The following is a 72,089-nucleotide window of genomic DNA, read 5'->3' on the forward strand; positions in this document are numbered from 1 at the left end:
TAATCAATAGAAAAAAAGTCATTTTGGGGGTGAACTACTCCTTTAAAAGAACTATGACAGAACAAATGTCTGAACTGTACAATTTACAATTTAGGCATTTAGCAGACAGTATATGTGCTTTACACGGGATCTCACACATGACATGATCCTTTGATTCTGGGTTGATTTTAATTATATTCCGTGTGGAATGACTATGAATATTGCTGATTAGAATGCATTGGCTGATGTCATAATAACCAATAGAAAAGTTGATTTGTATTATAAGTAAAAATATTGCCAAAATCTTAAGAAAAATGTCTACCGGTATTCAATCATTTGGAAATGTTTTGTGGGTGTATTTCTTGATTGCCCGAGGCGGGACCAGTTTTACAGAGGGCTGCATAGTGACTTTTCTTGTGGCATTTCCTGCACTTTGCGTCCTTTACAGCTCAGTTGAGTTGTTCAGGGAATGTGGCCATGCTACATCGTCCACTCTCAATCTCTGTTTGACCTTTGCCACTTTTACCCTGTCTCAGTCTGCGTTTGTCTTTGAAATGTCTTGAATGTCACCATATCCACATTTGCTTCCCTCTGCTCTGGGCTACATTTGTGTCACGTGGCAGCTGCTGTTCCTTAACCTCTTTGAGTGAGGCCTCTTATATGTCTGTGTGTGTAAATATATCTATCTATCAGTATCAATCTTAGATAGATATAACTCTGTTAGATATAACTGTTTTTCCTCTATATGACCTCCGTCACAGTCTGTCTCTCCACCTGTGTGTTTCTCTCTGTCTGTGTCTCTCCTGATCATTTTTATCTGCTTTTTTAGTTTTTTAGTTGGTTGAATCCCATCAAGGAACTTGTATTGTGCAGAGTAATTGTTTATGCACACATTATCAAATGTTTCCAACCTCAAAAGTAGTGCCAGAATAATATAATTGCGACCGCAGTTTACCATGAGAAATGTCACAGCTTGTCTGCGTGTAGACGTGAAGCCATGTGTGTACACATTTTTACAGTCTATGGGTTGGTTCCCTTGACACACCACTGTGACATCACAGGTGATATCACAGTTGACATCACCTATGTAAAAGTCCATATATGGGTATTCCCCAGAATCCCTTTTATGCCTATATGAAGATCCCTGATGTCATCGATATATATCATTGGCCAGATGGCCAAGACATCGCCCATATCTGTGTGGCTGGTTCAGATGGGGATCTCCATGTTTGGGAAAAAAATATATTTTTACTGTATATGGATGTTGTGATGTCATGGGAACCACTCTAACATAATCCCTTTTATGCCCATATATGGAGATCCCTGATGTCATCAATATTAAGCCCATATCTAACAGGACTTCATATGAGAATGCCCATACTGTATATGGAGGAAGACAGTCCATAGCTGTGCCACTGGTTCAGACAGGGATCTCCATGTATGGGCATAAAAGAGATGTACTTTATACAGTACATGGATCTCCATATATGGGTAACTGGTGCGATATACATCACTGGCCAGATGGCCAAGAATTGGCGCCCTGAGGCATCTTACTAGTATAGATATAATTTCACTAACGATTATCACAAACCTGGCAACCTGATGCAAATATTGTAAGCCAATCAAAGCTTGTGTACGTTACTGTCGGTCAATAACATTACATAAAGAAAAAATCAGGAAGTGCCCATCTTCTGATTGACGCGCGCTTCCAAATTGCACCGCATGTGATCTTCCCTGCGCAGCGTCCTCAGTGTTTGCAATGAGAACATAGGCTAATTATTTATATTAGCCTACATAAATGCCAGGTTGGCTGCCATTTAGTTCTTTAAAGGGGAAGACCACCCATTTTCAATATTGAACTATGTCATTAAGATACCTTAGAGGAGTTGTGTGGAAATAGAAAAAAAGTTCCCCCCCTTCTGTGTTGCCTAGAACTGGAGGATTGATTTTGGGGTTTGTATTGTAAATTACAACTTGATGACATCACACATTGTAATTTACAATACAACATCAATACAACCCCAACATCAATCCTCCAGTTCTAGGAAACACAGAAGGGGGGGAACTTTTTTTCTATTTCCACACAACTCCTCTAAGGTATGTTATTGACATATTTCAATATTGACAATGGGTGGTCTTCCCCTTTAAGATTAGTCTCTTAAAACACCCTTGCTATGAGAAGTTGAGGCTAGTTGACAGTTATAATATCAAGGCGATGACGTGCAGCTCAGTTATTATATTTATACTTCAGTTCGTATACTTAGTTCTTTTAGATAGCCTTTTATACCACCCTCGAGTGCGGTGCAATTTGGAAGCACCCTTGACTGACTGGTGTAAACACTCCTGACGACGGTAAGGTTTTGTGATGATTGTTTGAAATATTCTCATGAACGTCTGATTCAGTGGATGTAGACTATAGGGCATAGCTGTGGGTGTGGTTTACGGACATAGGGACACACAAAGCTACAACCATACGAGCCCAGCAGGACCCTAAGGTCAGCTGACCAGGGTCTATTGGTCATTCTTCGTAAAAGGTTTGGGGCGGAATTAGTTGAATGTTTGGTGGGAAGCCCTAAGGTTCAATGTGGCTCTGAGCAAGATTCTCAACCCCTAACTGCTCCCAAAAACAATGGAATGCCCCTCGACAGGTCTTTTAGAGCTGCAGCCTCTCTCTGGACGTTTTCATGAAACCACTTAAAAACACTACTGGTTAAACAAGTATTTGTGCAATGTTGTATATTTTGTTGTCTAAAGCCTAAGGTTCGAAGTGTCCCTCAGCTAAATATTTAACCTCTGACTGCTCCGACAAACAACGAGGTATGGAATCATTTGTGGAATGTATTAGATTTTTTTTTTTAACCATTTGAATGCTTCATTCCATGTCTTTATTTCTGTTGTGTGTAAAGCACTTTGCGAGTTCTCTCTGTTGTGAGAAGGGTGCCATACAAATACGTTCTTAGGCCTACTTACTTCACCTCTCTGCACGTTCATAAGAGTTGTTGAACAAGCGTAGGCGCAGCACTTTCCCTAGCCTTGACAACCTTGCAGGCTTAGGCAAAAGCTAAATAAAATGTAACTTAGATAGCATGTTACATTATGTAGACTGATGCCAGGTTCATTAGTAGACCTGGCATCCTACTCAATACACAATATAGTATAGTGTCTATAGTTTCAACCATGGGTCTTCAACAGGGGGTCCGGGACCCCTAGCGGGTCCTCAGAGTTACTACAGGCGGTCCTCCATATCCTGACAACTTTAGCCAAAAATAGAAGATCTACAAGCTCACAACGCCTCGCAGCGCAAGGCGTTGTGAGCTTGTAGATCGGCTATTTTTGGCAAAGACGTTTCGGGCATAGAGGGGAAAAAGAGCAGAGTGAAATGTCAAGTTAAGTATTGACGGTTCAAGTGGTTAAATAAATACGTATCTGAAAACAAATTGACATGAATCCAAAATACACTGATGATTGTGCTGCCAAACGATGAAACTATATGGAATATATGAAAAGGTTGTGGGGGTCCCTGCTTCATCTCTATCTCAGCTAAGGGGTCCTTGGCCTGAAAACGTTGAAGACCCCTGGTTTAAACATACATAGACCTTTTTTTATAATGTACTGTTTAAGATGATTATATGTTCTTGGTTTACGTAAGATATAGTAATCTAGGTAAATAGTAATCATAGAGAAAGAATAACACACATTGTAAGGAACATCAGAATCTTTCAAGTGAAATATAATACCATAACTGAAAGGGTTAGACGGTCATATAAGTGTAATAATGCCATGCATTATTACACTTTATGCATTATTACACTTTATTATTACACTTGTTTTTTTTTTTTTCGCACTGATTTTTGACATTGCACTATTAGGTTATGTTGGTAGTTTCTGAGTATTTTGCTTTGTTTAACAATGACAGTGAGATACTTGTTGCACTAACTAGCATTACTGCTATGGTCACTTTTTGTAAGACACTATATGTATACTTATATATTATTCGCCCCCTCTATTGATGCACCTTCTCTTTATTGGTACTGTACTGCTCTTGTTTTTTCCTCTTATCTATTTTTTTCTTACTTCTCTAACTTTGTAAATAACTGTATACTGCTGTGCTACAACTGGACAACTGAATTTCCCCCTTGGGATAATAAAGGTATCTATCTATCTATGCATGAATGTAATCTTTCATCTACACCGGCAGGCACAGTTTGACAGACATGAGTCTTCCTTGTCTTTCCTTTCCTCATACCAGGTCAATATCATCACAAATTCAAATATTGAAAATGTGCAGCCAGCAGGTCTATCTCAAATCGATCTATAAATTAGAAATGCAGTTCCTAGAGAAACTGTGTGGGGACAATGTGTAAAGCTGAACAAGTTGAAGTTTGAACGAAGTTTGTTGCTCAAATGTGTGCACTATTTTAGGGGCCACACTTTTTTGGATGACGGTAATATAAATGGTAAGACAAGATTCATTTCCCAAAGGAATTCACTGGGTTTTTTCAAAACTCTATTTATCAAAAAGTATACAAAAAAATTTAACGAAAAAGACTGTGTAAAGCTGAACAAAGTGAAGTTTGAACGAAAGTAGTAGATTAAAAAAAGGACTAGTTGTAGACCCACAATTAGCCTGTGTGTGTGTGTGTGTGTGTGTGTGTGTGTGTGTGTGTGTGTGTGTGTGTGTGTGTGTGTGTGTGTGTGTGTGTGTGTGTTTATGCCCATAGCCATTCAGAGAGGGGCAACGGCTGGTGTCTCCATGATTGGGCAAGCCTCCCGTGACATCACATGATAATGATGCATCTAATATTTCGGTAAGGATTTGAGTACAATTTATTTCCCTCAAAACCATCAACATGAAATGCTGCCTTTTAAGTTGTAGATTTTGGGGGGGTAATTCTTGTTTTTCTTTGAGGAGTTTGAAGGCAGTGTTGCATTGCTGATTCAATGTTTGGGGGTATACGATTTTGACGTCGCGCGCACGTCGCTTAACACTATCTCACCTCAGACAATGGTGTATTGTTACGCATACAGGCTCGTCCCTTTGTTAAATCACCCTGCTGTGATACTAAAGTGTTTGTAAACGAGGTGTGAACTTGGGGGTTGTTTTTGCACCAATGCAAGGATTCACAATGTTTCTATTATTTCAATAGCATAATATTGAATGCAAAATACCATGGTATGTTTATACACATGAAACACAATTTTATACATAGATATACATTATGTTGTGGCCCCACCCCCACCCTACGAGGTAGGGGGTCCCCGCTCCATCTCCCCATCAGTTTTGGGGGTCCCTGGCCTGAAAACGTTGAAGACCACTGGTGTAGACGATTGAGACAAGGTGGAGTTGGGGACGGAGGTGGGCTGTTGCACACTGAAATGACAAAACAAACAAACAAACAAAACTAAAAACAGGTAAAATCCTGCCTAAGGCACGAAATTCCTGCACTGGCTGTGAGTGTATAAAAGCTTGCTATGCAGAGTTGACGTTCCCTCAGTAAACCATGAGTGTGTCTTCAGTAGCAGTGGTGTTGCTGTTGCTCTGTGGAGCCCAGCATGCAGGAGCCTCGCATTTTCATGGAACTCTCATGACTTTTGAGCCAAAGGACACACACACAGATGGATCTATGACGGTAGGTACAGGACAAGATTATTATAGTTAATTCTAACTAAATAATTAAAACAAAACAAAAAAGCAACAATTTCACTATATTATATAGCAAAAATATAACTATATTGATAAAACTAATACAGTCATAGAGAACATGTCCTTACTTGAAGACTACTTATTTCAAACATAATTTTGTTGCCAATTTTAGGTTTAATTTTAGCAAAGTGACCGGCATACAGAGACATAGTGTGGTATGCTATGTATTCCCGTAGGATTTTTTTGCCAAAATTGTTATGTACGGATATGTTTTCCCAATTTCCCATAGGATCTTTTTTTTTTTTTTGCAAAAATGTATTTGTTTGCTTTTTTGGCTTCTATAGGGACCAAACTATCAGAAAATAATGGGGTTCAAATTTTCAGACCCCTCCCTCATTTCCTGGGGGCGGGTCACTTCAGTTTTGGCCCTATTCGGTTATGTTTTCCCAATTTCCCATAGGATTGTTTTGCTTATAGGTTTTTTTTGCTCTTTTGGCTTCTATAGACCAACACAGAGCTAGAAAGGAACGCCCATAAACGTCACATCCGCTTTTAGCGTTGGGGTAAACACAGCACTTTTCTCCATTGAGTTAGAACAGCGTACGTTGTAAACTATCTTTTAAATCACGTTCAGAGCGCTTTTCTTGGGAGATAGAAACATTGTAAGCCAAGAATAATCCACCAGAAGGACATCTGAAACGCAATCATTCACTCGCCGTCGTAAAGTTCACTTATTATTAAGATAACAAGCCTATTTATGTTTATGTTTATGAATGGCTGGCTAACACTGCAGTGCTGCACGGAGCTACCTCGCCACCTCAACTACTACTCCTATCCTGCCTCTTCAAAACCTCTGGAATAAAACGGGACCCGTCACCCAACTTTGCACTTTACTTTGACCACATATTCAGGGGACCGTACCTATGTTCCCCAGGTTCTGTGTTCCCCACTTCCCCCCAAAAAAGGTTCTATGTTCCCCAGGTTCTATGTTCCCCACCCCGCTCCTCAAAAAAAGGTTCTATGTTCCCCACTAAACCAAATAAAGGTTCTATGTTCCCCGCTCACAAAAAATGCAGGAAGCGCGCAAACCAAAAATGCAGGTAATGGTGGGCCCTGGGCAATTAGCCTTCGGTGTATCCTTTTCAATAGAGGCATGATCAACATTAGCCATCATCTGCAGTTTCCAGGTGCTTTATTTTTTTTAAGTAAATAGGCCTACAATTACAAGCTGAAAGGACAACTTCACCCATTTTCAACTATCATCATATAATTGGTCTTCACTAATGCTATTGCTTATTATAATTGTACCTTTGACAATGGTTGGGGGTTTAAATAACATTGGGTTAAATATCACTTACCAACAACAAAGCAGTGTTAAGTTAAAAAACACGAATCCTAAAGGCCTGTCCATACTTTGACCGAAACCGCCGTTTTCGGTCAAAAGGTCCTTTTCAACTATAAAATGTAATTCCTCGAAAGTTCTGGAATGCTTTTTCTCCGAACAATAGTTCTAAAATTTGCACAACGAGATGTTGTCACTCGCCGAAATCAGGTTCGGTGAAACGGCAAACGTGATTGGTCGGTTGGACCCCCCCCCACCCCCATCTACTGTACACTGGAAAGCCTGGTGACGCGAGGCTACTGTACATTGCTTTTGTTTTTGCTTTGCGACCCGTGAAAACTACTATAACTGTGTGTCGGTGCATGCTCAATGACGCAGAAGGTCGTCAAAACGACTGGCAGACATTCTCATTATTTCAAAATGTTTCTCCTCGTCCATGCCCCTCATCCCCTGAACGAGAGTCTGATACAGGCCATCCCGGGGCCTTGGCCCTTGTCGTATTTAGCGGGCGGACATACCACCGACGGCTAGATGTGCTTGCCTCCTCCTCAGCCGCACAAAGCAGGGCAAAATCCTCCTCCTCCTCTGCCTCCTCTAACATTTCCTCCTCGTCTTCCCCCTCCTCCATAACCTCCACAATACGTGCCACCGCTTCCAACTTCCAACGTGCCAACCCTCCAAACAGGAGCGAAGTATGAACATCCGACGCTTTTTTTCCGGAAAAGATAAAAAATAAAAAAGTTTATTTTTCAACCGAAAAGTTCGGTTCTGTCGAAGTATGGAGAGGCCTTGATTCAGGTGCCCAGTTGTCCAGGTGCCCACATGTCCCTATAATGAACAGATGTCTCCACCCCTAAGTGCCCACTCGACTAGGTGCCCACTTGTCCAAATGCCCAGTCATCCCAAAAATATGGTGCCAAGATTTCCCTAGTGCCCCCCGTCCCACTATATAGTACTTGTAATTGTTTCTTGCATTTTTGTATGAGCGGGGAACATAGAACCTTTTTTTAGGTAAACGGGGAACATAGAACCTTTTCTTTGTGAAAGTAGGGTGGGGAACATAGAACCTGGGGAACATAGAACCTTTTTTATAGGGGAAAATGGGGAACATAGAACCTGGGGAACATAGGTTGGTCCTATAATTATTATAGGACCAACCTATAGTTGGTTATAGTGTAAGATGGTCTTTGATGATGCGACCAGTCCTTAATAATAAGACAATATTTAATCCCAATGCTGTTTAATTTTAAATGCATCATTTTTTGTTCATTGGCAACCAAGGAATCAATGTAAGACATTGCAATTAATTAAAACATCGCTATACAATTAAAAAATCAGATTTGAAAAACACGGAAATACCCATTCTACTAATGGGAGTAGGTGTTCTGTTTTCCCCCACGCTTGACTCCGCCCCCAGATATGACGCGCTGATGACAGAACGCCATGTTGGTGTATAGGGACCACCAAACTATCAGAAAATCATGGGGTTCAACTTTTCAGACCCCTCCCTCATTTCCTGGGGGCGGGTCACTTCAGTTTTGGCCCTATTCGGCTATGTTTTCCCAATTTCCCATAGGATTTATTTGCTTAATTTAATTAAATTTTTTGTTTGTATTTATGTTTATTGATTTTTTTCCACACATAACACAATACATACACTCACAACCATTCACTCACCCCCACACACACAGCCTACCCCCTGCACATGCCCATTAAAATTCACCTTGTTTACAAAAAATAAAAATAAAATGAAATACCAAAAAATAAAAATAAAAAACTATTCAGATGACATTGTTCACATAATTTTTTTTTTTTTTTTTTTTCTTTTTTTTTCCTCTTCTCTTTAACCATTGTGAATATGCACATTATTTTCAAGGATTTGTCTCCACACAGCACCCATATATATTAGGGATGTCACAGAATAATCGATTTTCGAATATTCGTTCGATTAATCAATATTCGATTTTAATATTTCATAATCGAAAAATTATTAATATATATATATTTTTTTAATACTATTTTTTGGCTTAGTTAGTTAGTTTCAACCAATATATAGAATATAGGCTAACAATAGTATTAATGATAATAGTAAATGGCCATTGATTTATTATTCACACCAGCACCAACTGTAAACTGTGTAGACAGAGTGAAGGAGCACAGCAGAGTGGCAGCTGCCTGCTACACACTCCCCTCCCCCCCTGTCTCAGACACAGGTGTGATTGATTCAGGCTTGATTGTTTGGTACTTGGTGGCCATCATCAAAGAAAAGGGAAAACAGCGTCCTCTGTATTGTAAAGCATCACAGAATCTGTTCTTGAGAGATTAGGTGAACAGTACACTGGCACACTAAAAAGAAAGATGAAGAGTAGTAGTTAGGCTACCAATTACCTGAAGAGCCATGTTGTACATATGTAAATGTGCATTGAAATCCAGTAAAAAAAAAAGAAAAACAAGAAGATTTTTTTTTTTTTTTTTTAATAATAAAAAAATAATAATAATTAATTATCGATTTTCGAATAATATTCGATTATTGCCAGACCCATGAAATGGGTAGGCCTACATAAGCAAATGTCGGTCTGTCCCTTTTCTATATAAAGGGTATATATGATGATGACATGATGATGACATGCCTACAAAAGGCATGATGTCATAAATGATGATGACAGACAGGGTCTGGCACAACCAGGTTGACCTGGTCTAGTTGCTATAGAATAATCGATTTTGATAAAGGTCCATTTTTGACACCCCTAATATATATACCTCCCAAAGCTGTTCGAAGTCGCTCTGTCTACCCCCGATTATATAAGTCAGTCTCTCCAGCCCAATATAGTTCATGAGTAGTCGATGCCACATTCTCAACGTGCGGGCATCAACGTTTTTCCAGCATAATGCCACCACCCTTCTAGCTTGGAGAAGACCAAAATCTAAGATTTTTGTTAGTTTTGCTGGCTGTATAAAGTTATTCGGATAGATTCCAAGTATACAGAGTTTAGCACTTAGTGGAACTGTGGTTTTAAAGTTTCCTGACAGACACTTCATGACTTCATTCCAGAAAAATTGCATCTTAGAACACTCCCACATAAAGTGAAATAAAGTACCTTTCTCAGTTGAACACTTAGTACAGACATCTGTGATATTTGCGGACATTATGATGTAATTTGACAGGAGTTATGTACATTCTCATTAACCATTTAGATTGGAGTAATTTAAACCTTGTATTAATTGTCTGTTTTTGTGCTTTTACACATGCCTGTTTCCACTCTGCGTCATCAATAACTTCCTGAATGTCCAATTTCCATGCGTTTAATGTATCTGTTGCAGAATCAGTACTATATTCAACTAACATAACCAGTAAGACTCCCTAATCGGGAGATAAGCGACCGTAGGTCGCTTACCTCCACAAATAGGGCAAAAATTAGTTTTTCCAAAATCTTCCTGATCCATGTTGATGACATGAGTGTAGACATACTGTGTAGTGATTTTCGTGATTTTAGGGCAAAATCTGTAGGAGCAGTGTCCAAAAATGTGTTTTTAAAAATCGGCCTGAAGGTGGCGCTATATGGGACAGATGCATGTTGATGGGATGAGTGTAGACATACTGTAGCGATTTGCGTGATTTTAGGGCCAAAACTGTAGGAGCAGTGTCCAAAAATGTGTTTTAAAAATCGGCCTGAAGGTGGCGCTAGAAGAGGGCAATGTGAGAAATGAGGGGTGGGGTCTTCGCGTTGCCTTGGCGGACGAATAGGTACCGGCCCCGGCTCTCCCGGACACTCCTAGCCCGAGTTACAGCATTTTTTTTTTTTTCTAAATTTTTATCCCACGATTTTTGTAACCCATTTTTTCACCCGGTGCCAATTGCCTAAGCTGTAATCCTGGGCTCTGCTCTCCCTCTGCCAACCTGGGGAGGGCCCCGAACTGAGCTCATGCTTCCTTCAATGCATGAGGAGTCAGCAGGCCGCTTCTTATCACCTGACAGGGGGAGCTTCCCCGGTTGGACGTAGCGCGTGGAAGGAACACGTTATTCCAACCAGTTCCATTCCCCTCCATCAGGCGCCCCGGCTGGCCAGGGGGAGGCATTATAGAGACCAGGATTACAGCATTTTATTTGATTACAGCATTTTATGTGAGCTGCAGTGGAGGGGGTCCTCCACTGGGGGCGCCACCACTTTTGCATCCGTTCTGGACCACCAGGAGTGGGTGGTCCCCAGGAATTCCCCGTGAGCAGCCCCGTTGGGGTGGTCATTTGGTCATTTTTGCACATTTGGTCATTTTTTACACCTGGGGGTCCCCCAGGGACCTGGGGGTCCCTGGAGCTCCGGGGGTCCTTGGAGGTTGTAGTTTGGCAGGTAAGGAGTATGTGTGCAAAATGTGGCATGGATGGGGGCAACGGTTGTGGAGATATGAGCAGGGCAAAAGTGTGACGTGTGAGTCACGGACGGACATTTCTTTACACCTGGGGGTCCCCCAGGGACCTGGGGGTCCCTGGAGCTCCGGGGGTCCTTGGAGGTTGTAGTTTGGCAGGTAAGGAGTGTGTGTGCAAAATTTGGCATGGATGGGGGCAACGGTTGTGGAGATATGAGCAGGGCAAAAGTGTGACGTGTGACGTGTGACTCACTGACTGACGGACAGACAGCCGGTGGAGGTTTTGGTAGTAAATGCGACCTACGGTCGCAATTATAATATACAGATATGGAACCACTCCCTTCTGTACTTAAAGGACCACTTCACCTCTGGGACAACCCGATCTTATTGTATTGTCGTTTGGGACACGATCAACATAATCCTGAGTTATTTTTTGTGTTCAATCTGATTTTGAGATATGAGATATTTTAGTATTTCAGCATGTACTAGTGATGCATGTACTAGTGATGATGCAAAACGCATCACTGATGATGCAAAACGCATCACTGATGATGCAAAATGCATCACTAGTCATGCTGAAATACTAAAATATCTAAAAACACAGATTGAACACAAAAAATAACTCAAGATCTTGTTGATCGTGTCCCAAACAACAATAAAACCAGCATCATTATCGTTATGATGCGTTTACTGAAGATCTGACAGCTTCAGCATGCTCGGTGTCTTCTTCATGTTCTGAAGCACACCCATGGCATCAACTATAAGAACTTTGACAGAATAATCGTCCTCCATCAGATCATGCTATGGGACACCTGGGGGATCTTCCTACAGGGGCTCTGCCCTGGCATTTTCAATTACATGCAAAATCTGAACCCCCTCATTTTCTGACAGTTTGGTCGCTAAAGAAGCCAAAACAGAAAAGAAGAAAATAAATCTATGGGAATACAGAGCCGAATAGGGCCTAAACTGAAGTGAGTTGGAAGCTAAGGTTCTCGACGAGGAGACCAGATCGAGGAGATGTAATTTGAAATTAGCAAACGCTTGTGAAAGGGCTATACCTGATGACCAGCTCTGAGCTTTTTTGGAGGACTAGATTCCCAAAACTTTGAAAGTTAACTTGACCGCAAAGGCCTTCCTGGGACGGGTTCACAGACTCGGCCGAGGGGGGGGATAGAAATGGACGCCCTAGAACCATCATCATGCAATTTCTGAACGATAGAGACATGACAGCAGTTTGGAACGCAGCCAAAGCTAAAATTATTATTATTTTACTTGTATTTATTTTATATATATATATATATATATATATATATATATATATATATATATATACTTTTTTGAAGCGGTGAAAACCGCTTCCTATGAGTGGCTTTGTCTGTATCACGCCCATATATGGTCATTTTAGTCCAGAATGAACAGGCTTTTTCAAAAACAGAATGTCCGTTTAATTACCATATATGGTGATCTCAGTCCAGAATGAACAAGGTTTTTCAAAAACACAATGTATGTCACCTCATGTCCATATATGGTCACTCCAGGCCAGAATTAACAGGTTTTTCCTGTCCTGTACGTGCAAAATATCAGTCCAGAATGAATAGGCTTTTTCAAAAAGCAAAATGTGTGTCCCATGTCCATATATGGTCATTTCAGTTCAGAATGAATAGGCTTTATCTGTCCTGTACGTCCAGAATATGTGTGCGGTGTCCCTCCCGGTCAGATGAATGGATACTTTGAGGATTGGTCAAGCTTCACATGATAATTTGGCCTTCAGGTTTTATCTGTCTTGTACATGCAATAGGTCTCACCTATTGCAGCAATGACAAATAGCCGCATAAGAGCAAAAGCAAAGGCACAATAAGAATATACAGATGCTAACAGAATGGTAAAAAGGAGCATTAAGGCAGACAAGAGTAAATACATTGAAAATCTAGCAGAAGTTGAAAAATTTAGTAGGCCACAAAGATAACAGAAACTGAAATAATTATAGAAGGATGCAGTTGACAAACAACTAAGAGACCAGCAAGCAGGACTTTTTATATATATTTTTTTAAACCTATTATACCGGCTGTCATACCGGCTCTCCAGACAATTCTATACTAAGATTCACCGCTTCACTTCGAACCGAGGTTTGATTTTTTTACATTGAGCACCCACTTGTTTGTTTGCTCACAGTAATGGGAAATAGCTTCTTGTAATTAGTTTTATGTACCACTTTATTGGGGTCCAGGGCAACTATTACTGGGGTTCTCTCTTTCTGTCTCTCTCTTCTCTCTTCTCTCTCTATCTCTTTTCTCTCCCCTTTTTATATATATAATATATATGCTAGGAAATCTTATGTTATGCTCTTGATACCTCCCTCCTCTTAGCTCTTACCTTCTGAACGCTTATTCTTTTATTTGCTTGTAGAAATAAGACATGTGTTTTAATATTTGTTTTATTTACCAAATTTTAGGTTAGATAGCGACCGGAGCAGGTACTTTTGGTGTATTTAGTAGAAAGGGAGGGGGGTTATCTTTCTTTTATGTGTGGTAATTATATTTCATGCTCGTAATGTTACCCTCCTCCTACAGTATGTTTTTCTTGTACTAATAAATATGCCGGTCATGGTTTTGAGACGCGCATGCCGGGTCCCGGGGCCATAGACACCGCAGCGGATTGTGGGTTATAAAAGTGCATATTTTATACTACATAACGTTAGGTTGATAGCGGGTCTACTTAAGTTTGATAAAGCAGTCATTCGGGGGCTATTGTACAGAGTTACCGCAATCTGCACTTTTTTTCTCTTTTGTTTCTTTTTACTTACTTATATATGGTTTCACCAATGTACAGTTCTGGTTTAAGGTCGATCTATACTTCCTCATTTTGGTTATAGGAGGAGAGGTTTATTGTATTATGTAGTTAATATGTTATGTGGAAGGTAAAGTGCTATTTGTGCTTTTGCGATCCTGGAACTACAAAGTTAGCTATAGGGTGTGTGTGTTGCTATTGGAACTCATTATCTCATGAAACACTGCGCGTCTTCACTTGTTATGCTTCAGCTCGTCTACGTCTGTATAGGATCAAAGTCATGGACAATGTCTAACTTTTATGACATTATCTCACAATTACAGGTGGTTCTGCGCTATAAGACAACCTGGACATCCTGCACAGGTTCATCAGACACATGGGTGTGTGCTAGTGGGTTTAACTGTGGCAGTGAGACCCTACTGGAGGTGAACACGGTGCAGAACACAGCAGAGTGGTGTCAACGAGAAGGAATCATGACTCGACTGGTTCCCAGCAACGATTACTTCGAAATACAGTGAGTGAAGAGAGATTCACTATAACACAACAAAAACAATGAGACTTTAAATAGCATGTTCATGTTTTACACACATTTGTTTTTATTTATTTGTATATATATATATATATATATATATATATATATATATATATATATATATATATATATATATATATATTATAATCACATAGCCCAAAATAGGGATAGTTAATTGATTATTTTAATGAAATAACAATGCATCTAGTTTATTTCATAATCAATATACCGGTAGTTTGATTAACTGTTGCACCCTATGTATTTTTCCATTTACAATTTTCTTCTATTTTTGTTTCTCAATTGCTTCATCTGACACAATGTCAGAACAATTATGACAGAAATCCCAAACCACTTTAATAATAATAAGGGTAATAAGGGTAATAATAATAATAAGGGTAATAAGGGTAATAATAATAATCTCATCTCCCACAGGTTAACAGGTAGTAGCTGGATAAGTAACAGAAACAGTGTTGGGAATTGGGATGCTCAAACAATTGTGGACCTCCGGACCAGATCAGACACTGGGAAAGCCAACAGGTCTCCTCAGACCACCATCATACCTTCACTACGGTAACATAATACACTACTACATACTTCTACTATAAGAACAAGTGGAAGATAAACTAATTATATAATCTCACTCTGTCTCTTATATATTTTTTTCTGTTTCTGTCTCTCAGAGTTCCTTCTAACTGTGTGAGAAACTACAACCTGTTAGCATTTGACCCAGATGGAGACCAGGTTAAATGCGGGAATACTGCTGCTCTTCCTTCTGTTCTCCATATATCATCAACCGTGAGTTGAATGCTTTTATTTTGTAAATAAGAACATAGATCACATCATAGTGATACAAATAGTTGTTGACTATATTCATGATCACTGTTATAATTAGTCTCTTTCTCTAGGTCTACTATTTGACCCATTATTTCTTCTGGTTTGTTTTTTTACTCTTCCTGTCCTGTGTTCCTTCTCTCTTCTTTCAGGATTGTACTTTGTCATTTGCTGCCACCAGCAGCAGTAATGGGAATCCCTATGTTGTCCAGTTGTATATGTATGACCATCCCGACCAGTCCATCACCATGACAAACACTGGAGGATCTCAGACCATTAAAACTACCAGCGGCTATCTCAGCCATATACCTCTACAGTTTGTTGTCAAAGGTACACAGCAAAACCCTCCGTTCATCTAGAAATCGATCGTTTATTTAAATCAATAATCTAACGTAAAGCCAGGATGCCAATGACGTCTGATGACGTTTTCTTTTGCATAGGTCCAGTGTGCCAATGACGTCTTTTTGGGCCACGATAATACATACATACATAAATAAATAAATAAATAAAAATCACTCCATACATACACTCCATTGTAAACAATGCTGGAGCAGGTTTTTTTTTTTATTATTTTTTTTATTCTCCTGCTGCTTTGGAACCGTTTGTCCGATTAACACAATTATTCTTTCCACTGAATCACAAAGACTGTGTCTGTTTGTGTAATCTATCAGTGGGCCCCCCAACAAATATATATATTTTTCATGAAAAGGTAAGAAGAATAAACAAAATGGCCGGCACCTGGGACTCTGGGCCTATGTTTAATATGGCATCCAATGAGTTAAAATGTTTAATATTTCCCCTTAGTGGATGGAGCAGTATCCAGCTGTACAGAGGGACAGTATCTACCCAGGTTCCTGCCTCCCACCCCGGCTAACAGAGCACAGCTCTACACCCCTGTTGGTCACACACTGGAAATCACCATCAACACAGAGGCAACACACTCCACGTGAGTAAAAGACAACAAGACTGAGGACCTCCAGTACACTAAACTGGAGCATTGTGTGTGTGTGTGTGTGTGTGTGTGTGTGTGTGTGTGTGTGTGTGTGTGTGTGTGTGTGTGTGTGTGTGTGTGTGTGTGTGTGTGTGTGTGCTTTAGTCTATAGCTTGGCCCTGTTATCGTCCCGTTATCGCCGTTATATAATGTTGGTAATTTTGAAAATCAATTGTGACAAAGTCGAAAAACGTTTATTTTTGTTTTGTTTTGATATGATTTAACATTTTCTCTATTTTCATTTTAGGTTTAAAAGTAAAGCCCATGTTCTTGTTTTCCTCACTTTTAATTTGGAGAGAAATCTAATTATACGTTTGTAACGGTCAGGGTACTAATGTATATTTAGTTGTTCTCTCCAAATTAGAGAAAATTGAGAAAAGAGGGCCATTGTCCATGTTTTAGTTTTAAACCTAAAATGAAAATATTGAAAACAGGCCCATTTTCTCTAAATGTCTATAAACATTGAAAAGTTACAAAAAAGAAAAATTTTGGTGTAGCCTCAGGATCCAGGTATTGCATTCAAGAAAGAAAAGTTTGGTGTGATTTGAAAATGTCTCTATTTTAATTTTAGGTTCAAAAGTAAACCCAATTCTCTTGTTTTTCTCACTTTTAATTTAGAGAGAAAAAAGTATTATCGGTTAGTACCCTGGCGCAGGTCAGGATATCGTCTTGTCCTTTGCTGTAGATGTCTAAATGTTTCTGCAAATGAAGTCGTTTAGTTCTTCTGAAGGTCTGGACATAAATGTTTATAAAGATAACACTTTTGAACCATGTTCTCTTCTCTGGTGGTGTTGTAGGGTCTCTGAGCTGTTGTTCAGTGGACCCCACAACATGATCCTGACTGGATCAGCACAGGGACAGTTCATCCTGAGATGGACGCCATCACAGTCAGAGGATGGAGAATATCACCCTGTCTGCTTTGTTGCTCAGACCAACAGGTCAGCATCCATTTATGTTATATGTCTGTCTTTCTCTCCATATAATTGTATTAGAGCATTGTATCAGAGAGCACATTACTTGAGAATGGGTCAGAATGTCAGAAATCGATCAGTTTTGTTAATCTATGGTCTAAATCTCAATCTATGATTGTGATTTAAAAAAAATCATTTTGTATTTACATTGCTTTCAACTGATGCAACCTCAAATATAACCCCATTATTAACATTAAGATAACTATATATTTTTTTATGTTTTATCAGTCCGTCCACATATCAGTCGGAGCTTCGCTGTGTCATTATCAGTGTCTCAAATGGTGGGTGAAACTACACCTGTTTACTAATGCACCATATTTCACATTCCATCAGTGATGATGTGGTTTGACAAATTAAATGTGTCATATGTTCTCCACCTGCAGGCTTTCAAGGAACTGTCATGACCTCTGAGCCAAAGGACACGTACGCAAATGGGTCTATGACGGTAGGTACAGGACAAGATTATTATAGTTAATTCTAACTAAATAATTTAAACAAAACAAGAAAAGTAACAATTTCACTTTACAAAAAAAGTAGGTCGGGAGTGGCTTTTACAAAAAATATAACTATATCGATAAAATTAATAAAGTCATAGAGAACATGTCCTTACTTGTAGACTACTTATTTCAAACATAATGTCTCTGTCAATTTTAGGTGTTAGTTTTAACAAAATTACCATACAGAGACAGGATCAAAGTCAAGTAAAATGTCTAACTTTTATATCATTATCTCATAATTACAGGTGGTTCTGCGCTATAAGACAGCCTGGACATCCTGCACAGGTTCAGACACATGGGAGTGTGTTAGTGGGAATGACTGTGGCAGTGAGACCCTACTGGAGGTGAACACGGTGCAGAGCACAGCAGAGTGGTGTCAACGAGAAGGAATCATGACTCGACTGGTTCCCGACAACGGTCACTTCACTATGAAGTGAGTGAAGAGAGATTCACTATAACAAAAACAATGAGACTTTAAATAGCATGTTCATGTTTTACACATTTTATATATATATGTAATCACATAGGAATAGTTAATTGATTATTTGAATGAAATAACAATGCATCTAGTTTATTTCATAACCAATATAGTTTGATTAACTGTTGCACTTCAATTTTCTTCAATTTCTGTTTCTCAATTGCTTCATCTGAAACAATGTCAGAACAATTATGACAGAAATCCCAAACCACTTTAATAATAATTGCGACCGAAGGTCGCATATACTCTGAAGAATCGTGTCGCTTGAGTGTCCGAAGCCTCGTGACCGTCCTTCCGAAGCCTCTGTGATGTCAGTGTGATGTCAGCGAGTTGTGACATCACTTCCTGTACAGGGCAGCTACACGAAATGTGGATAACACTATATATGGAGATAGTCCAGTCCATCATGTCATATGGGACTACCGTCATAGAAAGTAGCCATTGTTAGGCCGGAGTCAATGGCTGTCTGTCTGACTGCCAAGTCTGCCATTGACTTGCAGCGCATGAACGCCGCACTGGAGCGTGAAAACCAACAGGCCTGATGGAAAATGATACATGGCCGCAGGCTTTGTGACGTCCCACATCTTATGTGCTGGGCATACTACTAACCGACGCCAAGGACCTCCAGAGGCCATACAAAGAGTATCTAACCCGAGGCCCCTTACTAAGTAGCATACATTTACAACATACCTTCTCCAAAAACATCAATATTGAACTCCATATGTATATGGATACATACATGTATTTTTATTAATAAAGGATAAAATAAAATAAAAATGCCATAGATGGGCATTCCCAAAAGCAAAATCCCTTTATGCCCATATATGGGGATTTCTGATGTCATCAATCTCTGGCCCTAACTAGCTCAAAAGCCTGCTTTACTCTGATTTACACCCTACCTTTCCAGATGATGACCTATTGGGTACACACTTATGTCCAAATATAGAAATCCCAAGGCATCAAACCTAAGCTTGGCTTTACTAATTAACATATGTGTCATGCCCATATATGGAGATCCCTGTCCCAATGTTATCAATATTAAAGACATATCTGGAAATGCCCATATTTGGTAATGTCCACATATGGGCATGTTTTGACATAACATAGTCAGGGAACTCCATGTATGGGCATAACATTGATTCTGTGAGTGTGCCATGATTCTGTGAGTGTGCTGAGCTCCTAGGGTTGATACCCTCACAAAAACATGAACAAACTCCCCCCAGAATGACTAGAATCGTCAGAGAAACGCTGTGGTTGGCCAGATTGTCAAGAATTGGCGCGGCGAGGTTGCATGTCACCCTGAGGTCGCATTCCACCCTTGGGTGTCTTACTAGTAATAATAAGGGTAATTGCGACCGTCAGGGAGCAGTTTACTATGAAAACCTCCACCGGCCGTCCGTCCGTCCGTCCGTCACACCTTTGTGACCATCAACAAACGTCACACCTTTGTTGATGTTTAAATCGAAGAGTCTTGGTCAAATACTTCTGTTGGTTTCTGCACTGATCATTTATACAATTCAGCTGTGTTTGCTCGTGTCATCATGATGAGGTCATAAATCAGCCATGCCCAAATATAGATTTTACGGGTTTACATGCTTACTCAGTTATTCGTTATGTGAAAGTCCTACGACGTCTATGATATCTGACATCATCATACATACATTCCCTTTTATGCCCATAAATGGAGATCCCCTCTGTAGAACCAGCCACTGACATCACTGTAATGTCAGGGGAACCAAATCCCTTTTATGCCCATATATGGAGATCCCTGTGATGCCAGGGGAACCAAATCCCTTTTATGCCCATATATGGAGATATGGAGATCCCCGTGTTGCCAGGGAAACCAAATCCATTTTATGCCCATATATGGAGATCCCTGTGATGCCAGGGGAACCAAATCCCTTTTACGCCCATATATGGAGATCCCTTATGTCATCAATATTAAGCCCATATCTGTGAATATCTTTGGGTACCAGATGTCTCCATATATGGTTAAATGGTCCGATATACATCACTGGCCAGAAGACCAAGAAATGGTGCAACCTCGCCCTTTGCTTTTCTCCCTATAGGCATCTTACTGGTAGGTAGTTTAATGAGGAATGCAGTATGGTGGTAGGTAGGTAGTTATGGCCTTTGATGTAAGATTTTCACTTTCTAGGATAACTATATTTGCTATTCCCAGATGATGCCCTTTTAGGGTACCCCTCATGCCCATATATGGAGATCCCCAGGCTTTACTAATTAACATAAGTTTTATGCCCATATATGGAGATCAGTGTCCCAATGTCATCAGATATATGGGCATAAATGGACACAGGCAAACTAGATGGGCTGTATGGATATCCAGATGTGTGATGTAAGTGTTTTATTCCAAATGTGGCACCCCACAGACATATTTCCTGAAACAAAATCCCTTTCATGCCCATATATGGAGATTTCTGATGTCATCAATCCCAGGCCCTGTAAAAAACATGGTTGCTATGGTATGAGCAACTTATGTCTCCATATATGGAGATTCAACTTCAATGAGTAACCATGGCAAACTGTCAACTGCCCGTATGTCTTGATAATTGGTAAAACAAACTTTTGGCCTATTTGTGGAGATAAGCGACCAACGGTCGCTTATCTCCCGATTAGGGAGTCTTACTGGTAATAATCTATCTATAAATGCGACAAATCTCTGTCTGCGTGTCTGTATGTAATCCGCGTATCTCGAGAACCGTTCGTCCCACCGGCTTCAGATTCGGCACGCGCGTTCCCCGCCGCGGCGCGGAGTGCAGTGCCGGGCCTCGACCCGACCCGAAGCGCGGTTTTCCCGAACCGGCGCAAAACGTTCGGAATCTCCTTATGCGGAGCTGATTTTTGACATCAGGCTGTTCCGGAGGAAATCGGCGCAAGCGCTGACTCATTGTGACATCACTTCATAAAAGGCTCTGACATCACGTACACCACATGAGTCAATGGGCATAAATGGACACAGGCAAACAGATGGTCAAAACGGGTCCTATGACAACAGGTATAATGGGGTTTGCATTAAAGGGGCAACCGGCACTGTGGCACAGACAGATACAGAGATCTCCATAATGGGCATAAAATGGATGCAGACAGACAGATACAGATATCTCCATATATGAGCATAAAAGGACACAGGCAAACAGATGGTCAATACGGGTCCTACAGAGATCTCCATATATGGGCATAAAATGGACGCAGACAGACAGATAACTCCATATATGGGCATAAATGGACACAGGCAAACAGATGGTCAAAACGGGTCCTACAGAGATCTCCATATATGGGCATAAAATGGACGCAGACAGATAACTCCATATATGGGCATAAATGGACACAGGCAAACAGATGGTCAAAACGGGTCCTATGTCAACAGGTATTAAAGGGCGGGGCATTCATTCCCTATTTACATTGTTCCCGAGTTGGCCAGGGCGCCGACTAGACGCTCGGCCGCCCATCTCAATATATGGGCATAAAATGGACGTAGACAGACATATCTCCATATATGGGCATAAATGGACACACGCAAACAGATGGTCAAAACAGATCCTATGACAACAGGTATAATGGGGTTTGCATTAAAGGGCGGGGCATTCATTCCCTATTTACATTGTTCCCGAGTTGGCCAGGGCGCCGACTAGACGAAGGGCGGCCGAGCTTCTAGTAATAATAATAAGGGTAATAATAATTGCGACCGTAGGTCGCAGTTACTTGCACTCCTATACTATCCAAACCTCCACCGGCTGTCAGTCAGTCTGTCACACGTCACACTTTTGTCCTGCTCATATCTCCGCAAGCGTTGCCCCGATCCATGCCAACCGTTGCCCCCGGAGCTCCAGGGACCCCCAGGTCACTGGGGGACCCCCAGGTGTAAAAAATGACCAAATGTGCAAAAATGACCAAATGACCACCCCAACGGGGCTGCTCACGGGGAATTCCCGGGGACCACCGACTCCTGGTGCTCCAGAACGGATGCAAAAGTGCCCCCAGTGGAGGACCCCCTCCACTGCAGCTCACATAAAATGCCGTAACTCGGGCTAGGAGCGTCCGGGAGAGCCGGGGCCGGTACCTATTCGTCCGCCAAGGCAGCGCGGAGACCCAACCCCTCATTTCTCACATGGCCCTCTTCTAGCGCCACCATGAGGCCGATTCTTGCAAAACACATTTTTGGACACTGCTCCTACAATTTTTGCCCTAAAATCACGCAAATCGGTACACAGTATGTCTACACTCATTTCATCAACTTGGATCTGTCCCATATTGCGCCACCTTCAGGCCGATTTTTAAAACACATTTTTGGCCACTGCTCCTACAATTTTTGCCCTGAAATCACGCAAGTCGCTACACAGTATGTCTACACTCATCTCATCAACATGAATCTGTCCCATATAGCGCCACCTTCAGGCTGATTTTTAAAAACACATTTTTGGACACTGCTCCTACAGATTTTGCCCTAAAATCACGAAAATCACTACACAGTATGTCTACACTCATGTCATCAACATGGATCTGTCCCATATAGCGCCACCATCAGGCCGATTTTTTCAAACACATTTTTGGACACTGCTCCTACAGATTTTTTGCCCTAAAATCACGCAAATCGGTACACAGTATGTATACACTCATCTCATCAACATGGATCTGTCCCATTTAGCGCCACCTGCAGGCCGATTTTTTAAAACACATTTTTGGACACTGCTCCTACAGATTTTGCCCTAAAATCACGCAAATCGCACAGTATCTCTACAGTCATGTAATCAAAACGCATCTGTCCCATCTAACGCCACCATCAGGAAGATTTTGGAAAAACAAATGTTTGCCCTATTTGTGGAGATAAGCGACCAACTGTCGCTTATCTCCCGATTAGGGAGTCTTACTGGTAATAATAATAATAATAAGGGTAATAATAATAATAATAATCTCATCTCCCGCAGGTTAGTAGGTGGTAGCTGGATAAGTAACAGAAACAACGTTGTGAACTGGGATGCTGAAACAATTGTGCAGCCCCTGACCAGATCAGACACTGGGAAAGCCAACAGGTCTCCTCAGACCACCATCATACCTTCACTACGGTATACACTACTCTTTTGTTCTTATAATCATTATTAACATCATCACCATCATCATCATCATCATCATTATTATTATTCTATAAGTCACCACATCTGTCTGTTCTTGGCCAGACTACTGTAGGCTTGATATGCAAACAGAGTAGGGGTGCACACACATAAACGCACACATGGCAATTTTTGCAAAACACATTACAAAATTGTGCAGAGCAGAGGTGTAAGTAATATCTGTAATATCTCAAACAAAATGATCTGAGCCAATGAAGTCAGTAAAGGGGGGGGGGGGGGAATATTTCAATTACGCATTAGATATAATTATGTATTTATAATACATTGTACTACATACTTCTACTATAAGAACAAGTGGAAGATAAACTAATTATAATCTCACTCTGTCTCTTATATATTTTTTTTTCTGTTTCTGTCTCTCAGAGTTCCTTCTAACTGTGTGAGAAACTTCAACCTGTTAGCATTTGACCTAGATGGAGACCTGGTTAAATGCTATACTGATCATGCTCTTCCTTCTTTTCTTACCATATCACGCGTGAGTTGAATGCTTTTATTTTGTAAATAAGAACATAGAGCACATCATAGTGATACAAATATTTGTGTACTATATTCATGATCACTTATAATTAGTCTCTTTTTCTCTAGGTCTACTATGTGACCCATTATTTCTTCTGGTTTGTTTTTGAACTCTTCCTGCATGTGTTCCTTCTCTCTTCTTTCAGGGTTGCACTTTGTCATTTGATGCCACCAGCAGCAGTAATGAGGGTCTCTATGTTGTCCAGTTGTATATGTTAGACTTTCCCAACCAGTCCATCACCGTCACACACACTGGAGGTGGAGGATATCAGAGCACTTTCACTACCAGCAACTATTTCAACCGTGTACCTCTACAGTTTGTTGTCAAAGGTACACAGCAAAACCTTCGTTCATCTAGAAATAGATCATTTAATTAAATCAATAATGTAACGTAATCTTAACACTTATGTTGCAATGATTTTTTCCGGCCAATGTCCCGCGTTGCCATGGTTACCATAGACTTCCATGTAATTGTGCAATTGTGTAAAAAGTGCACGCCCATGCCTAGATGATGCACCACGTGTGTGCACACTGTTCACAGCTTTCAAACAAAAAAATCCGCTTGGAAATCCGTTCAGGCATTCATGATTTATCAGCCATTATGTTTTCTTCAGTTGTAAACAAACATGGCTGCCATGTTTGAAAGAATGGGTTGGTATGGGGGTTAAACATGCAATTTCGCGATGCCTAATACATTTCTGGAGGTCCAAAAAATCGGCCCAAAAAAAACGGCCCAAACTCGGGAAACTCGGGGTTGGCACAGGGGTAGTACCTTTTCAAACTCGGGAAACTCTGGGTTGGCACCAGATGTGTTAAAAACTAAAGCCAGGATGCCAATGACGTCTGATGATGTTTTCTTTTGCATAGGTCCAGTGTGCCAATGACGTCTTTTTGGGCCGCGATAATAAATAAATAAATAAATACATACATACATACATACAAACATAAATAAATAAATAAAAATCACTCCATACATACACTCCATTGTAAACAATGCTGGAGCAGGGTTTTTTTTTTTTTCTTTTTTTTTTCATTCTCCTGCTGCTTTGGAACCGTTTGTCCGATTAACACAATTATTCTTTCCACTGAATCACAAAGACTGTGTCTGTTTGTGTAATCTATCAGTGGGCCCCCCAACAAATATATATATTTTTCATGAAAAGGTAAGAAGAATAAACAAAATGGCCGGCACCTGGGACTCTGGGCCTATGTTTAATATGGCACCCAATGAGTTAAAATGTTGAATATTTCCCCTTTGTGTTCAGTGGCCGGAGCAGTACCCAGCTCCAGCTGTACAGAGGGACAGTATCTACCCAGGTTCCTGCCTCCCACCCCGGCTAACAGAGCACAGCTCTACACCCCTGTTGGTCACACACTGGAAATCACCATCAACACAGAGGCAACACACTCCACGTGAGTAAAAGACAACAAGACTGAGGACCTCCAGTACACTAAACTGGAGCATTGTGTGTGTGTGTGTGTGTGTGTGTGTGTGTGTGTGTGTGTGTGTGTGTGTGTGTGTGTGTGTGTGTGTGTGTGTGTGTGTGTGCTTTAGTCTATAGCTTGGCCCTGTTATCGTCCCGTTATCGCCGTTATATAATGTTGGTAATTTTGAAAATCAATTGTGACAAAGTCGAAAAACGTTTATTTTTGTTTTGTTTTGATATGATTTAACATTTTCTCTATTTTCATTTTAGGTTTAAAAGTAAAGCCCATGTTCTTGTTTTCCTCACTTTTAATTTGGAGAGAAATCTAATTATACGTTTGTAACGGTCAGGGTACTAATGTATATTTAGTTGTTCTCTCCAAATTAGAGAAAATTGAGAAAAGAGGGCCATTGTCCATGTTTTAGTTTTAAACCTAAAATGAAAATATTGAAAACAGGCACATTTTCTCTAAATGTCTATAAACATTGAAAAGTTACAAAAAAGAAAAATTTTGGTGTAGCCTCAGGATCCAGGTATTGCATTCAAGAAAGAAAAGTTTGGTGTGATTTGAAAATGTCTCTATTTTAATTTTAGGTTCAAAAGTAAACCCAATTCTCTTGTTTTTCTCACTTTTAATTTAGAGAGAAAAAAGTATTATCGGTTAGTACCCTGGCGCAGGTCAGGATATCGTCTTGTCCTTTGCTGTAGATGTCTAAATGTTTCTGCAAATGAAGTCGTTTAGTTCTTCTGAAGGTCTGGACATAAATGTTTATAAAGATAACACTTTTGAACCATGTTCTCTTCTCTGGTGGTGTTGTAGGGTCTCTGAGCTGTTGTTCAGTGGACCCCACAACATGATCCTGACTGGATCAGCACAGGGACAGTTCATCCTGAGATGGACGCCATCACAGTCAGAGGATGGAGAATATCACCCTGTCTGCTTTGTTGCTCAGACCAACAGGTCAGCATCCATTTATGTTATATGTCTGTCTTTCTCTCCATATAATTGTATTAGAGCATTGTATCAGAGAGCACATTACTTGAGAATGGGTCAGAATGTCAGAAATCGATCAGTTTTGTTAATCTATGGTCTAAATCTCAATCTATGATTGTGATTTAAAAAAAATCATTTTGTATTTACATTGCTTTCAACTGATGCAACCTCAAATATAACCCCATTATTAACATTAAGATAACTATATATTTTTTTATGTTTTATCAGTCCGTCCACATATCAGTCGGAGCTTCGCTGTGTCATTATCAGTGTCTCAAATGGTGGGTGAAACTACACCTGTTTACTAATGCACCATATTTCACATTCCATCAGTGATGATGTGGTTTGACAAATTAAATGTGTCATATGTTCTCCACCTGCAGGCTTTCAAGGAACTGTCATGACCTCTGAGCCAAAGGACACGTACGCAAATGGGTCTATGACGGTAGGTACAGGACAAGATTATTATAGTTAATTCTAACTAAATAATTTAAACAAAACAAGAAAAGTAACAATTTCACTTTACAAAAAAAGTAGGTCGGGAGTGGCTTTTACAAAAAATATAACTATATCGATAAAATTAATAAAGTCATAGAGAACATGTCCTTACTTGTAGACTACTTATTTCAAACATAATGTCTCTGTCAATTTTAGGTGTTAGTTTTAACAAAATTACCATACAGAGACAGGATCAAAGTCAAGTAAAATGTCTAACTTTTATATCATTATCTCATAATTACAGGTGGTTCTGCGCTATAAGACAGCCTGGACATCCTGCACAGGTTCAGACACATGGGAGTGTGTTAGTGGGAATGACTGTGGCAGTGAGACCCTACTGGAGGTGAACACGGTGCAGAGCACAGCAGAGTGGTGTCAACGAGAAGGAATCATGACTCGACTGGTTCCCGACAACGGTCACTTCACTATGAAGTGAGTGAAGAGAGATTCACTATAACAAAAACAATGAGACTTTAAATAGCATGTTCATGTTTTACACATTTTATATATATATGTAATCACATAGGAATAGTTAATTGATTATTTGAATGAAATAACAATGCATCTAGTTTATTTCATAACCAATATAGTTTGATTAACTGTTGCACTTCAATTTTCTTCAATTTCTGTTTCTCAATTGCTTCATCTGAAACAATGTCAGAACAATTATGACAGAAATCCCAAACCACTTTAATAATAATTGCGACCGAAGGTCGCATATACTCTGAAGAATCGTGTCGCTTGAGTGTCCGAAGCCTCGTGACCGTCCTTCCGAAGCCTCTGTGATGTCAGTGTGATGTCAGCGAGTTGTGACATCACTTCCTGTACAGGGCAGCTACAATTTCACAGTAATTTTCACAGTAAATATTGAGCAGTAAATTACTGTAATTTCACAGCTGTGAAATGTTAGTAATTTACTGTGATTTAGCAGTATGTATTGCAGTTATTTACTGTAATATTACAGTAGTTGCCTGTATTTTTACACTATTACTGTGAATGTAAGGCTGCTCAGTAGCCAGTAATTTACTGTAAATTTACAGTAAATTGTATCTAATACAGTAAAATATAGTAAATTTGAATTCATAGGCCCATTCCCACTGGGCCAGATAACAGATTAAAAAAAGCTCTTTCTCCAGATATTTTTCCATTCAAAGTGGATGGTAGATACAGATAAAAAATATCTGCCACAGATATTTCTTTTATCTGTGACAGATATTTTTTATCTGTATCTATCATCCACTTTGAATGGGAAAAATATCTGAAGAAAGAGATTTTTTGTATCTGTTATCTGGCTCAGTGGGAATGGGCCTTAACTGTGATTTTACCATACATACACAAACATGCTAAAACAAAAACAAAAAAAATACAACTTCATTCATTTAAACTTTTTATTGTACAATTCCAACACAAAGTGCAACATTTCAAATGGACAAAGAAGAACCACACCAGTCTCTCTTAAAGCCTTTTACTCAGTAGAAGTGTTAAGTCTACAAACACTCCTGGAGTTTGGTCTGGTGTCTGGAGGCACTCTTTTTTAACCAGTTTGAAAACTGGTTGTCATAGACTTTAGTTATTTAGGAGACTGCAACACAGTTTTCCTGTGAAACTCCAGGAGTGATTTTGTGGACTAAAAAAACTTCACCTGACTTTGTATCAGCATGGTGGTGAGTAGATACAACATTTTCTCTTTTGGGTGAACTGTTCCTTTAACTGCAAAATAACTAATCTACTCACCCTCATGCCAGTTGGAACAGAGGTGAAATGTGTCCATATAACACAAATGGAGGTTGCATTCACAACTTGGGGAGAAATGGAGACTGGTTCTCTCTGGCAACCCTCCTGTGTGTTATATGAACACACTTCAGCAGGCACGAAGTATGTGAAGTACACCTCAACATTGCACTCAGTCACATAAGTCCTGAAGGTATAAGGCAACACAGCAGTGTTAAAAACAAAGCTACCTAATGATTACAGTATGCACCTTGCTAACATGCAGGCCGAGACAGAAGAGACAAAAGTGAAAGGGCATCGGCAAAGAATATTGGCAATTTTACATATCCAGATAAGAATAATGGCTGGTGGAGTTGGACAAACAAGAGTAGGGCATCTGAAACACGTATGAGTGTGTCTCATATTGGAGTCCTGAATGCCATCGACCATTCAAAGTCCACAAGTTTTCTCAAATGCGTATGAGTGTGTCTCATATTGGAGTCCTGAATACCATCGACCATTCAAAGTCCACAAGTTGTCTCAAAAGTGTGCTCACGTGTGGGTTGATACCGCCACGCTTCTTCGATTTGGAGCCTCTCTCCCACGAAGCACCTGTAAACAATAAGACAAGACAACAACTTTTCACATAGATATATATTGCATCGTTTATACAAGGCACATGCAGCGGTTCCCCTTTCCCTTAAGTAAACGCTACACCAGGGGTTCCCAAACTTTTGTCTCAGGGTACCCCATAAATATCTTTTTAATCCGAAGCACCCCTACATTATAATTTTCACTCCCAGCACCTTATATTTATAGCATATCTACGTTGTCGGGTGGAAACCTTGTCCAAAACCGTTAGTTTTGTATTTATCATCCATAAAATGTACTAAACTAGTGAAAAGTGATTATGTTGAGAGGATAACGTTGCGATAATAGCCATTTTGGTTAGAGCTGTACTTAAATGATACTAAATATTTGTCCAAATAAATACATTCCAAATATTATCAAATGATCTTGCGGCACCCCTGGACTGCCGTCGCAGCACCCCAGGGTGCCCCGTTACCCACTTTGAAAACCCCTGCCCTACACACCACAGAAAGAAAGTAGTACTGAGAGTAAGTAACATTCAAGTATCAATGTTGCAAGCAATCCAGTATAATGTTTCAGTACACACCATCCTCAGGAGCAGATTGAAGTTGTAGTAGATCGCGAAAACCACAGCTATCCAATAATGATCCCATCGTGTTGTCCCATCACCACTTGTTCTTCAATGGACAGCATCCAGGCCATAGACTTCATTAAATCACCTGAACAGAGATACCCATTATGTGATATTGTAGAGGTGAAATGCTAATTGAACAAGAGTAGAATTTCAATGATCAGCAACATCACAAACTGTGACACAACTCACTTTATTTTGATTTAACGGGCATTTAGGACAATTCTCAAATTAGGGTCAGATTCAGCAATGTTTTTTTGTCTGGGATTTTGAAGGGTTTTTGAAGGTAAGACAGAAATATAAGCCAAATTTAGTCACTTTACTTACACTATTTTTACAACCAGGTTGATGAATCGTCTGGGGACCCCCAGGGGTCCTTGAGGGAGTTCTAGGGGGTCCCCAGCTAAATGATAATTAGGAACTAAATGGACCCTTATTGGGTATGTAACTCAGAACCAAATGGACCCTAACATGTCAATTTTGTTCCCATTTGTACACTCAGAATTAAATTAACATAGATTTTACAATATACTGTAGATTGGGATCTCAGAGATTGATATGCTATTAAATGGGGGGTCTGTAGCCTAATCTTCTCTTATGGGGGTCCCTGGCATTGCTTTTCAAATGGGGTCTACTGGCTTGTCAATTCGGGGGTCCTTGACACGAAAAGGTTTGAGAACCACTGCTGTAGATCAAGACACTGATCAGCTTATGTGAAAAGTAGCTTATGATCATGTAGATTATAATATAAAATCCAGATATCAACAGTACCTTGAACAATCAAGCAGGGGGTGCTTGGTAATTTCTCTGTCCTCTGCACATCGGCGGCTGCGGCACACGCCTGTAAAATAAATAAGACAAGACAACAACCACCTCAATGACCATGCCCAAGAGATCTCAAGCTGACACCAAACTCTCTCCAGGACCTCTAAAACCTTATCTAGAACCTCAATCAATTTGTCAATCACATTAGATCTACTTTGTATTATTCTATGCCAAATTCTATTAACAATGTTAAATTCAGTATAATTAATTTTCATTAGCCTATAAGTATAATACCTTTGGATAAACTCCAGAGTGCACGTGCCATCCTCAGGATACTGCAGACATACTTGTTCTTCAATGGACAGCATCCTTCCAGGCCCAAGGTTTCATTGTATCACCTGAACAGAGATACCCATCGTGTGATATTGTTAAGAGGTGAAATGCTAAATGCATTCCACAATCCACACACACACACACACACACACACACACACACACACACACACACACACACACACACACACACACACACACACACAATTTATTTATGCCCACAGAGTGGTGTATCACTCTGTGGCATGTACTGTTTTGGTACATTAAAAAAAAAAAATCTTTCCAAAATGTTCAGTTTATTTTACTTTAATATTATTTGATGAAGATAAAAAATAAAATCTCTATTCAGACACATTCCAGTATTTTCTGACTTACATTATTTTCTAGGTATGCTTACATTATGATATTAAGGGGGAAAAAATCACCCTATGTCACCCTAATGACCATAATGTCTCACATGTGGAGAAAAGGGGAGGGGCGAGGAGATTCCAACAAAGTCAAAACAAAGTTTTAATGTAGGCAATTAAATATATAGATGTAATCCATGCATAAGGATTTAAGGACATTATACTTATGATGGGATTTCTGACAGAAATTGAATTTATGCTCCTACTGCAGTGGACAGCACAACGTCAGGTATGCTAATAATCAATCATTAATCTGATGGTGTCACCCGTCGAATATAGACCAACTACAGCAGTGGTTCTCAAACTTTTTCACGTCAACAAACCCCAATTTAACACTTATCTGCCAGTGGACGTCCATTTGAAAAGATATACACGCCAGGGACCCCCATAAGAGAAGATTTTTAAGGCTCTGTAGTGATTCCATTTTAATTTCAAGGACCCCCAGGACACCCATTTAATGGCATTTCTATCTCTGAGATGATATATGTTAATTTAACTCTCAGAATGTACAAATAGAACAAATGGACCTGTTATCATTTAGCCAGGGACCCTCTGGAACTCCCTGAAGGACTCCTGAGGGGTCCCGGACCCCACTTTGAAAACCAATGATCTACAGACTCCTGTGTCGTGACGCTTGGCTTGTGTTGTGGATCGGTTGCTTTTACAACAGCAACTTTTAGCCACACTGGAGCATAAAACCTCCCCCGCGGTGCAAATATTATCATTGATATAGTTGAGAACCAAATGGACCCGGCGTAACGCGTAAGGATACAACAACTGACACAAGGATTGTCTGTGGTTCTCAAAGTGGTGTCCGGTCATTATCGCGTCTGGGTGATGACGTTCCAGGTGGTCCACAGCTAAATGATAAGAACCAAATGGACCCGCATTCTTCCCCGCGCGTCGGCTGTATTGAACCGGCGGGGCGAACGTTCCCTACCGCTAGTAAGCAGCCAACATATGACACTAAGCCCCGCTGACGTGAGCCTGTGTCCACACCGAAACCACACAATGGACCCACGTAACTCGTGCGTCGCGGGAGAGCTCCCCGCGCGTCGGTCGGCGAACATTGCGTAGCCGACTTACATAACACTAAAGCCCCATGGACGTGAGCCTGTGAGCGGCACAAACCACACACACACCGGCTTGGCTTACAAGCTCACAGCGCGGCACCGAGTGCCGCCGCTGTGAGCTTGTATATCTGTTATTTAGTTACTTATAACGGTGTGTGAGGGAAACACACATTTAAAATGTTATTACAGACATGAAAAACTTCGGCGGCAGTGCTGCACACAATTTGCTGGAGCAAGACTGATAGCACAACTATAAGGTGGAGGAGAGAAAACTGACTTACCTTAGCAGAGCACTGTTATGAACTTCACACGACTTCTGAAAGCTCCTTTGAATTGAAAATAATTTCATAATTCCATCTTCACCATCAGTTCACTGCTTCTCCCTCTCACAATGGATGAAAATTTGAAATGAAATCCCACAATGCAGCGCGGTTCAAGTTATTTGTTGTGATATCACAATAACATTCTGAACACAATATTTTATTGTGAGATATATTGTAAAGTGTTGTGTAATCCTGATAACAATTTAGAGTACAGTCATTCGTTGTGTTATCACAGAGGATGGTGTGATTACACAGTAATATTCAGAATACAGTATTATATTGTGAAATAATAATGTAAAGTATTGTGAGATCCTGGTAATAATTAACAGTGTATATATGGAGATAGTCCAGTCCATCATGTCATATGGGACTACCGTCATAGAAAGTAGCCATTGTTAGGCCGGAGTCAATGGCTGTCTGTCTGACTGCCAAGTCTGCCATTGACTTGCAGCGCATGAACGCCGCACTGGAGCGTGAAAACCAACAGGCCTGATGGAAAATGATACATGGCCGCAGGCTTTGTGACGTCCCACATCTTATGTGCTGGGCATACTACTAACCGACGCCAAGGACCTCCAGAGGCCATACAAAGAGTATCTAACCCGAGGCCCCTTACTAAGTAGCATACATTTACAACATACCTTCTCCAAAAACATCAATATTGAACTCCATATGTATATAGATACATACATGTATTTTTATTAATAAAGGATAAAATAAAATAAAAATGCCATAGATGGGCATTCCCAAAAGCAAAATCCCTTTATGCCCATATATGGGGATTTCTGATGTCATCAATCTCTGGCCCTAACTAGCTCAAAAGCCTGCTTTACTCTGATTTACACCCTACCTTTCCAGATGATGACCTATTGGGTACACACTTATGTCCAAATATAGAAATCCCAAGGCATCAAACCTAAGCTTGGCTTTACTAATTAACATATGTGTCATGCCCATATATGGAGATCCCTGTCCCAATGTTATCAATATTAAGGACATATCTGGAAATGCCCATATTTGGTAATGTCCACATATGGGCATGTTTTGACATAACATAGTCAGGGAACTCCATGTATGGGCATAACATTGATTCTGTGAGTGTGCCATGATTCTGTGAGTGTGCTGAGCTCCTAGGGTTGATACCCTCACAAAAACATGAACAAACTCCCCCCAGAATGACTAGAATCGTCAGAGAAACGCTGTGGTTGGCCAGATTGTCAAGAATTGGCGCGGCGAGGTTGCATGTCACCCTGAGGTCGCATTCCACCCTTGGGTGTCTTACTAGTAATAATAAGGGTAATTGCGACCGTCAGGGAGCAGTTTACTATGAAAACCTCCACCGGCCGTCCGTCCGTCCGTCCGTCACACCTTTGTGACCATCAACAAACGTCACACCTTTGTTGATGTTTAAATCGAAGAGTCTTGGTCAAATACTTCTGTTGGTTTCTGCACTGATCATTTATACAATTCAGCTGTGTTTGCTCGTGTCATCATGATGAGGTCATAAATCAGCCATGCCCAAATATAGATTTTACGGGTTTACATGCTTACTCAGTTATTCGTTATGTGAAAGTCCTACGACGTCTATGATATCTGACATCATCATACATACATTCCCTTTTATGCCCATAAATGGAGATCCCCTCTGTAGAACCAGCCACTGACATCACTGTAATGTCAGGGGAACCAAATCCCTTTTATGCCCATATATGGAGATCCCTGTGATGCCAGGGGAACCAAATCCCTTTTATGCCCATATATGGAGATATGGAGATCCCCGTGTTGCCAGGGAAACCAATTCCATTTTATGCCCATATATGGAGATCCCTGTGATGCCAGGGGAACCAAATCCCTTTTACGCCCATATATGGAGATCCCTTATGTCATCAATATTAAGCCCATATCTGTGAATATCTTTGGGTACCAGATGTCTCCATATATGGTTAAATGGTCCGATATACATCACTGGCCAGAAGACCAAGAAATGGTGCAACCTCGCCCTTTGCTTTTCTCCCTATAGGCATCTTACTGGTAGGTAGTTTAATGAGGAATGCAGTATGGTGGTAGGTAGGTAGTTATGGCCTTTGATGTAAGATTTTCACTTTCTAGGATAACTATATTTGCTATTCCCAGATGATGCCCTTTTAGGGTACCCCTCATGCCCATATATGGAGATCCCCAGGCTTTACTAATTAACATAAGTTTTATGCCCATATATGGAGATCAGTGTCCCAATGTCATCAGATATATGGGCATAAATGGACACAGGCAAACTAGATGGGCTGTATGGATATCCAGATGTGTGATGTAAGTGTTTTATTCCAAATGTGGCACCCCACAGACATATTTCCTGAAACAAAATCCCTTTCATGCCCATATATGGAGATTTCTGATGTCATCAATCCCAGGCCCTGTAAAAAACATGGTTGCTATGGTATGAGCAACTTATGTCTCCATATATGGAGATTCAACTTCAATGAGTAACCATGGCAAACTGTCAACTGCCCGTATGTCTTGATAATTGGTAAAACAAACTTTTGGCCTATTTGTGGAGATAAGCGACCAACGGTCGCTTATCTCCCGATTAGGGAGTCTTACTGGTAATAATCTATCTATAAATGCGACAAATCTCTGTCTGCGTGTCTGTATGTAATCCGCGTATCTCGAGAACCGTTCGTCCCACCGGCTTCAGATTCGGCACACGCGTTCCCCGCCGCGGCGCGGAGTGCAGTGCCGGGCCTCGACCCGACCCGAAGCGCGGTTTTCCCGAACCGGCGCAAAACGTTCGGAATCTCCTTATGCGGAGCTGATTTTTGACATCAGGCTGTTCCGGAGGAAATTGGCGCAAGCGCTGACTCATTGTGACATCACTTCATAAAAGGCTCTGACATCACGTACACCACATGAGTCAATGGGCATAAATGGACACAGGCAAACAGATGGTCAAAACGGGTCCTATGACAACAGGTATAATGGGGTTTGCATTAAAGGGGCAACCGGCACTGTGGCACAGACAGATACAGAGATCTCCATAATGGGCATAAAATGGATGCAGACAGACAGATACAGATATCTCCATATATGAGCATAAAAGGACACAGGCAAACAGATGGTCAATACGGGTCCTACAGAGATCTCCATATATGGGCATAAAATGGACGCAGACAGACAGATAACTCCATATATGGGCATAAATGGACACAGGCAAACAGATGGTCAAAACGGGTCCTACAGAGATCTCCATATATGGGCATAAAATGGACGCAGACAGATAACTCCATATATGGGCATAAATGGACACAGGCAAACAGATGGTCAAAACGGGTCCTATGTCAACAGGTATTAAAGGGCGGGGCATTCATTCCCTATTTACATTGTTCCCGAGTTGGCCAGGGCGCCGACTAGACGCTCGGCCGCCCATCTCAATATATGGGCATAAAATGGACGTAGACAGACATATCTCCATATATGGGCATAAATGGACACACGCAAACAGATGGTCAAAACAGATCCTATGACAACAGGTATAATGGGGTTTGCATTAAAGGGCGGGGCATTCATTCCCTATTTACATTGTTCCCGAGTTGGCCAGGGCGCCGACTAGACGAAGGGCGGCCGAGCTTCTAGTAATAATAATAAGGGTAATAATAATTGCGACCGTAGGTCGCAGTTACTTGCACTCCTATACTATCCAAACCTCCACCGGCTGTCAGTCAGTCTGTCACACGTCACACTTTTGTCCTGCTCATATCTCCGCAAGCGTTGCCCCGATCCATGCCAACCGTTGCCCCCGGAGCTCCAGGGACCCCCAGGTCACTGGGGGACCCCCAGGTGTAAAAAATGACCAAATGTGCAAAAATGACCAAATGACCACCCCAACGGGGCTGCTCACGGGGAATTCCCGGGGACCACCGACTCCTGGTGCTCCAGAACGGATGCAAAAGTGCCCCCAGTGGAGGACCCCCTCCACTGCAGCTCACATAAAATGCCGTAACTCGGGCTAGGAGCGTCCGGGAGAGCCGGGGCCGGTACCTATTCGTCCGCCAAGGCAGCGCGGAGACCCAACCCCTCATTTCTCACATGGCCCTCTTCTAGCGCCACCATGAGGCCGATTCTTGCAAAACACATTTTTGGACACTGCTCCTACAATTTTTGCCCTAAAATCACGCAAATCGGTACACAGTATGTCTACACTCATTTCATCAACTTGGATCTGTCCCATATTGCGCCACCTTCAGGCCGATTTTTAAAACACATTTTTGGCCACTGCTCCTACAATTTTTGCCCTGAAATCACGCAAGTCGCTACACAGTATGTCTACACTCATCTCATCAACATGAATCTGTCCCATATAGCGCCACCTTCAGGCTGATTTTTAAAAACACATTTTTGGACACTGCTCCTACAGATTTTGCCCTAAAATCACGAAAATCACTACACAGTATGTCTACACTCATGTCATCAACATGGATCTGTCCCATATAGCGCCACCATCAGGCCGATTTTTTCAAACACATTTTTGGACACTGCTCCTACAGATTTTTTGCCCTAAAATCACGCAAATCGGTACACAGTATGTATACACTCATCTCATCAACATGGATCTGTCCCATTTAGCGCCACCTGCAGGCCGATTTTTTAAAACACATTTTTGGACACTGCTCCTACAGATTTTGCCCTAAAATCACGCAAATCGCACAGTATCTCTACAGTCATGTAATCAAAACGCATCTGTCCCATCTAACGCCACCATCAGGAAGATTTTGGAAAAACAAATGTTTGCCCTATTTGTGGAGATAAGCGACCAACTGTCGCTTATCTCCCGATTAGGGAGTCTTACTGGTAATAATAATAATAATAAGGGTAATAATAATAATAATAATCTCATCTCCCGCAGGTTAGTAGGTGGTAGCTGGATAAGTAACAGAAACAACGTTGTGAACTGGGATGCTGAAACAATTGTGCAGCCCCTGACCAGATCAGACACTGGGAAAGCCAACAGGTCTCCTCAGACCACCATCATACCTTCACTACGGTATACACTACTCTTTTGTTCTTATAATCATTATTAACATCATCACCATCATCATCATCATCATCATTATTATTATTCTATAAGTCACCACATCTGTCTGTTCTTGGCCAGACTACTGTAGGCTTGATATGCAAACAGAGTAGGGGTGCACACACATAAACGCACACATGGCAATTTTTGCAAAACACATTACAAAATTGTGCAGAGCAGAGGTGTAAGTAATATCTGTAATATCTCAAACAAAATGATCTGAGCCAATGAAGTCAGTAAAGGGGGGGGGGGGGGGGGGGAATATTTCAATTACGCATTAGATATAATTATGTATTTATAATACATTGTACTACATACTTCTACTATAAGAACAAGTGGAAGATAAACTAATTATAATCTCACTCTGTCTCTTATATATATTTTTTTCTGTTTCTGTCTCTCAGAGTTCCTTCTAACTGTGTGAGAAACTTCAACCTGTTAGCATTTGACCTAGATGGAGACCTGGTTAAATGCTATACTGATCATGCTCTTCCTTCTTTTCTTACCATATCACGCGTGAGTTGAATGCTTTTATTTTGTAAATAAGAACATAGATCACATCATAGTGATACAAATATTTGTGTACTATATTCATGATCACTTATAATTAGTCTCTTTTTCTCTAGGTCTACTATGTGACCCATTATTTCTTCTGGTTTGTTTTTGAACTCTTCCTGCATGTGTTCCTTCTCTCTTCTTTCAGGGTTGCACTTTGTCATTTGATGCCACCAGCAGCAGTAATGAGGGTCTCTATGTTGTCCAGTTGTATATGTTAGACTTTCCCAACCAGTCCATCACCGTCACACACACTGGAGGTGGAGGATATCAGAGCACTTTCACTACCAGCAACTATTTCAACCGTGTACCTCTACAGTTTGTTGTCAAAGGTACACAGCAAAACCTTCGTTCATCTAGAAATAGATCATTTAATTAAATCAATAATGTAACGTAATCTTAACACTTATGTTGCAATGATTTTTTCCGGCCAATGTCCCGCGTTGCCATGGTTACCATAGACTTCCATGTAATTGTGCAATTGTGTAAAAAGTGCACGCCCATGCCTAGATGATGCACCACGTGTGTGCACACTGTTCACAGCTTTCAAACAAAAAAATCCGCTTGGAAATCCGTTCAGGCATTCATGATTTATCAGCCATTATGTTTTCTTCAGTTGTAAACAAACATGGCTGCCATGTTTGAAAGAATGGGTTGGTATGGGGGTTAAACATGCAATTTCGCGATGCCTAATACATTTCTGGAGGTCCAAAAAATCGGCCCAAAAAAAACGGCCCAAACTCGGGAAACTCGGGGTTGGCACAGGGGTAGTACCTTTTCAAACTCGGGAAACTCGGGGTTGGCACCAGATGTGTTAAAAACTAAAGCCAGGATGCCAATGACGTCTGATGATGTTTTCTTTTGCATAGGTCCAGTGTGCCAATGACGTCTTTTTGGGCCGCGATAATAAATAAATAAATAAATACATACATACATACATACATACAAACATAAATAAATAAATAAAAATCACTCCATACATACACTCCATTGTAAACAATGCTGGAGCAGGGTTTTTTTTTTTTTCTTTTTTTTTTCATTCTCCTGCTGCTTTGGAACCGTTTGTCCGATTAACACAATTATTCTTTCCACTGAATCACAAAGACTGTGTCTGTTTGTGTAATCTATCAGTGGGCCCCCCAACAAATATATATATTTTTCATGAAAAGGTAAGAAGAATAAACAAAATGGCCGGCACCTGGGACTCTGGGCCTATGTTTAATATGGCACCCAATGAGTTAAAATGTTGAATATTTCCCCTTTGTGTTCAGTGGCCGGAGCAGTACCCAGCTCCAGCTGTACAGAGGGACAGTATCTACCCAGGTTCCTGCCTCCCACCCCGGCTAACAGAGCACAGCTCTACACCCCTGTTGGTCACACACTGGAAATCACCATCAACACAGAGGCAACACACTCCACGTGAGTAAAAGACAACAAGACTGAGGACCTCCAGTACACTAAACTGGAGCATTGTGTGTGTGTGTGTGTGTGTGTGTGTGTGTGTGTGTGTGTGTGTGTGTGTGTGTGTGTGTGTGTGTGTGTGTGTGTGTGTCCGTTATATAATGTTGGTAATTTTGAAAATCAATTGTGACAAAGTCGAAAAACTTTTATTTTTGTTTTGTTTTGTTATGATTTAACATTTTCTCTATTTTCATTTTAGGTTTAAAAGTAAAGCCCATTTTCTTGTTTTCCTCACTTTTAATTTGGAGAGAAAAACTAATTATACGTTTGTAACGGTCAGGGTACTAATGTATATTTAGTTGTTCTCTCCAAATTAGAGAACATTGAGAAAAGGGGGCCATTGTCCATGTTTTAGTTTTACACCTACAATGAAAATATAGAAAACAGGCCCATTTTCTCAAAAATAAAATAAAAAAATAAAAATAAGTTAGGTGTATTCTCAGGATCCAGGCATTTCATTCAAGAAAGAAAAGCTTGGTGTGATTTTGAAAATGTCTCTATTTTAATTTTAGGTTTAAAAGTGAACCCCATTTTCTTGTTTTTCCTCAGAGAGAAAAATATATTATCGGTTAGTACCCTGACGCGCGGGTCAGGATATCGTCTTGTCCTTTGCTGTACTATGTATAAATGTTTCTGCAAATGAAGTCGTTTAGTTCTTCTGCAGGTCTCGACATATAAATGTTTATAAAAGATAAAGACTTTTGAATCATGTTCTCTTCTCTGGTGGTGTTGCAGGGTCTCTGAGCTGTTGTACAGTGGACCCCACAACATGATCCTGACTGGATCAGCACAGGGACAGTTCATCCTGAGATGGACGTCATCACAGTCAGAGGCTGGAGAACATCACCCTGTGTGCTTTGTTGCTCAGAGTCAGACCAACAGGTCAGCATCCATTTATGTTATATGTCTGTCTTTCTGTCCATATAATTGTATTAGAGCATTGTATCAGAGAGTAGGCCTACTATATTACTTCAGAAAGGGTCATGTCAGAAGTAAAATCTATGATCTAAATCTCAATCTATGATTGTGATTTTTTTTTTAATCGTTGTGTATTTACATTGCTTTCAACTGATCAACTGATCAAATATAACCCCATTTTTAACATTAAGATACGCATATTTATTTTTAATGTTTTCTCAGTCCGGCGGCCAAATATCAGTCGGAGCTTCGCTGTGTCATTGTCAGTGTCCATGGTGGGTAAAACTACACCTGTTTACTACTGCACCATATTTCACATTCCATCAGTGATGATGTGGTTTGATGAGGCTCAAGTTAAATGTGTCATCTTTATGTTCTCCACCTGCAGCACATGCTTCTACACCCGCACCAATGTCTCTTACGTCAATGTCTCTTACGTCAATGTCTCTTACGTCTCCAACCGAAGCAACAGTCACAATCGCACTCCCCACAGCAACAGTCTCACTTAGCTACACCCCTGGGTCTCGTAAGTGTGATTCTTTTTCCAATCACTGTCATGTTGTAACTTACAGTCACCAATACCATTTTAAATGTAACTTAAAACCTCATGTGGAAGGTGCCACTACCATTTTAAAGGAATCCATTGGTGAGTTTTAATAAATGGGTCCATTGTGTGCAACCACGGATATCTGAAGAAGTAACGGAGGTTACCGGTATAACTGATGTTGAACTTTAGCTCTTAGATTTGCTATTTTTGATTAGCCAAAGTATAAAATATGGTTTAAGTGGTTAAAATTGTGGCTCTATATTAACACATTTTACTCTGGACCCACCGGTTCCCTTGGCTTAGAGGAAGACAAAAAACACATTTTGATGTCCAAAACAAACACTATCTAAGTGTCTTTTTTATGGAGGCCTTAATAAGGCTTTTCTATAGCTCTACTCAACAACAACATCATTCTACTAATTATTTCTATTCTACTTCTACACTATTCTAAATCTGTGATATTTGACAGAAGGGGCGGCATAGCTCAGGGGTAGAGAAACTGGTATTAGAGCACGAAGGGTATAAATCCCGAAGGGTTCCCAGTTCGAATCCGCGCTCCCCCTGAGTTAATGTCGAAGGGTCCTTGGGCAAGACTCTGAACCCCTAATTGCCTCCGGTGAGTAGGTTGGTGCCTTGCATGGCTTCCTCCACCACCGGTGTATGAATGTGTGTGTGAATGGGTGAATGTAATGCACAATCTATGTAAAGCGCTTTGGATTAAAAGCGCTATATAAATGCACCATTTACCATTTACCATTTACCATTTGACCTGTAGGTGGCACCAGCGGCCTGAGAGTGAGAATCCTCTCAAAGACTCCTTTGACCAAAGAAGACATCAGGACAACAGTTCTACCAAAGGTAATAATTAGGCGGCCCTCAAACCTATGTTGTACCAGCCGACTAATATGCCCATATATGGAGATCTCTGTATCGTTCAGTCCGTGTCCCTTTGAAATAGCACATCCATGCAGCAGACCTACAAAGTAAGCTAAAAGTACAATATTTATTTTGGATCCGAGATGCAGTGGAGTAGAAGTAAAAAAAAGTATTGGAAATTGTAAATACTAATAGTAAAGTAGGCTAGGCTACAAATACCTTAACATTGGCTACAGTATTTAAATGTATTTACACCAATTCAATTCAATGATTCGAGCTTTATTGGCAAAGACTCCTTTGACCAAAGAAGACATCAGGACAACAGTTCTGCCAAAGGTAATAATTAGGCGGCCCTCAAACCTATGTTGCACCACCCGACTAATACAGTATGCCCATATGGAGATCTCTGTATCTGTCAGTCCTTGTCCCTTTTATGCCCACAGCTTTGTAGTTTCAGTGCATTTTTCAGCTTGGGGTAATGGATTATACAATCTTTGAAGACGCTTCGCATCGCGTTTCCATGTGGCAAAACGGGAGAATCCTCAAAATGTGTGATGTCATCATGGCTCACATGGGCTCCTTCACGTTGACCCAACTGGATTGCACAGCTCTACATGTGTTAGTGAAGTCTATTGTGAAATAACCCACAGTTACATAAATTCTGCCCTGACATCTTGGCCCAGAGCGGCCCACGTACCACAACCGGCATGAACCGAACAATGTACAGGCCCACAATGCGTTGAGGCAGCAACGCGTTGTATCCGATGTTATATGTTTGGGTGGGATTCCTGGCCGGGCCACAGTATAGCCTGTGATTGGGCTACTATAGGCCGGTATTCAGATGATAGACAAGCCAGCCTCTCCACTTAAACGGGGGCCCACCAGGCATATGCCCGGTATGCCTGCCCAGTCCACCCAAGTCCCAAGTCACTTAGTATAACACTGGTCAAGTAAAGTGAAGTACAGTAGTGTCCTGGACTGGTTAGGGGTGTAACAATATAGTACCTGCATCGAAATATCGCTTTTAATAAAAATAAAAAAATAAAAGCATATCGACATGAAAACAGCTCAAATCGAATCGTAACGTTTGACTTTGTATTGAATCGAATCGGCAGTGCAAATAATCGATTGTATCGATACTACCTACTTGCGCATTGTATTTAGCATTTTTAAGAAGAAAAAATGAAAAGGAGGGGTTTGATTACTTTTCCTTTCCTTATAGCTACGCTGGTCTATCGATAAATGTGTGTAATCTCTGTGTTCATGTCAAGGTGCGGGTTTGTCTATGTGTTCAAATACAATGTCCAAGTATTTGCCAGATAATCACTGTTTTTTTATTATTATTATTATAATTATTGATTGAAGAATTTATTAGAAGTTTGCAATGGAAAAAAGTACAGTTTCATGACAGTACAAGGTCAACTAAAAGGAGATCCTAGAAAGCCAAGGCTTTATTTCCACAGGAACCACACTTTAAGTACTTTATCTGGGATAACTTCAATTTCAAAAGCAGAAAAAGCATTTACTTATTTATATGCATAATAATATATGTTTCCCTTAAAAACCTATACTATCCACACTTTTCACACAGATTTAATTTATTTGCTAAATAGTTACTATATTGATTTTAAATCATTGAATCGAATCGTATCGTATCGCCATGAATGAACCAATATCGTACATGTATCGTATCGTCAACCATGTATCGTGATATGTATCGAATCACTATTAAAATGTATCGTTACACCCCTAGTCCTGGTAGATTAATCACCTTTGGACCACAAGGTCATGGGTTTGATCCTGTCAACATGGCTGCCATGTAAAAGGTATAGCATATTGTGTATTATTTAAGGGAGGGCATATTTTTAACCAAGCAAATCACGCAATAAAGCAACGTACAAACACACAGACACGCTATCATAACTAGGGATGGGTATCGTCTGCGATTGCATGACGTCGATACTATCGGGTATCGGTTCGCGTAAAAACGATGCCTCGTTTCGATACTCTGGAACGCACCCCTGGCCGATCGCATCTGTGACAGTTGCCGACAATAGCCTATAATGTTTATTATTATGATGATTATCCAATGTCATACTCTCCGCTCCGCCGCACTGTGTGATCATCATCATCACCGCTGTAGCTGCGGTAGAGCAGTTTAACTTAAATAAAATGTATCGAAAAGGGTATCGAAAAGGGTATTGTATCGATTCCCAGGTATCGAAAAAGGTATCGTATCGATTCAAAGGTGAACGATAACCATCCCTAATCATCAGTCAAACATAATGCAAAACTATTTCTCCAGCTTTACAAACAATGCAAACACTCTCTAACCCATTCTTACATAACAATTGTGTTCTTTCACCTGCAGCTTAAAGAGGAACTGGTCAGACATGGGCTGCCAGCAGACATCATACTGAAGCTGATCAATGTTCAACAGAAGCTGTGACAACTTCAGCTACAGCGCCCCCTTCTGGTGGACCTCTAGTGTTGGCCCTGTGACTTGACATAATCCATGGAGCTTGGAGAGAATGTTTTTATTTGACTTATTATTAATTTTATTTACTATTATTACTTAATTTACTTACACGTGAACTTAGTAGGCTAGCATGAGGTCAGCTGTGAATGGTGCACCAGCTGTGATATAGGCTACAATTAGCCAGTAGCTATGCCCCTCCCAAAAAGCTTTTGTCCAATGCTAGTTTAGGAACCTTTACTAACTGGCAGCTTGCCAAGGCAAGCTTGCCTTGGCAAGCTGCAGGTTGCTAAGCTAGCATTGGACAAAAGCTTTTCGGGAGGGGCATAGCTACTGGCTAATTCATATAATTATACAATTTGTCTAATGGGATTTTGGTATGATGAGATTTTTTCTTTTTAATACAATAGGCCTACCTACATATTTCTATCCGCTTATGTATTAATGGGACATGGTGGCCAAACTTCTGTGAAAATTGTAATCTTGAAGCAAATAAAATGAAGATTTTAACCCTCCGCCCCTGATTTCTCACATGCCCCTCTTCTAGCGCCAACCATGAGGTTGCCGACCTGACGGTCGCTTATCTCCCCATTAGGGAGTCTTACTGGTTAATATTATGTATGGTTTAATTTTCATACCTTAAAGTGGCAATATGATTTGCTAACAAAGGAATATGAATCAAGGGCCATTCTTTCACACACATGCAGGTAAAAGCAACAAAATGTTGACGTAACATCTTAGTTTGATAATGAAAGCATTGAACTTTTTCTTTCTTATTTTAATTACTATTCCTTGTAGGGAAAATCACGCTCTTTCGAACGACCGTCATTTCGACCGGAGGTTTAGCGACTCACTCCACGGAGGTTAGGGTGAGGGTGAGGGTTAGAGTCGGGTGTTGAAAAGATGACATGTAGTAACAGCGACATGCTCCCTTCCTTGTACAAACAAATATCTGATGCCAGTGAAATGCTCTTCCATTCATACTGGGATCGAAGCTCAATAAACCTCAGCATTTGTGCTTCGGTCCCTGCAGGGATGTTGCACCAAATTCTGGGCCCTGGGTACATGGATTCACTGCGGGCCCCCATGAATGTTCTTCATAGGGGGAGGGGGTTTAACCCATTGGAACGCATTCTTTTTTGGTTTAACTATTGAAAAATAGCAGATATACAAGCTCACAGCACGGTACCGAGTGCCACCCTGCGAGCTTGTATGTGCTATTTCTTTTTTTAAATAGTGAAAATGTGTCATTGAATGTTTCAAATCCTTCTGTTTCTATGTCAGTTGTTCTCAGACCTTTTCATGTGAAGGACCCCCAAAATGATATGTATTTGGCCACGGACCTCCATCTCAAAATATTTAGTTCCAGGGACCCCCCAGAAGCAAAATCTGAGCTACAAATGTTCACTTAAAGAATACATTATATTCAAAGATTTGCACACATTTTCACGACTTTTCAAAAATAGCAGATCTACAAGCTCGCAGCGAGGCACTCGGTGCCGTACTGTGGGCTTGTATATCTGCTATTTTTTTTATTGTATATCTGCTATTGTATATCTGCTATTTTTGAATGACAGACACATAGAACACAGTAACACAGTACTATGCAGAAGATATCATCAGAAAAAGTCGTAAAAAAAACACAATGCAAAAATCAATGGTATTTACAGGGTCAGGGGGAGGTATAGTATAAGGATATGCAAAATAGATAGTATTTACAATAGAAAGATTAGGGAGGTAAGGATGAGCTTTTTGTTTTCATTTACCAGATAGTCGGGTCATTTAGGTCAGTTCCGTGGCCGTGGAGAGCAAAGGTCCATTTCTCAATGGATTTGTCTAGGAGGGTTATTAAAAAAATTTGGCCGGCGTGTATTTTTAAAAGGGGCGGGGACATTTCTTTAGAGATCAAAACCTTTTTCAAAACCTGGTTTCCGGAAGATTAGCCAATTTGCCACCCATATCTACAGCTACACAAACATTCAGATTGAAAAAATAATAATAAAGTGCTCATTATAGCCCTCTTAGGTCGATGTATGCACCAGCACGTATTTTCTGCCTCAATTTCAGCCAGTGTCACATAATGATGAGGTCAATGCAAAAAAAGAAGAATAAAAATGGTAACAAAATATCTATTAATCATTTGGAAAGGTTTTGTGAGTGTATTTCTTGATTACCCGAGGCAGCAGCAGTTTTACAGAGGGCTGCATAGTGACATTTCTTGTGGCATTTCCTTTAAGCTCAGTTGTTCAGGGTGTCACTCTCTTTTTGACCCTTGCCATGGGCACTTTTCCCTGGCTGAGTTTTTCTTTTAAACCTGTTCTTTAATTTCACCATACCCACATTTGCTTCCTTCTGCTCTGGGCTATTTGTGTCACATACAGATGGTACAGTGGGCTTGTAGTGATTGACTGACTGTCTGTCCTGGGGCACAGTTCACCTTAAAGGACAATTCCAGGATAAAACAGTCTTGTGCTGTTGAATGAGCATTAGCTACAGTACGTAACTATGTAACGTGGCTGCGTAGTAGCCATGCTACTTATTATTATTATTATTATTATTACCCTTATTATTATTATTATTACCCTTATTATTAACATAGCTACGTAGCTAAGGCTCATTCAACAGCACGAGACTGAATGTCAAGAAACCACGCTAAAATCTGTGACCTGTAGAATTATGTGACCATCTCGAAGTAAACACAGCCTGTTTCTCATCCGGGTGAGTTTTTTGGTGGATAAACACACTTCGGCTGTCTAGGCTGTCTAGGGACCTAGAAATATGAATGAAGAAAAAAAAAACTTTGGAACGGGAAAAATGTGCAACTTTGTCAGTGTATATTTAGCCGCATTTTCGCTGTGAGGATGGGGTCGGGACGACTCCTGAGGTCCATCCACCTCTTTCCGCGGGAGTTTACTGGAGATTATTTGGACCACACTTCCGGTTTAACAGCAGACATACAAGCTCACATCGCGTCGCAGATGCAGCCCGTTGTGAGCTTGTAAATCATACTCGGCTGCGGCGCCGGAAGCTCGGTACAACGTCTGCGCAATGCACTATGGGGCGTTGGAAAGCCGTGGATTGACCAAGCATTGACCAAACCAGGTATAGGAACATTCATGATAAAAGGTAAATTAAGGGGGGGATTGTTTTATCCTGGAATTGTCCTTTAAGAGACCTTCGGGGCGTAATTCACCCTAAGAGAAAGAGAGTGGGCGAGTGTTTTGGGGGAGACAATGAAGTGGTGTGTGTGTGTGTGTGTTGTGTTGTCAGTACAACAGGGTTTGTGAATCATTATGTGATCAGAGGTCATTTCTAGTTATCATAGTGGAGCAATTGCTATTGCCAGTGAGTAGGCTTAGGATTCACCTTCTACACTAAGATAGGTTTGGTTGAACAAAGCAACAAAAAATAAATAACATTTATTCTCTCAACACATAAACTGGATATAGTATTCTGAAGGAGTGGGCTATGACACATAAAGGACACTAGAGGGAGCCCAGAGGTCAATAACATTTTGTTCTTGTTGAAGTTGTTTTTCATTATGAAGATTTATATAGTTATGTGTATCCTAGTACAAACTATTTGGCCACCTTCCAGCCCCATCCTATGAGTCTCACCAGAATTTAAAAGAATAAATTATAGAAAAGGGACATAATATCAGCAGTATAAAATGTATTTCACAGTAGAAAAGTAGGCTACAACACACAGAGATGGTTTTGAATAAGAAAGTTAAAGAAACATTATACATTTAAATACAAAAAATATATAGTATAAAAACGTCTCATTTTAGATCACTTACATAGTACAATAATATATCAATATTGTTGTCTAGATGATATCCCTTATAATATGTTTCCCTACATTTAACAATAGAAAATCACAGTGAAACGGCACAGATCAAGGGTCATTGCCATGCCATAGCCGTGGATTTTTTTTTTTTTTTTTTAGTGTGCTCTGTAGCAGATGTTATGCCAGTGTGGAGACAAGCCACTAGGCACCTGTCACTGAGGTAGAGTGGTCCTTAGTTGTCTCCCCATAAGGACCTGTGCAAGAGAATAGCCATTCTCTAGTGGAGTGGCTCGATGACCAAACAGAGCTTTAGAATTATCCACAAGCCCTCGACAGTGGCCACAGCTCACAGCCGTGTACAATAAGAAGCATCTGAATTTCAATGGTAGTGGATGGAGAGAAAGGACTTTTGTCCCACCAAAACCCAACAACCAATGGGTGCAAAGAGGGGCGAGACAACGGGCGGGAGTTGACAAAGGGTGAATTGCATCTTTCTAGTTAGTCAAAGCCAGGACCTTAGCTGTGAGGCGACAGCGCTACCCACTGTGCGACACCGTGCCCCCCATACGTCTTGTGGTTATTTATTGACAGACTGTCTTCTTGATCTGCACCAGGCAGGTTGATTGAAAGATTTCATAGGTTATGTGTCTATACCAGGGGTTTTCAAAGTGGGTGACGGGGCACACATGGGGTGCCGTGATGCCAGTCCAGGGGTGCCACGAGATCATTTGATAATATAATTCTTCAATAGCACTACATAAATATCACTTCACTATGTTAGTAAAACAGATCTGATTCGCACTGTACTTGAGTTATTTTCCATCTACGACAACCTCCCCCCCAGAATAGACATGCTGGGCAAGTGGTTAAACAAGTATAACGTTATTTTCAGTCAGTTCTGATGGAAACGGATATTTCTCCAATAGGATTAAGATATATAATTCAGGGGTGCTGTGGATGAAAAGGTTATTTGCAGGGGTGCCCCAAGTCAAAAACGTTTGAAAAGCCCTGATCTATACTTGATTCTTGCCTTACTACTCTCTGTCTTGTTCTGCCCCAGGCAGGATGATTGTATAGTCTGTAGGCCTACACTTTTATTTAAGAGGCGATTTGTTTCGCCTCTAAAACATGATGATCAGGTATCATGATTATACTAGGAGGAGGATTTTTCCAAAAAAGTGTACAGAAAGTGAAAAAATGTGTGGCCACACCCACATTCATTATTTCAAACGGTAAAGTAAATTATAATGCTTTGTGACTTAGCCGTATTTTATACTTTACTATTCGGAAATTGCATTAAATTTGCGATTTCTGTGTTAACTCTATGGGCTTTGAGCAGGGTTTACCCCTCAAAGCGTCACTTCAGCACCAGGAAGTTGCTGAGTGGGCGGGGCGTGAATAGGGCTAATAATCATATTTTAACTGGGGACCCATCCCACCCTGACGACCCTGAAAAATAGCCGATCCACATGCTCTGGGATCAGCTATTTTCAAAATGTTTGCCTCTAATATTTGACGATTTGGCCAATGTTTAATTTGTATTTTTTTTTTATAAAATGTCCTTAAATTGTCACTTTAGAAATGTGCAGATACCCTCTATACACTTACACTTTATGTTAATTTGTTTACTGTTGAGTGAGAAAACAATGTTGCACGTTAAGTTAATCAGCTGGGACCTCCCAAAATAATTTGGGGACCCCCCTGGGGGTCCCGACCCACGGGTTGAGGACCATTGTATTAGAGTAATGGTAACTTCATAGACACATACAAAACAGAAAAAGCACAAAAATATGGCACCACCTCTTTAATATTTAGTTTGAGGATCTCGTATTATTATGTTCTTCTTTAGGCCTACCTATTACTGTAGGCCTACTCTATGCCCTGTATCTGTGACTTTTTACCATTGTGCTGTCAAAGGTGCCTGAATTCCCCCTGTGGAATTAATAGTTATATCAATCTATCCCTTTTCTGGGGGAAAACATTTGGAGAAATTATAGCAGCTCTGTAAGCTCTATAGGCTCACAATGTGTCACTTTGTGAGGCTTTATTGTGATCCAAGAGATTTGGTGAAGAGGGGAAGCGTGCGTGTAGCCATGTACAGTGCATATGCATGATGTGTGCATGGTGCATGTTGTGTGTGTGATAACTCTTATATGAGTTAAAGCAAAGGATCAATGGAAATAAACCTTGCCTTACCTGAGTTTCCCTTTAGTTTCCCTTAATTGTATCAGTGAACTGTACTTTACCTTAATTGTATCAGTGAAGTGTACTATCATCAAACTGTACCTTTTCTCAATCAATCAATCAATCAATCAATCAATCAATCAATCAATCAATCAATCAATCAATCAATAGTAATAGCCCTAATGAATTTGGTCACACTGCACATCATTCTGTTTCCATTTGATGTGCATTCATTGCCCCCGTGTGGCCATTTCCAGCATCACTACATTCAATCAAACTGAGGTTAAAGGTTAAAGGGATAACATAGGACTTAAATGGTTAAATAGAATAGCGTGTATTAATGTATGATTAAGATCAAATTAAAGTATTTAAAGTTTTCTGATTTTTAACAATACTAAACTAATTCATATACGTGTTTGCTTCATATTAGATTGTTGTCACAAATGGCAACAATCCATCCATCCATTCATCCATGAGGGGGACATACCCGTTTCTTGTTCCCGTTGTCCTGGACAAAGTTGAGTTTTTTGTGTCTTATAATCCCCTTTGTTTAGTCTACAATGAGGGTGTCAGTTCACAACCCAGTCAGTTTTCTGCAGACCATTCTATCCTCAGTCTACTCAGAGTGGTTCTATAACATCATCAGTCATATAACTGGTGAGTGGTGAGGACAGGGTTTGTTGTTTGGTGTGATGAACATCACCTACAGATTAAAGATGTTTCTTTGTTAAAATAAGGCTTAAATAGCTCTGTATTCTGATAGTAATAATTAATATAGAGTGTTTGTTCCCTGTCACTTTAGTAAGCAGAATTATTATTTGATGAATTGAGTACATAGGACACCAATTGAAACAAGCCAAAAGGCTTTCTTGGAAAAATCCTTTTAGCAGACATTGTATTAAACTGTAATTCCCTGTACTGCAAACTGTTAATAAGTATTAGAGACATCTGGGGAATGTGTTCATTTTATTCACTCAATATTCAAGTAGCCTACATACAGTGACAGTGTCATCATGGATGACTACAGCTAAAATGACAGTAGAATTATGAGAATCAGATATACATTTGTTTAACAACCTTACTAAATCCCCTTCCAGAATATGATAACATTGCTGATAACAAGAATAAACACCTTGTCACATGTAATATATCATAGGATACTTTAAAATCACCTGTGATCAATCCCATCTTGATCAAACTCCCCAACCAATGATTGCAAAGCATCCCAAATGTATGCTAATGTATGCATGTCAGACACCACACACATTGCTGCCTTAACCTTCAGTAGATGGCAGCAGTTCATGTTTCACCCTGGTTGTCTTCTGGGCCTTGTAGATGGCCACTGCACAGACCATGGCCACAGCTGTGAGAAGACATCCAGTAACGAAGACCAGGTTCAGGTTCAGGTTCAGGTTCTGGCTGGTAGCTGAGGAAAAACAACAACAACAACAACACTGTGAGATCATGCATAATAGAACAACTGTGGGTCAGAACGCATATGTGGGTTGTGGACCAGATTGTATGTGTTGTGAGTAAACACGCCTTTAGTTAGTGAAAATAGCAGTAGTGAAAGAACTAAGAAGTAGTGAAAATAGCTGATCTACAAGCTCACAACACGTAGCATTGTGATGTGTTGTGAGTTTGTAAATCTGCTGTTTTCACTAGTTTGGTTCCCGGGGAGACATTGAATTTCTCTCATGGGTCTTGAGCTAAAGACTAGACAAGCGGTTATTTTTCATGTCAAGGACCCCTAAATTAATATGTATATCTGTCTGTAGACAAAGAGAGTGTAGAGAGACAGAAAGCAGACGGTCCATGACATGCTATAGACACAGTACTCCAGCTGCAATCAAACCGGGGGTGGCCATGTTTGAAATTTGAAAATTTGAAACTGGATGGCAACTGGGGTGGCAACTGCGGTGGCATTTCATTAACTTAATGGCAAGATGGCCGCCGTGTGAATAAGGTCAATTGTTGCCTGGAGTTGCCAGCCTCTATCAAACACTTCGTTTTGGGAAGAGAGTCTGGGATTTCAGGAAGAGTATTAATTTCTGGGGTTTGCCCAAACCACGTGCCCCAAGCCTACATAAACCACGTGCCCCACGCATACAACCCTGATTGGCCAACCCTAAAAGCTGTTTGAGGAAATAGAATCTCAATGGATCGGGGCCAGACCGTACTACAACACCACTACCGCTAGGGGGTGTTGTTGTGTTCGGTCTGGTTTTAACCAGGCAAGGTCAATTGCACACCATTCAGTCACCTACTAGCATCACAGACTTGAGAAAGTTACCTGTGATCTCAGACGACCTTCTCAGGCGCAGGGGACCCTGGGAAATGAAGTGCCTTTCAGTTTGAATGACAGCCTCTCTCTTCTGTCGATGGTTAGGTCTAGACTGAGTGGAGTTGATGCATCCCTTGGAGCATCTGGTGTCTGGGTTCCCAGCTTCACACAGGAGAACAGAACAGCTGATGTACACCTGAAACATCAGTCAGAACAAACAAACACAGTTTAAAACCATTTTATTTGCGGAAATAATTGTACCATCGCTGGAGCTAAACAGTTCTGTTTACCTGATCATGTGATCCTATGAATTTGAAGGCCTCCATTGAGAACTGGAAATGTTTCTCGTGGCGTGGTGAGATAACTTCAACAGTGTGGTCCACGGTACACCTGGTTGGAACCAAGAACAAAACTCCTATTGATGCCAAGAGTAGGCCTATGTGGTATATCATGTTGTGTACATTCTCACAAAAGCAAATAAATTAATAAATTAAATAAACATAACTTTTTATGCAGTTTAGAACACAAAAACATTCTTATAAAGATAGAGGGAAATTACTTAAACCAGTAATGATTTCATTGTGTGATTATGTTTCCGTATCCTGTTACATGGTGTTCCTCCTGGCTTGTAACTTCCTCAACTGGAAGCTCAAATTTAAGAATGCTATAATATCAATAACCTTAATCAGGGGTTCCTACACCTTTCAATGCCAAGGACCCCAAAATAGCCAGGCTGTGACCCCCACTGCCCCTAATGTGAAACGGCCTAAATATGGCTTAAAAAGACAAAAGGGTGTGTGTGTGTGTGTGTGTGTGTGTGTGTGTGTGTGTGTGTGTGTGTACACTGTGTTGTAAACTGCACTCACCCATGTTCTATGATGGAGTAGGCTGGTGTGTAGCTGGGGTTGTCGTACGGCGCAGCTCTGCAGGACTCCACAAACAGCTCAGTGTTGTTGACTGAAGACGAGGCCTCTATCTGCATGTAGATCTTGTCCCCTACGTCGTACTCCAGCGGATAGGAGCGGGGGTCCATCATGGAGGTGAAACGCCGGCTGTGGAAGAACTCAAACTGGTAGGTGAAGGTACCGAAGCCCTTCTCCTGCACCGTGACGTTGTCTCTGTGGACGCTGTAACTCAGGGTCACGTTGCCAGTCTTGGGGTACTGGCAGGAGACCTCCACCTCCAACAGGTGCTTGCGGGTGATGATGTCACTGTCGTCATCAACGGTGGTGATGGCATTTTTGAAGATGAGGTTCTCGTCATCCTCCTGTACGCAGGAGACAGGAGTTTAGTTTAACCCAGTATAGTTATGAAGATAACAGTTTAGTTTAACCCAGAAGTGAATGAACTAACAACTTGGATTAAAGTGATTCCAACATTAAACACTGGAGTCTGTTTGCATGCGTGCGTGTGTGACAGGCTGGCAGGCAGACAGACAAATGCAGGGGGACAGAACAATACAACACAACTCTCTCGTACCACAACCCTGTTACATAATGTATAAACCAGACCTTTATTAAATGCACCAAAGAAGTGTAAAGTAGGCAGAACAGATATATGTGACCAACTAGCATCCAGGAATGACTTCTTTACCTCAATCTGAGTCCCACAGCCACTGAGGGGGACCACTGCTATGATGTGAGTGCTGTTGTGTTGTCTGTCCAGACTACAGGCTACGTTGCTGGGGTCATTGAGCCGCAGATGTCCTGCAAGTCCCCCGAATGAGGATGTGTCCATCTCTACTGTCATGGCGGTCTCATTGCAAATCACATGGGCTTTCACTGAAATGAGAGGTTTTCAGATGATCATGGTGATGTTAGTATAACCCAGTAACTATCAACTCACTACTGGTTATTAATTAGTCTTAGATTGAACACTGGTTAAATGTACATTTCCAAATAACCCGTCTTCAAGAGAGATAAAGGTGGCCGCACACACTAAAAGCCTGCAAGTGCCAATATTCTATTATGGACACAGAGAAGTAGATAAAAAAAAACATTTCAGCAGTTTCAACTAAAAAAGTGCCCTCCTCAGAGCACAGAGCTGTGTTAGTTGTGGGGTGCAGCCATCATATACCAGTAAGACTCCCTAAATCGGGAGATAAGCGACCCATATATTACATTATTTATAGCTCTCAGCGCGTCAAAGTGGAAATCTGAGGTTTTAAAACACAAGCTGCATGCTAGCCGCCGGCTAAGTCACGCCCGACAATTTGAGGGGAGCGCTTCGCTGTTTCTACATGTCATCTTTTCGACACCCAAACCTAACCCTTACCCTAACCCTAACCTCCGTGGGGTGAGTCGCTAACCCTCCTGACGCTCCATTGTTGAAATGGTGCGTTGTCGAAAGAGCGTGAATTCCCCCAATTTGAGGCCCATCTACCTTGACTACATACGTATATGTTTTTGTACGGTTCAAATTATATGCCAAAATGTTAATTGTCCTGTGGCTGTTATAGTACCACCATGAAGCCAATTTGGAAAATGTAGCGTATCGGATCATCCATGGCTTAGTGGGAATGCAAAGTGTCCCAGCAATCGGCCACTGCATTTTGTGGAAAAAGGGCCACTCCCTCAAACTTTGGAAGCCAAAGCCAATTGCAATGGAACCTGAGAAATGTGACAGATAGGCAGTGATCACATGACTACAGAGATAATGTGTGATATGGACGGTTCATGCCGATCGGTCGAGATGGGCGGACGGGACCGTAAACATAACCCATGCCTCCAGCTATTCTGTACTGATGGGGATTTATTTTAAAAAGTAAAATGTCATTACACTCACGAGACCCAGAGAGGTTGCCAGTAGCAGGTGTTGTTGTAGCTGGAATAGTAGGGGCTGCTGTTGTCGAAGTGGTGTGTTGGGGGGTTGTAGTCGAGATTGTGGTTGTAGCTGCTCTTGTCGAGGTTGTGTGTTGGGTGGTTGTAATTCTTTGTGTTGTAGTTGGGGTTGTAATTCTTTGTGTTGTAGTCGGGGTTGTGGTTGTAGCTGCTGTTGTTGAGGTGGTGTGTTGGGTGGTTGTAATTATTTGTGTTGGGGTTGTGGTTGTAGCTGCTGTTGTCAAGGTGGTGTTTTGGGTGGTTGTAATTATTTGTGTTGTAGTTGGGGTTGTGGTTGTAGTTGCTGTTGTCGAGGTGGTGTGTTGGTTGGTTGTAATTCTATGTGTTGTAGTCGGGGTTGTGGTTGTAGCTGCTCTTGTCGAGGTGGTGTGTTGGGGGGTTGTAATTATTTTAGTTGTAGTTGGGGTTGTGGTTGTAGCTGCTCTTGTCGAGGTGGTGTGTTGGGGGGTTGTAATTATTTTAGTTGTAGTTGGGGTTGTGGTTGTAGCTGCTCTTGTCGAGGTGGTGTGTTGGGGGGTTGTAATTCTCTGTGTTGTAGTCGGGGTCGTGGTTGTAGCTGCTGCAGGTGGAGAACATAAAGATGAGATGACACATTTAATTCCTCAAACCACATCATCACTGATGGAATATGGTGCAGTAGTAAACAGGTGTAGTTTCACCCACCATGTAAGACACCGATGATGACACAGCGAAGCTCCGACTGGTATATGGCCGGACTGAGAAAACAAACACGTTTTACCTGTTTGTCTGTAAGCTACTGTATATAAAGTGACACAATAATAACTTGACTTGCCCCCCAAACTTTTGCAGCAAAGAGAACAAACAAATGACCTTGTTTACTGGTACAACACTATAAAGTTTACATTTTAGTTAGTTTAGAGTTTGCAAAACATTTCAGTCATCATTTTAAATAAGAAAAGTAACATAGGAAATTACATTACAGACAGTAATACAATACTCTAAGAAAATAGATAAAGGAAAATGGACAGACAGACAGACAGACAGACAGACAGACAGACAGACAGACAGACAGACAGACAGACAGACAGACAGACAGATAATATAAATGGATGCTGACCTGTTGGTCTGAGCAACAAAGCAGACAGGGTGATGTTCTCCATCCTCTGACTGTGATGGCGTCCATCTCAGGATGAACTGTCCCTGTGCTGATCCAGTCAGGATCATGTTGTGGGGTCCACTGAACAACAGCTCAGAGACCCTACAACACCACCAGAGAAGAGAACATGTTTTAATTTATCAGTACATTTCCAGACCTTCAGAAGGGACACCACAGGATAATAAAACACCAACTAAATGACTTAATTCTGTATGACAGAAGTCCTTTAGACATGGACAAGGACAAAACAAATGGCCATCTGATACATTGACACCACAGGGCAAAAAAGAAACACACTTTAAAGTTTAGGAATTGTGTAGTTCTGTGTAGTTCTAGGCTGAATGCTGTAGGCCCTCAGTCTTGTTGTCTTTTACTCACGTGGAGTTTGTTGCCTCTGTGTTGATGGTCATTTCCAGTGTGTGACCAACAGGGGTGTAGAGCTGTGCTCTGTTAGCCGGGGTGGGAGGCAGGAACCTGGGTAGATACTGTCCCTCTGTACAGCTGGGTACTGCTCCATCCACTGAACACAAAGGGGAAATATTAAAATTGTATTGGCTTTTTATGTTTTAATATGATACATTATCTATTTAATTAGATGATCTTTTTATCTAATTAAATACAGTACCATTGACAACAAACTGTAGAGGTATAAAGCTGAGGTAGTCGCTGGTAGTGTAAGTGGTCTGAGATCCTCTAGCGCCTGTGAGGGTGATGGACTGGTTGGGAGTGTCATACATATACATCTGGACAATGTAGGCACCCTCATTAACGCTGTTGGTGGCAGCAAATGACAAAGTGCAATCCTGAAAGAAGAGAGAAGGAACACACAACAGGAAGAGTTAAAAAAAACAGGACAAATTATGGGTCACATTTCTAAGAGGCGTAGAGAAAAACAGAAGAGACTTGACATAGCAGTTGTCGTGATTGTAGTAATACATATACATGCAATTTTCATAAAAAAATGTATAATTAAATTAGCATAACATATGTGTTAGTATCACTATGATGTGATCTATGTTCTTATTTACAAAATAAAAGCATTCAACTCACGGTTGCAGTGAGAATAGAATTAGGAACAACATGAGGAAAGCATATAATGTGGTCTCCATCTGGGTCAAAGTCTAACAGGTTGAAGTTCCTCGCACAGTTAGAAGGAACTCTGAGAGACAAAGAGAGACGAAAGGAAAAAATGAGAGACAAATATAAGTAGTTTACTTTCCACTTCTTTTTAGTAGAAATATGTTGTACAATGTATTATATAAGAATGTAAGACCATGGACATCTAGAAAAAGTCCTCCTCGGAGCACAGGTTTCCGCCAGGTCAGGTAGGTTATTGAGGGCCAACAATGTTAGGAATTCACCAATTAGGATGGAATATATCCACAACTTTCCAACATCCCATCGTGCATTGCGCAGAAGGCGAGCAGCATTTCCGGCGTCGCAGCCGAGTGTGATCTACAAGCTCACAACGGTTGCATCTGCGACACGACGTGAGCTTGTATGTCTGCTGTTAACCGGAAGTGTCCCGCAGATAATGCTACAGTAAAGTCTTGCGGAAACAGGTGGATACAACTAGAAGTTCGGGCCACTTCGCGGCCCTCACATCTGGAGTGAGGGCCTGAACAGTTACACGGCCCGAACAGTTACATTGTACTGCGTAGTTGTGCACATGTAGTGAGTAAGGAAGGTGTTGGTTTGAGCAATGAGTATGATTGATGCATGTGAACATTTGGTATAAATGCAAATGAGATCGTTTGGCGTGTGCAATAGGATGCTACAGATGTTCTACCAGTCTGTCATGGCAAGTGTCCTCTTTTTTGGAATAACCTGCTGGGGTGGCAACAACAGAGCGGGCGACACCTTTAACCTAAATAGACTGGTGAGGAAAGCGGGCTCTGTTGTTGGGTCCTCTCTGCAGGGGGAGGAAGTTGCCAAGGTGCGAACGGCTAGGAAGTTGGACTCCATCTTGAACAACTCCTCCCACCCCCTCCATCTTGAGATCTTCAGTTACTGGAGTAAGAGAGGAAATGACCGTTTTGTCTACCCAGGGCGGAGATGCGAGAGACTAGGAAAGTCTTTTGTACCGCTTTCTCTCAAGCTGTACAACGAGACACACAACGGTCGATTGACAAGGACTACCTTCCTAACGTAGGACGACGGTAGCCTTTTTTTCCTTACTGGAACTATATCTGCACTGACTTTGACCTCTAAGGACCTTCCAGGGAGGGTGTGTTTTTGTGCGTCTTGCCGCATCACCCTTTCTTGTTTATTTTTATTCTTTTTTGCTAGTTGTTTTTATCGCTCTGACCTTTGGACACTGCACTATTAGGTTGTGTTAGTAATTTTCTTTTAGTATTTCTGCTTGTGTTTGACTTGATGTAGAGATACTTGTTGCACTAACTAGCATTGACTGTATGGTCACTTTGATTTGGGCACTGTATTATTTTTTGATAGTCGTGCTTTAAGACACTTTATGTATATATATTATTCGTTCCCTTTCCTGTTGTACCTTGCTCTTACTGTACTTACTGTACTCTGTACTCTGTTCTTGTTTTTTCTTTTTATCTTTTTCATACTTCTCTGTAACTTTGTAAATAACCTTGTACTGCTGTGCTGCCTCTGGGCAACAAATTTTCCCCCTTGGGATAATAAAGGTATCTATCTATCTATCTATCAAATGGGCAGTTTTTGATCTGTTAGATGTGTTGGTTTATTGTCATGTTGTAAACATAAGCAAATATCTGAGCTATCCGTGTGCAAAAGTTGGAGTCCTTTGGACAACATTTGTTAGGAGTAATATCAAAAAATGTGTTTAGCAAATATTGGCCTGCTGATGGTGCTATAACCAGACAATGTGAAAAGGGTTGCATTTCTTCCTCGGACAAGAGGGAATGTGCGTGCAAAGTTTCACGACAAACGGTCGCTGCGTTTTTGATTTGAGGCATTTTGTTCAAAACGAGCCACTACTGCAAACTTTAGATGCCAATCCTAGCCAATCATGATGATGATGATGATCTTAGTGATGTGAATAAGAACAGAGGAGAAGTGTATTATGTTACCGTAGTGAAGGTATGATGGTGGTCTGAGGAGACCTGTTGGCTTTCCCAGTGTCTGATCTGGTCCTGAGGTTCACCATCGTGTTAGCCACCCAGGTCACCCTGTTATTTCTGTTATTTATCCAGTTACCACCTCTCAACCTGTGGGAGATGAGATTATTAATGTGGTTGCCCAGAATTCTTTCTTTCTTAATTTCTTTCAAAATAAATGTTATTATAAATGTTATTTTGCGTGCTACTCCTCCTCCCACAGTTTTGGTGGCACGAATCCCTCTTCACTCACAGCATTATGAAGTAATCATTGATGGGAACCAGTCGAGTCATGATTCCTTCTCGTTGACACCACCCTCTGTTGTTCTGCACCGTGTTCACCTCCAGGATCTCACTGCCACAGTCCCCATGAAAACACTCCCATGTGTCTGAATCTGTGCATGACGTGAAGGTTGTCTTGTAGCGCAGAACGACCTGTAATTATTAGATAGATAGAAGTTATACGTTACAATTTTGATCCAGTTTGTAACCGAGTCAGCATGGATAGGTTCTACAGAACGCCAACTTTTGCACACAGATAGTTTAGATTTTTGCCTATGATCTTAGCTGCCCTGCCGTTACTGTACTTGCACGGTGTACAGTTCCCTGATCATAACCTCAAGTTGAAAGTAGTCGCACCCGTCATGCTGCTGAGAAACCTGCAAGCAGGTCCCAACCACACTCTCAAATATGGCACCAGAATGGTGGTAATGCAAATGATGGTCATTGAGTTTTAGATTAAAATGGTGAAACAATCTTCCTCCCAAGAATACCTCTCTATGACAGTGGTGATGAGCTTCCCTTTACCTTCATTACATGACAGTTCCCTATCCGCTTAGCCTTCTCTGTTACCATCAATAAGGGTCAGGGCCAAGATAAGGGCTGCGTATTTGCTCGAAATCTAGATGTGAGGGCCGCAAAGTGGCCCGAACGTCTAGTAATATATTAATTATCAATATTATCAGTAAGACTCCCTAATCGGGAGATAAGTGCCGCCAGGTCACATGTATACACAAATAGGCCAGTGTCCAAAAACGTGTTTGAAAATATCGGCCTGATGGTGGCGCTAAATGGGACAGATCCATGTTGATGACATGACTGTAGACGTACTGTGTACCACTTTGCGTGATTTTAGGGCAAAATATGCAGGAGCAGTGTCCAAAAATGTGTTTTGCTAGAATTGGCCTCAGTGTGGCGCTAGAAGAGGGCCATGTGAGAAATGAGCCAAGGAGTGTGTGTGCAAAGTTTGGCATGGATAGGGGCAATGGTGGCAGAGATATGAGTAGGGGAAAGGTGTGGCGTGACTGACTGACTGACAGACTGACTGACTGACTGACTGACTGACAGCCGGTGGAGGTTTTTGATAGTAACTTCGACCTGACGGTCGCAATTAATGTTGTTGTTATTATCATCATCATTGTGTACAGTGTTCTGCATCAGTGAGAATTGGGTTATTTTCCAATATAATCCAATGGGTTATTCATTGTTGCGACCGTTATAGGTCGCATTTACTATCAAAACCTCCACTGGCTGTCCGTCTGTCAGTCTGTCACATCACGTCACACTTTTCCCCTACTCATATCTCCGCCACCGTTGCCCCTATCCATGCCAAACTTTGCATACACACTCCTTGGCTGCCAAACCACAACCTCCACCCCTCGTTTCTCACATGGCCCACTTCTAGCGCCACCATGAGGCCGATTCTTGCAAAACACATTTTTGGACACTGCTCCTACAGATATTGCCCTAAAATCACGCAAGGCGGTATAAAGTATCTCTAAAGTCATGTCATCAACATTAATCTGTCCCATTTCCCTTATTCCCTCCTGATTGGCTACGATTGCCTTCTAAAGTTTGTGTATGCGACCTGACGGCACTTATCTCCCGATTAGGGAGTCTTACTGGTTACATTCTGACAGAACTGCTTTACATGTGTATCTTTTCTTTTTTTAGTTTCTCTCTCTCTCTCTTCTCTCTCTCTCTCGCTCTCTCTCCTTCTCATTTCAATGTTCACCTATCACGTTAAGCCCTTGTTAAAGGTGCATAATCAAAATTGTTAAGTGTCATAAAAAGGGTTAAGGTTAGGATTAGGGCTAAAAAGAATTATGAAAGAGAGAAAGAGTATATCGTCGTTGTCGGGTGAAAACCTTGTATGTCCAAAACCGTTCGTTTTGCGTTTATCATTTTAAAAATGATTTAAACTAGTGAAAACTGCCGATCTACAAGCACACAACGCCTCGCGGTGCGAGGCGTTGTGTGCTTGTAGATCTGCTGTTTTCACTACTTTTGTGCGACGGCCTTGTATGATGAAGCAGGGCTTTACTTTGCGAAAGAACGTACGCATTTGAAACTTGGAGATACAAGGTTTCCACCCGACAACGACGATATGCTTCAGTCATAGAGAAGAAGCAGAAAATCAGATAATAGAATAAATTGAAGAACATGAATCATACGTTTTCATCACCATAATACAATTAATTACAGAATATGGATTGGAATCAATTACATGGATGTTATTGAATAGATATATGAATATAGCTCCTGAAACAGACACCCTGTACCAAGGTTAAAATAGTTGTTATTATTATACATTAAAATTATATATATATTTTTTTGTCTAATTGTTTTTACATTATTTTTTCAGTTAGTAGACATAACTACAATAATCTTGCCCTGTACTTACCGTCATAGTTCCATTTGCGTACGTGTCCTTTGGCTCATGGGTTATGACGGTTCCATGAAAGTTGTTCTGTTGGGCTCCTGCATGCTGGGCTCCACAGAGCAACAGCAACACCACTGCTACTGAAGACACACTCATGGTTTACTGAGGGAACATAAAATATCCACTATTGTGTTTTATACACTCACTCACTCACTCACTCACTCACTCACTCACTCACTCACTCACACACTCACACACTCACACACACACACACACACACACACACACACACACACACACACACACACACACACGGAATTTGCGGCACCTATTGTTCTGCAGAGGACTGATTGTGATGACCTTTCCTAGTGTCACCTTACAGTATTTTAATAGCATGCACTTTTAAATACTTAAGCACTTTAATAGGCACCTACTTTTCAAGTTTAGGTGCAGAGTGGAATAAGAGCACAATACATTTGAGAGATGCTTCCCATACACACAGAACACAGGTGTGAATAACATCATCAAGAAATACAGTACACACTGTATCACCCTTATGCTCAATAACGTCACCACAGATCCTTTGATTTGGGGTTGAGTTTTGTGTGGAATGACTATAAAGATTGCTGAAAAGAAGAAATTAGCTGACGTCATAACCCATGGCAAAGCTCATTTCTATTGAAGTAAAGATGAAAATATTGTCAAAAATGTACAAAAAAACGTCTTATTAATCATCTGGAAAGGTTTTGTGGGTGTTCTTGATTGCCTGAGGCAGCACCAGTTTTACAAAGGGCTGCATAGTGGCCTTTCTTGAGGCATTTCTTGCAATCTGACCGAGTCCCTTGCAGCTCATTTGTTCATGGAATGTTGGAGACAATCTCACTAGCGCGATTACCACAAACCTGTTAACCCGCTGCAAAGCTTTGTACGTAGGCTACTGTACGTTGCTGTCACTGTCAGCCAATCAGGTTCTGTGAAGGAGAGACCAGGAAGTGCCCGTCCCCTGACTGACTGCCGTGAACACTCCTGACTTCAGTAATTTTTTCATGATGATTGTTTGATATACTGTACTCGTATGAACATCTTATACAATGGATCCATACTATTATCAACATCAACATTACATCAAATGCATAGAACAGTAATCTAAAAAAAAAAGAAGAAAAAAAACATTGGTAGACCAAGCACCTATTACAAAAGAAAATCAAAAAGCAATCAAAATGTTATGTACCGGTATGTCATTGAGGTGAGGTGAGTTCAGAGAGTTCAGACCACACAGTGGAAGCTAGGAAGTGAGTCTTTAATAATTTTATCCCACAATCTTGTAACCCATTTTTTCACCCATAGTGCCAATTGCCTAAGCTATGTAATCCTGGTTTCTGCTCTCCCTCTGCCGTGCCTGGGGAGACAACGGACTGACCTCATGCTTCCTTCAATGCGTGAGTAGTCCAAGTTGTTTCTTTTCACCTGACGGGGGATTTCCCCCGGTATGGACGTACCGGTAGCGCGTGGGAGGAACACGTTATTTCAACCAGTTCCTTTCCCCTCCATCAGGCGCCCTGGCTGGCCAGGGGAGGCATTATTGAGACCAGGATTACTGCATGTTTTTGTGAGGGTATATCTACCATAGGAGATACGGGGAGAACACGCAAACTCCACACAGAAAGGCCCTTTCGCCAACCCCACCTAGGGTGTGGGCACTGATGACGCGGAGGAGAGAACACGCCCCCAGCACCCACAGCGAGTCTGCAGTTCTAATTGTAGTGTGTAGAGATGTTACCGATCAATCGGCAATGGATCGGATCGGGCCGATCAAAGCGTGATCGGCGATAATCGGTGGTTTAGATCAAAAGGTAAATTCACCGATCCGATCCGATCGGTGCATCCGATCAACCAGCCGTTCAGTATGCCCACTTGAGGCCATTTTGGGGTATTGATTTCCACAGTGCTGAAGGAATAATTAGTTACTGCTATGATAATAAATACATAGTAGTGCTAGTAAATAACTACAAGGCAAATATATAAATGAATTCATGAGTGAATTAATTAATTAAAGTTAAAACATTAACATTTAGAAAATATAAATAATATATAAATAATAACTTGATCGGATCGGTGATTGATCGGTATCGGGTGATCAATCTTTTGTTATCGGTGCTCGGTGATCGGTTCCAAAAAACCTGATCGGACCATCCCTAGTTGTGTAATTGCAATGGTTTAGTTCTAATTGCAATGTAAGTTCTAACTTACAAGTCTTTTTTTCCGCTCCATCTTCAATGCCTCAAACTTACATTATGATTTGCACTTTTGGCACCGTCACAGTATGGGAATGCCCCTCCAGGCCTCCACAGGTCATGAGAACCTTAGCCTCTCTGGAGCAGAACCACTTAACCACTTAAAACACTACTGGTTAAACAAGCATTTGTGGAATGTCTTAATTAATATTTCTTTAGGGGCGTGTCATGTGTTCTACCTGCACAGCCTTTGTGATCTACTGGTATATCTTGATCTACCTACTAATGAACCTGTCATCAGTCTACACAACATGCTATCTAAATGACATTTTAGCCTTTGCATAAGCCTGCAAGGATGTCAAGGCTATGGAAACTGCTGCGCTTGTTTAACAACTCTTATGAACGTTCAGCGTGGTGAAGTACGTAGGCCTATGTATGTACATTTTATTTGATTGGCACTTCTCACAGAGAGAACTCACACAGTGTTTTACATACAACAGAAATAAAGACACATTGATTGATTGAAGAATGTATTAGAAGTTTGCAATAGAAAAAAGTACAGTTTCTTGACAGTACAAATCACTGGTACAAGGTCAACTAAAAGGAGATCCTAGAAAGCCGAGGCTTATTTCCACAGGAACCACACTTTAAGTATCTCATATAACATTGAAAGACAGACGGATAGAACATAATACTTTATCTAGGATAATATCAGTTTCAAAAGCATAATATAAAATACAAAGGCAGAAAAAAAAGAAAACGGGGGGAGCATGGGGGCTTAGTCTATTTACAAGTCACGGGTAGCAGCTGTCTGAAGGTGACTTTTCATACCAATTTTGAAGGAGGCTAGGGATTTGCTCTCCTTTAAGGCTTGTGGAAGGACGTTCCACATGTTGATGGTATAGCAGGAGAACGAGTTAGAGCCTTGTTTAGCAGTTTAGCAAAAGCAATCAACAATGCTTCTCCGGACGGCGGCAGACAACGGTCCTTTACTTCACCCGGAAACAAAAAATTATAACCGCGATCAGCCATGCTTTTGTTGCGACCGACGTATGCAGTTTACTATGAGAAACGTCACAGCTTGCCCGCAGCCGTGTAGACGTGTACACATTTTACGGTCTATTGGTTTGCCGCTCTGACATCATGCTCTGATGTCACTGTGATGTCAGGGGAAGGCTCTGGCTTCACTGTGATGTCACACTAACAGAATCCCTTTTATGCCCATATATGGAGTTCCCTGATGCCATCAATATTAATGATGCCCTATTAGAAAGATCCCTGTGATGCCAGGGGAACAAATCCCTTTTATGCCCATATATGGAGATCCATGATGTCCACAAACCCTGATGTCCACATCACTGTGGCCGTTTAGGGCGAGGTCACTTCTTGCTCTGAGGCGTCTTACTAGTTATGGTCGTAGAAAAGGTCTTGTTGTGACCAAGAACGCGATCTGGGAGAAGATTCCGAGATAACCCATTTAGGCCTAAGGCCGATTTGAAGAAAAAAAAAGAGCCTTAAATACGTCCAATTTGAAAATGACCCCCTGTTTTTTCTGGCCAGCCTCTGTAGCAGCTAGAAACAAAATTCAAAAACTATTTGATAGCTTACACAAAAATCTGGAAAACTTTTCCAAAAATTACTTTACTACATACAAAAATGATATACGAAAATTATGCTTTTTTTGTCCCTTGTATGGGTGTCGCCATCATTGTTTGAATGGTACCCCAGGAATCATAAGGAATGCTATTGGCTGCCAACGGTCATGTGCAACCGCAGGGATACATGGGAGAATCGGGCCGGCCCGAGGCCCTACACGGCCTGACTAGTTAGCATACATTTTAGGCCCACCCCGGCCAGAAAACGTCGGGTCGGGTATGGTCGGGTCTAACACAGAGTAATAGTACGAAAAAAAAAAAAAAAAAAAAAAAAATCTTTTTTCATTGAACCCGAGGCCCTACCTGGCCCGACTAATTAGCATACATTTTAGGCCCTACCCTACCCTAAATGTCGGGTCGGGTTCTGGTATGGTCGGGTTCGGGCAGAATTTGAGAACTCTAGATCTTTCTCTTCCGGGAAAGCTTCATGAATAATCTAGCCAACAACACCCCTGTTCCAAACGCGCAGACGTGCGCACCTGTCCCCCTCCCCTATTTATAGAACCATCCACTCACTCCACTCATCCAGTGACCTAATGCTAAATGGTCCTGAATTTAGCAAGCTTCCCGGCAGCATGTATGCACGCACGCACACACACGCACGCACGCACACACACGCACGCACACGCACGCACGCACACACATGCACACACACACACACACACACACACACACACACACACACACACACACACACACACACACACACACACACACACACACACACACACACACACTTTGACCCAGTGTTTCCCAGTGGGTCAGACTAATAATAGAGAACCAGAAGGAATACCTCTCAATGTTGGCATGCACCATGTCACACTTACTGAGCGTACGTGCGTTGCGTGCGTGTGTGTGTACGTACGTACGTACGTGCGTGCGTGCGTGCGTGCGTGCGTGCGTGCGTGCGTGCGTGCGTGCGTGCGTCTCAGAGAGTTATTTATTCCTACAGTGCCATTATTTAGTTAATATGAAAGGAACTGTCTTTGCTATAGGCCTATCACATGTTTGTCATGTGTGTGACTGAGCATTACTGTACATTCTCTCGCTGTACCCTTTTCTCTAGGCTACAGTATGTGTGTATAGACTACACACACACACACACACACGCACATACAGTACACACACGCACGCACACACAAACGCACGCACGCACGCACGCACGCACACGCACACACACACACACACACACACACACACACACACACACACACACACACACACACACACACACACAGGGCCGGTTAAAGATGTTGCCTCATGCTAGATGCAGAATAGATATGCCTCATGCTAGATGCAGAATAGATAGTAGATACACCATAAAAATGCTAATATACAGCATATGATTTGTGAAAGTGACAAAGGGGCTTCACAGTTATGTCAGGTGTGTTCATGCTAATGGTGATGCGATTTCAGATCAATTGCTCCAGCCACTGAGGAGAAACGCTGTTTCAGACAGACAGACAGACAGACAGACAGACAGACAGACAGACAGACAGACAGACAGACACTCACTCAGACATTCGGAAAATTATATGTTTGATAATCAATGTCGGTCTTGTTGAACCACAGTTGCTCTCCACCCTGCTCTCATTCAATACAATGTCTGTAGGTTAGGTCGCTTTGTTTTCTCATCTGTCTGAAAACGTTTTAGTTGAGCATGCAGTCTCCATGTTTCTTGTTAAAACCAGAGGGCACGGAAATATCAAATTAAGTTTTCAGTAGGCTACTCGCTATGCAACACTTTTAAAAACACACAGCAGAAGAAGGAAATGTTACTGTTTCTTATTTGGGTGTGAAGTGTGGTTTACATAGGATACTAGTAAGACACCTGAGGGTAGATTGCGACCTCAGGGTGACATGCGACCTCGCCCTAAAGGGCGAGGTCGCGCCAATTCTTGACTATCTGGCCAACCACAGCGTTTCTCTGACGATTCTAGTTGTTGTCATTCTGGGGGGAGTTTGTTCATGTTTTTGTGAGGGTATCAACCCTAGGAGACACAGGGAGAACATGCAAACTCCACACAGAAAGGCCCTATCACCAACCCCACCTAGGGTGTGAGCGATAGGGCCTAAACATGGAGATGTGGAGAACACTATATATGGAGATAGTCCAGTCCATCATGTCATATGGGACTACCGTCATAGACAGTAGCCATCTTGAATATTCGTTTTTCAATATCTCGACTTCTAGATTATGTAGGATCATGATTCTAGTGGCTAAATCAACATTTTTAGGGTTAGGAAATCCAATGGTGCTAATTAGAAATATTCACAAATGATCAATGGCCCAGATTTGGGTCATCATCCTTAATTTTGGGGGCAAAAGGTAACATTTTAATATTCGTTTTTCCACTATTTTGAACTACAGTACATCATCTGTATGTACAAATCAATATATTATCTGAGGAGACAGAGACAGATAATTTCTCTCATTGACACAAAATCGTGTCATTTATTTACACCCAACATAAAACTGAATCGGTTAGGTTTCAAACTATCAAGTACAAACTGGTATATTTCTGCTGTCAGGGTGGTATGAACAAAGCAGTTACTTCTCAAAAAATGGAAACAATAACCTGTTCCAATGGATCCATTGAAGATATTATTTAGTCATATGCTTTTGTTAATACTTTTTGTTCTTTCAATATTCATAAACCCACAGAAAAACACTTTCAGTGAGCGGGAAGCAAAGGGACCAGGTGGAGATTGACGTAGTCAAAGGGGCAGCATGGGTCAGAGTTCTGAGTGGGCAATCTGCATGGCGCCTGGTTCTAGAGGGTAAGGCTAGTCATAGTCTGTGGGTCCTGTCCTGTCTAAACAGGCCAACCCAGGGGTCAAAAACTGGCACAAATACAGGTTATAGTAAGCTAGAATAAATCAGCAGGCAGAGAATAGTGGAATAAGTGAGGCAATAAATGATCTGGCTACTCAGTGGAAACAGGCAAGCTTAACTGTAGAAATAGCAAGAACACAGTAATCTATACATCATCCTCATTATCATCATTGCTGTCACTAGTCAATGTATCTTGACAGTCTTCATTGTGACATCAATAAATGCTAAGACAGTGACATTGACCATCTGAATGATTGCCTCTGGTACTGGGAGGGACTCAGTTGTAACTGATTTCAGCTGGCCATCCTCATCCTTGAAATAGCTATTGTTGAGTGGGTCAAGGAACTCCTACTGAGCTACGTGTGCCTGACTCCACACTCTGGCCTCGAGATGGACTATATGCTGCGTAAGAGCACCAAGTGTGGGTGGAAGCTTGTCCCCTTCTGCCATGTGTTTGCAGAATAGATGCCATCTCAGTTCAGGGGTGTTTCCCCTTTGGTAAGTATGCAGTGCATACAAACTTAAGCCCCCTTTCCACTGCAAGGTGGAACCAGAACTTTCCAGAACCTGAACCTATTTTTTTGGTTCTGGTGTTGTTTCCATTGCACACAGCCTGGTTCCAGACATGGTTCCTGGAACCTTTTTTCGGTTCTGCTCCTGAAGTAGAACTAAACTTAAGTTCTGGGAACCTATGGGCGGGGCCAGCAGCGCTGCTGCTCGGACCCCGGTTAGTTCTAGTTATATGGAAACAAAAGCAGAAGTTCTGGTTCTAGTTCTGGGTCGGCCATACAGTGGAAATTTGAGTTACTGTAGTTTGAAGATCCTGTTACATGGTTTAAGAAAGCATCTTCAGAGCCTTGAGGACAACACATCTGTGTCTGGGAAGAAGAACATTAGCTGTGCATCAAAGAGTTTGCTATATGAAGTCAGAACTGTAAGGTGGATCAACAAGGTGTCTGCTTCTTCATAGTTGTTGGCTTTAAAGTGCAGTTCACTGTTAATCTTTGTGTGTCCTAATAGCGGACCCAATGACAAGCATGGGGGAGTCTTTGCTGTATTCAATGGTCTTTGATGTCAGATCAGATCAGCATTTGTTTGGTCGTGAGAAAGCGTTGCCAGGATTTCATGCCTTTACAGGAGCAGACAACACTGGGAACACTGAGATTTTCGATAGGCAAAACTACATGGTGGAACAGCTACCTCAAAGCTGGTGATGAAGTCTTCAAGGCACTGAAGATGCTTTCTCAAACCAGTGATGTAACAGAGGATCTATTAACTACAGTAGCTAAGTTTGTATGCACTGCACTTACCGAAGGTAAGCTGAGAAGGCATCTATTCTGCAAACACATGGCAGAAGGGGTCAAGCTTCCACTCACACTTGGTGCTCTTAAGCAGCATGTCCTAAAAGTCCATATCGAGGCCAGCGTGAGGAGTCAGGCACACATAGCTCAGCAGGAGTTCCTTAACCCACTCAACAATGGATATTACAAGGACGAGGATGGCCAGCTGAAACAAATGAGTCTCTCCCAGCAATCATTGAGATGGTCATATGTCACTGCAAAAAGCAGACTGTCACATATATGTTCTTGCAGATCAGTGGAGCTACCCTCTATGGAATTATGTCAGTGTAGTACTGACTTCCAAAACGATGAAGGCTGTCAACATAAATCAGCTAGTGACAGCAATTATAACATTGAAGACGATGTATAGACAACCGTGTTCTTGCTATATTGCTACAGGTAAGCATGACTGTTTCCACTGAGTGTATTTATTGCCTCACTTATGCCACTATTCTCTGCCTGCTGATCTATTCTTGCTTGCTATAACCTGTATTTATGCCCGTTTTTGACCCCTGCCTGTATCTGGATTTGACCCTTGCCTAAAGCCCTTGTATTCCAGCCTGTTTGGACAGATCCCCAGTGTTTGGACCAGGACCGGACCCACAGACTACGATTAGCCTTATCCCTCTTGGACCAGGCGCCACGCGGATTGCCCACTCAGAACTATGAACTATGCTGCCCCTTTGACTCTCTCCACCTGGTCCATTTGCCTTCTCCCCTCCAGCTTTTGTTTAATTAAATCCATTGAACTTTGTACCTGCCTCTTTTGCTTGCTATTGGGTCCTATCTGTTTGGTGACAGTTTTTGCTATTTGCGGAAGAACTTATCACAGAAATTGTCTGTATGTGGGGTTTATGAATAATGAAAGAACAAAAAGTATAGACAAGAGCATATGAAAAATATCTTCATTGGGTCCATTGGAACAGGTTATTGTTTCCATTTTCTGAGAAGTAACTGCTTTGTTCATTCAAGGTTTCCACCCGACAGCAACAATATAGCCTACCAGTTTTTACTTGATAGTTTACTTAATCAATTCAATTTACTGTTGGGTGTAAATAAATTACACAAGTTTGTGTCATTGAGAGAAATCATCTGTCTCATATTGATTTCCTAAAAATGTTAGATTAACCACTGGAATCATGATCCTATACTGTAGTTCAAAACAGTGCAAAAACGAATATTAAAATGTTACCTTTTGCCCCGAGGACCCACATCTGTGCCATTGATCATTTGTGAATATTTCTAATTAGCATCATTGGATTTACTGACCCTAAAAATGTTGATTTAGCCACTAGAATCATGATGCTACATAATCTAGAAGTCGAGATATTGA

This window comes from Nannobrachium achirus (assembly GCF_963921795.1).
Source record: "Nannobrachium achirus genome assembly, chromosome: 14".
NCBI lineage: Eukaryota > Metazoa > Chordata > Actinopteri > Myctophiformes > Myctophidae > Nannobrachium > Nannobrachium achirus.